The 72,089-nt window shown below is 43.3% G+C and overlaps 1 protein-coding gene across 1 annotated transcript; it reads left to right on the top strand.

The window, feature by feature from the left end:
• Nucleotides 1-45,201: 45,201 nt before the first annotated feature.
• Nucleotides 45,202-45,708, top strand: LOC141640780 (uncharacterized). The gene has a single exon (XM_074449461.1). The coding sequence runs from the start codon at nucleotides 45,202-45,204 to the stop codon at nucleotides 45,706-45,708; it is 507 nt and encodes a 168-aa protein (XP_074305562.1).
• The last annotated feature ends 26,381 nt before the right edge of the window (nucleotides 45,709-72,089 follow it).

Genomic DNA, 72,089 nt, shown 5'->3' with positions numbered 1-72,089 from the left:
GAGGACGTCGATGGGTCCTATGTGGTACTTGGGTGAGCGCTTGGCTCGTCAGTGCTCTCGGGACGTCTTGACGGTCCCCATCGATCCTCCTCGGACGATGTTTAGGGAGACTTATGAGGCTCAGAGGGAGGTTGACCTGGCTAGCGTTAGTGGCGACGCCCTCCTTCTTCCTGGTGAGGACTACTCGGTGTTCCTCTACGGGAGGTTGGTGTACTGGTCGGTTGTGGTAAGTGCTTTACCCTCTTCTATTTTTGATTGTTTGAGCATCTGATGAAAGATCATCGGTTAACGGAATTCATCTGATCTTACAGGAGGTCGAGGCGGCGGGCATCGAGCCCCCAGAGTACCCCGAGACCCTTGAGTACACCGACACAACGGGGATGACGACGATCTCCGAGCTACGTGACTTTGACGTGGCGGTGAGAGATGCTGGCTTGGACGATTGACATCATCTGATTCAGAGGGTGAGTCTTTTAACACGTGTAGTTTTCGTGTAAGAACACATTTGCTCGAGTTTGCTCAATTGCTAAACATTTTCCTTTTGAAATGCAGGTCGCGCCATCCCGGTTCATGGCTTTATGGAGGGTAGCCAACCGGCTACGGGCCACTACCATTGAGGCACTTGCTGGTGGCCGAGGACGTCAGGTATGAACCTTCCGTTTACTTTATTTTTGAATTTTCTAATCTTCCTTTATACTTGAAATGATTGACATGAGCCAGTTCTTGTTTTTTGCAGAGGGAGCGCGAGCTTGCCCAGTCCCGAGAGGAGACAACTCGTCTGCTGAGGGAGCTCGAGGTCCGTGACGCCAAGGTTGCTGCTCTCGAGGTGAGAGTTGCTGAGCTAGACGGCGACCAGCAGTAGCTTCCGTGTTGCTTCTTGTTTTTTTTTGGTTGTATTTTTGTAAATTTATAAATTTTGGACCTACTTTTGGACATTTGGATCTTGTTTTGGGGCTCGAGCCCCCAGTTTGGTGTACATATCCCTTTTTGGTTGTATATATGATGGCCTGCTGTGGACAGCGGGGGGCCCACGGGGGCGCTTGGGAGAGAGGAGAAACAAGCGTTTGCATTTTGTTGGAGTCGCCACCAATTTTTATGGGAAATTGGAACCGTTCGAATACCTTGCGTCATGTCAAGACACAAAGTAGACACATGAACACTAAGCAATCGTTACCCTTAGCATTCTATGTCTAGAATGACTCTCGTGGATGCCAATGAACACGGGTGTTCACGGAGATCTAGAGTAAGGGGTGAGGGTACGTATTAGGAAGCTCTTTTGATCGAACACCTAATCCCGCCCGCCTCGATAGCGGCCTCTACTAATGATTAGGGACATCATTTTAACTTGATATATCGTCGGCCATATGCATGCAATGCAACATCCAATAAATTAATCCTAACATGTGAGAATTAATACTAAGTCGGTGAACAATCAATTTAGCATACAATTAAGGTCGAAGTAGGATTTAATGCTCAATTACATGTGAGAACATTCAAATGATACAAGAAATAATGATAAATACAATAAAAGAAAATTATGATAAAAGAATTACAATAATTACATTGGATTAGGCGATTTATGTCGAAAATACCTTTAACACGGATGTTTTGAGAAAAAAAAAGAATAAAAGAATAAAATTACGAACAGATCAGAAGGTGATAATACGATTAATAGTTAATTATACGTGAGCTAATTAAACTATGTCAAGGCAGAAAACGGAGTTCAGGGACATAATTCAACCCGGAACAGGCGCAGCAGAGCTGCGTCCTTTGGAATAGGCGCAGCAGACGCTGCGTCTGTTCCTGACCTGAATTCTGGCTGTGAAGCCGGAATTGCGTGTTGTTAATACTCGTTGGTGAATTTAATGATTGATTAATTTATTTACTCGGATGGAAGTGATTAGTAGGTTAATTACATACGATTAATGGGTCATGAAAACGATAAAACATGGATGAGACGGAGATAAGACGGATTAATTACATGAATGAACGATTAATTAGTGAAATAAACTAACTAAACAAATTAATTAGACTAAACTAAACATGATGAATTAATGACGAACATATGACGAATATGACGATAAACATATGAAAATATATGTCAATGATGAATTCCAGAAACTCAATATGAACAAATCGAATTTCTACAACCCGGATTGAGTTTAATGACGAAAAACCCGCAAATATGAGATTATAAGGGATTTAAATCGGATTTAATGACGAATTAAACGTGTTAAAGATGATAAATAATATACATGTGGAATATTAGACTATTATGATGTTATGTCAAAGAATTAACGAAAACAAAATAAAACAAGACGAATTGCAGAGGACGAAGGAAGAAGAAAGGAAGCAGGAACTGCGGCAGCCTCACGAAGAGGTGCGGCGAAGTCTGCGCTCCTTCAAGAGGCGCAACGATTCTTTGCGTCCTTTCTCGACGGTTAGTCTTCTGGAAATCCGTAAAAAGAGGTTTTAAAGCACGGTTTAGAAATCGGTTTTAAGAGGTATTTTCGACATAAACCTTACAATTGTGATACAATAATTAAAAATACAATAAATAAAAGAGAGATTTACACCCTCAGACTTACATGTTGACGAAACGAGAAGGACTAAGATATCGATTAGTGATGCTCGACGCGAATGCAAAGAAAGTGCCTTCGTAAGAGGAAAACGATTAGATTAATTAAGTTGATTGATTGTGTAGTTGGTCAAATTGGTCGGTCATGCAAACGAGGCTGGTACTCAGAAGGATCCGAGCTTACGTGGTTGAAAGATCAAGCACGTAGACGCCAAAAAGTAAGAACAAAAGTCTAGAATGCAAAGGGAGAAGAGAAGGGCGGACACTCGCGTGAGGAATATGAGGAGCGAAGGCTCCTATTTATACTAATCACGTGGAGGAAATAGGGTTTCGGAGACTCTTTGGAAGTGAATCTCGGAAAGATATGAAAAAGATACGAAAATTACGCAGAAACGGACCTGGGAAGAGGCGCAGCACCTGCTGCGTCTGTTCCCAAGTGGTTTCCTCCTGCGGAAGAAAGATTTCCGTGTTTGAGTTATGGAAGGACGGAATAATTTGGTTTTCCTTAATACTCTATATGAATATTACGAGAAAATTGTTTGCCAAAAGATTAAGATTGTGAAATATTTATAAAATATGGAATAGAAATATCCGAAACATTTCAGAACATTCCGACTCGGGATTGTACGATCATCAGAAAATGGAGACGGTTTTAGGCTCGGACTCCAAATGTACTCTAATTACTGTCAAAACGACCGTATCGGCACGTAGATGACAACTAAGAGGTAGACATTAATATTTGAGCAATCACTTGACGATAAACTTATGAATTGTCACAAATCGTTCCGCGTACCAAACATGCGGCCCAATCATCACCGGGTGGTTTGCGAGAGGTGCAGAAATGAGGTATCTACAGAGCCCCCACTCTGACTGAGGCTTGGACAAGGCGAAAGTCAAAGTATAGCCATCAGGTCAATCGAAGATTACAACCTGACGACTATGGCGACGCGAGGCGGCACAAAGGGTCTGAGCCAAGCACCTGTCGTCGGGAACATTTTAGAGTCTGTCGACTATCGGGGAGGGTCGTTTAAAGTCCATTAGACTACGTAAGGAGGCTCGCCAGCCATAAGAAGAGACCATACCTGAGACTTTTTCTCGAAATGCTTCCGGGGGTGCATAGGAGCTAAGGAGCGAAGATCAGGTGTGAAGGTTAAAATAAAGTGAGTAGCAGGACACAGACGGGAACTGCTGAGAGAAAACTGCTTGGGTAGTCTTCGAGAAGAAGGGTAAAGAGCAGGACACAGGCGGGAACTGCTGAGGAGAAATCTGCTTGGGTAGACGTTAATCTCCATACCGTGAGAGGGAAAGTTTATCCGCTTACTCTCGTGAAGGTGTGTCGAAACACCCGTGAAGGAATAAATGCTTATTGTGGCGAGCAAAGGTCTTGGAAGCAATAAATGACGTGTAACAGTCTGTTGCTGGCTTGGTAAATGCGGGCCGGAATGAAAGATAATCGTCAAACGGACCAAAAGGATAAAATAGCATCGACGAAGAGGCGCTCCAAAGATGGGCCCACAAATAACGAACTCATAACGAATTTTTGAAAATTCGTATGGAGGGAACACAAGGAAGAGGCGCAGCAAGAGCTGCGTCTCTTGGAAGAGGCGCAGTGCCTGCTGCGTCTGTTCCCCAAAGTGTCTATTCTGCGTAAAAACGCGATAATCAGAAGGTTCATTTCATTATTTCGAAACATAATTCACACATTTCTCTCTCAAATCATCACCATTTCCGCCAAGGTTTGATCCAAAAGCTTGCATTAATCATGACTAATCGAGGTATGTGTCTCATTCTTGCATTAATCTTCTGTATTTGTCGAATTTTGGGTCGAAAAAATTAGGGTTTTAAACCCAATTGATCGAAAATTTGGGGCTTTTCCCCCAAATGCATTTGCTTTGTCAAATTGACATTAGAAATGGATAATTGGTAGTATAAGGAACACAACCATGTATTTGTTTCAAATTTTCGTTGAGTTTTGAGCCTTTGAGTGAAATTTGAGACGGTTTCACAGCTGAACCGTAAATTGCTTCGAAAATAGTCTTAGGATTACCCATTTGCGATGAAATTTGATATTTGGGACCCTTGGATGATGGGTAAACTTTCTATCATCTCAGAATTTTGGTTTGTGACAGCTTTTTCAGGACACTTTCTAAGGCATAACCGCCATTATAACGAAATGCTGCCGAAATTTCGACTCGAACCCAGAACTAGGCTTCAAATTAGGCTTGACTTGACCCATATTACCACATGAGTGATCGGGTTGGTGAGAGTCTGGCCAAAGATGGCGAGAAAAGAGCGGTTTCAGGGCTTCCAAAGGCTCGAAAATCCCTTAACCAAGGCTTGTCGTCATGCGACGCGGCCTAAATTTGCTTTAACGTCACAGGTGATATGGCTTCTACTTCTGGGAGAGCTCCCATAGAGATAGACACTGCTGCTGTCGAGGAGGCTCTAGAGCAGGCCTTCACCGCCGCGGTGATGGCTGCTGGAGACGAGGTCCACGAGGAGGAGGCTGCTGAGGAGGAGGAGGCCCCGAGACGGGCCAACATTGGACGAGGAAGTCGTCAGCTGAGAGGAGCTCCTGCGTGGGCTGAGACTTGGGAGAGTAGGCACCTGTTGTGGGCTGCCGAGGGTCACCTGTCCTACAGGACGGTGAAGAGTTTGGTAAATAGGAATTCACTACTCATCACTCATCTTCTTTCGTTTCATTTGCTCATATCTTTTCCAATTTTCATTCAAAAACTAAAGATAGCTTTTGTTTCAAATCACAATAGGAGGCCGGGAACATCAGGTCGTTCTCGGGCTACACGACAGCGATGGAGTGCTACGAGCGGCTGTCGGCAGAGGAGCGCGCCATGATCGAGCGCGGAGCGTTCGGTTCTTTGGTGCAGGCCTGGAGGGATATCGCGAATAGGAAGCTGCGGGCTAACCTTAGCCTGGTCCGCGCTTTCTTGGACCGATTTTGGGATACGACTTCCACGTTTCACATGCCTTTTGGTGAGGTGGGAGTCACTCTGGAGGACTGCGGCATGATTTATGGTCTGCCGTGTGGGACCGAGGAGGGGGAGTGGCCAGAGACTGCCATGAGGGCGGACTCGGCCGAGGCGAGGAGACTGATCGGCTGGAACTTGTCGCCGAAGGCTGTCACAGTGCCGGGCTTGGTGCCCAGCTCCTACGTTCGAGACTACTTTGTGGGAAAGATCTTGGCGCTGGTGACGATTGAAGGGAGGGAGACGGCTCCTCCTCCCTGTACAGCTGAGCAGAGGGCTCGTTTGTGGCTCTGGTGGTTTTTGTCTTCGATTTACCTCGGGGACAAGGGAGAGAGGCTGTCGACGAAGCTTCTTCCCTTCCTTTCTGACCTGAGCTTCCTAGGGCGTTGGGGACCGGGTCCTTTGCTGGCTTTGCGGTCCTCATTCGCTTCATGAGGGCCATGGTTCGTCCGGAGTTGATGGAGAAGGGGACTTCTCTGGTCTTTGTCGGACACGGACTCTCTTTGGAGGTATGGACCTTCATTGAGGCTTGAAATGAATTCCTGTCTTTATCAAATCACGAATGATCGTTATTGACTATCTTGTTTCACAGGCGTGGGTGTATTCCTACTTCCCGGGCATCGCGCCCAAGAGGACGGAGCCGCTAGAGAGGGCATATCCCGTTGTGAGGGATTGGGTGATGTGTAGGACAAGGAGCAAGCGTTCCTCTCACGGCGTTTACCGGTGGGACGTGAACGCTCTTCAGCTGGACAGCGTAAGCATCTCACTTATATTCACTTGCTCCTTCATTGTTTTTAATCGATCATAGGAATGATCCTTGTTTGTCTTATCACAGTGGGTGCCCAGACCTTGGGCGGAGTACGCCGGAGCGCCTCCTTTTGTGGCTGAGGCCCTTCGACCCAGGAGCTCGAGCCGGCTGCTGCTGAGGATGTCGATGGGTCCTGTGTGGTACTTGGGCGAGCGCTGGGCTCGTCAGTGCTCTCGGGACGTGTTGACGGTTCCCATCGATCCTCCTAGGACGATGTTCAGGGAGCCTTCTGAGGCAGAGAGGGAGGCTGACTTGGCTGGCGTCGGTGGTGATGCCCTCCTTCTTCCTGGCGAGGACTACTCGGCGTTCCTCTATGGGAGGTTGGCGTACTGGCCGGTAGTGGTGAGCATCTTTACTCTTTTTCTTTACTTGATTTTTTGAGAACTTATGATGAAAGATCATCGATTAATGAGAAATATGTGGCTTCACAGGAGGTTAAGGCGGCGGGCATCGAGCCCCCAGAGTACCCCGAGACCCTCGAGTTTACTGACGCGACCGGGAGGACGACGATCTCCGAGCTCCGTGACTTTGACGTGGCTGTGACGGATCTTGCCGGCCCGGACGATCGGCAAAGATCATCGATTTCGAGAGGGTGAGCCTCTGACTTGTACAATTTTTTTTTTTTGTGTAAGAACACGTTTGACTGAACTTTAATTTAAATTTATTGAGAACTTCCTTTTGAAAATGCAGGTTGCGCCGTCTCGGTTCGTGGCGCTATGGAGGGTGGCCAACCGGCTGCGAGCTACTGCCGTCGAGGCACTTATCGGCGGTCGAGGTCGTCAGGTATGAACCTTATGCTTACTTCATTTTTGATTTTTAATTCCTTTGTAATTGCTTGGACTGATTTGACACGATTGACAAGAGCCAATTTTGTTGTCGTTTACAGGGGGGACCGCGAGCTGGAGCGAAAGTTGACCCAGTCTCGGGAGGAGACAGCTCGCTTGTTGAGGGAGCTCGAGGTTCGGGACGCCGAGATTGCCGCTCTTGCGGCAAGAGTTGCGGAGCTGGAGGGCGACCAGCAGTAGCTTTTGCTTTGTTTTTGTTGTAGACTTGCACACTTGTACATTTTGGACCTTGATTTTGGACATTTTTGGACTTTTGTTTGGGGCGAGAGGCCCCAGTTTGCTGTACATTTCCTTGTTTGGTGTATATAAGGTGGCCTGAGAGCCTTTGCTGCTGGGTTGTGTTGCTTGTATCTGCAGGTTAGCTTTGAACAGGTTTGGTAGATGACGGTTTACGCCGTCATGCTGCCGAAATTTACATAGAAATTACGCAAAACATTCATTTGTATATACATATGGCCTTAATTAGCGCGAAGTGAAAGACTCGAAAGAAATGCAAAAATGCAAAAATTTTGCTGGAAATGATCGGATGGTAGGGAGGGTTACCCCTAAAAAAAGAAAAAAATTGAAATCTATTAGTTAGAAATGTAGAAATGGAATTAAGAAATTGAAATTAATTTGAAATTCGGTAAATCGAAAATCATTTTGTAAAATAAGTGAATTAAATGAGAAATGTAAATGAATTAAAATGAAATAAAACAAAAAAAAATTATTTTCTAAAATGAAAATAAAATTATTTCCTAAAATGAAAATGTGCACGTGTGGTAAAATGGCGAAAATGTCGATGTCGCTTAGAAATTTGTGCCTGCGGAATTAGGAAACCTGAAACATGGTAATTTTCACGTATTTACCAAAATAATAACCCGTAGGAATAGGAAATTATTCGTCATGGAATAGGAAAGATCCAACGCGGAAAATCACAGAAGTGAAGCTGAGGAAGAGGCGCAGCATGAGCTGCGTCCCTTTGAAGAAGCGCAGCAGGTGCTGCACCTGTTCCCAAGCTGTCCTGTTCTGACGGATTTTTGGAAACAGAAATTAGTATAAATAGAAACGCGGATGGAGCTTTTATTCACATAATTCTTCCGTCTCGTTTTCATCTTATTACATAAAATTCTCAAAAGAAACTCTTCATCATGAATACTTTGGAGATTCGCTTGAAGGAATAGACTAACGAATTTTCGAACACGGAAAAATATGATATGGGTGCCTATAACCTTGGATCATTGTTGAGTTTGAGGCTAATCAAGGTTGTTAAACCGTTCTTGGATGCTTGCCTTGATTATTGGGATCCGAATTATCATGTTTTTGCGTTCCCTGGAGGTGACATTTGCCCGTTTCCTGAAGAAATTGCTGCGGTTGGTAGGTGGGATCCCGAGCATTTGCCTGCCATTCCTTCTACTTCGCAAGGGTACAAGAGCAAATTTAGAGATTTGCTTGGGTTGACTAAACTTGAGGTAGACCGACTAGTTACCTCGAAAGGAGTGAGAATGCTGGACTTCATAGACCGATTCATAAATAGGGCCGACCCCACCGTTTCTCATGTTGCTAGGCGGAGGGCATTTAGGTTTTGCCTTTTCCATGCGTATGTCTTCGAAGGGCATGTTGATGAAGACTTGAGAGGTGATCCCCGTCTTCTGGTCCTTGTTGAGCAAATGGAGCTGCGCAGGAGCCCAGCTTGTTTATGCTTAGGAGAGATCTTGTTGGGCTTGGATAATAGGAAATCCAACCGCGACCTACCGTATTTGGGGAGTCCCGTCATCTTGCAGGTAAAACAACACTTTCTTTTTGTTCTCCTTTTTTTCGTTTTTTTTTTTTTTTTTTTCGTGTTATGTCTAATACCTGCTTTTGGTAGGTTTGGCTTATGGAACGGCTTCGATTGATCGAGCCCCCAGTCCATGTTCCTTCTTACCATGCCCGCTCGATTGCGATGAGGATGAGGTTGTACATGGTGGACTTCACTCGGGTCTGTGATTACTGGAAGAATAAGCTGAAAAGCGAGGATGGTCCTTTGATTAGGTGGGTCGTACCGTGGTGGCACCTCAAATCCGTCACTGGAATGTCTTCTTTGGATCCTACGAGGTCCGTGCGCATTCCTTGTCTAGAATTCATGTTGTGTATCTTCCCGGAAAGATTGATGAGACAAATCGGAATGAAGCAGATGATCCCGAAGCTGGATACCGTAGCGCAGACCGCTGTGGCACTTACCACTGATAGCCGGAGGGAATGGGCCATTAAATGGGCCCAAAGAAACATGTGGTTCTTGAATTTCTCCGCTAATGCCTTATGGGTGTCGGATTCTTATCTGCGATGGAGGAGGGCTACGACTCCTGAAGAACGCGAGAGATCGAGGAAGCGCGAGCCTGTGGACTACAAGGTGCGCGAGGTAGAGAAAGAGAAAGAGAAGTATATGACAGAAGGAGAAGAAGAAGTCGGGCTTCGAGTTATTCATCCTTCGAAGAAACCGAAGATCTCTCCTGTCGCGGAAATGGTGGTTGGCAAGAATGGGAAGTCGAGGCCTCGAGAAAGACCATTGGTGATTAGGTCTGAAGTGGCGCAAGAGCGTCCGGCTCGAGGTCGTGACAAGAAGTGTGACAAGAATGACAAGGGCAAGGGAAAGATGGAAGAATAGCCCAAGTCCTTTTATTATTTATTATTATTATTATTATTATTATTGTTGTAATAAAAAAGGTGGGGTTTTTAGAATCCTAGCCTCTTCTATTTTTATTATGTAGCGTACTATTATTATTAGAAAATGAATGAAATAAAAAAGGTTAAATGGTTATGAAACCGTTGTGATTTTCTATTTATTATTCTTGTCGAATTCCAAATGCAATGCAGATGTCCTTCTATTTACATTTTTGAAAATGATGGGTTGTATCCTGTGAAGGATTGCCTACGTATTCACTTAGAAAATGAAATCAAACCCTTGCGCGTAGTTCGAGTAAATGTAAAAGAATAATTGTTCTAAGCAAGAGCTTGTAATGAACTTAGAAAATTAGCATGAGCTTTTGCTTACTCTGAAGGTGCAAATTTAGTTTATTTGATGACATGAGGATGACAAATTTGTCAAAATGCAAGAGCACAGTGACATTTAGCTTATTTCAGCTTGGCCAGGGGCCGGTTTATTTAGTGTCACAAGAACCACACATGGGTTACGCGAGGCGCGTTTTTGTTCCTATTCTAGGCATAGTACCGTTTCAATTGGTCAAGGTTCGTCGGGTTGGAGAACGCATTCCCATCTAGGTCTGTGATTCTAACTGTACCCCCTGGAAGTATGGATTTGACTAGAAAAGGTCCGGCCATATTAGGTTTGAATTTTCTCCGTGGATCGACAGGTAAAAGAGCTCTAACCGATTTGAGCACTAAGTCTCCTTCCTTGATGTTTCTGGGCTTAACCCTTTTGTTGAAAGCTCGTTTGATACGGGCTTGGTATGTTTGGACATTATGCAAGGCGCGTAGCCTGCGTTCATCCAGGAGGATGAGTTCTTCATATCTATCCCTTTTCCAATCAGCTTATGGGATTTGAGTCTCGAGTAAGATACGCAAGGATGGTATCTCTAGCTCAACTGGTTGTACAGCCTCCATGCCGTAGGTCAAATAGAAAGGAGTAGCCCCAGTGGGCGTCCTAACAGATGTACGATATCCCCACAGAGCAAAGGGTATCTTGCATGGCCAATCTCGATAGTTGTCAATCATTTTCTTGAGAATTGTGACAACGTTCTTATTTGCTGCCTCTACCGTACCATTAGTCTGTGGTCTATAGGGCGAAGAGTGGTGATGCCTAATTTTGTACTTGGCTAGCAGTTGTTCAGTCTCAGCTTGGAAATGAAATCCATTATCACTAATGATCTCATGCGGGCAACCGTATCGACAGATGATGTTGTATTGTATGAACTTTGCCACATTTTTGGCCTTGAGACTGGTGTAGGAAGCCGCTTCCACCCACTTGGTAAAATAGTCAATTGCCACTAAGATGAAACAGTGACCTCCTATTCCGGTTGAGGTTATCTTCCCGATTATGTCAATTCCCCAGGCAGAAAATGGCCAAGGAGATGTCATCGTATAGAGCAATGAAGGAGGGACATGTTGTACATTCCCGAAGATTTGGCAATTGTGGCAATGTCTTACATATTTGATGCAATCGGATTCCATTATGGTCCAATAATATCCCAAACGTGTGATTTTCTTTGCCATCATGGGCCCGCTCATGTGAGGACCGCATTCTCCGTCGTGGACTTCTTCCATCACCTTTCGCGCCTGTGAATGATCAAGGCAACATAAGATTACACCAAGAGGTGTTCTTTTGTATAACTCTCCTTGCATGAGAACGTATTGGGAAGCGAGTAGGCGTATAGCACGTTGTCCCCTCTTGTCCATATCCGGTGGATAGGTACCATTGAGTTTGAAATTCTGGATTGCTTGGAACCAGGGTTCCTGCGCGATCTCCTCTTCATCGGTGATTTGATGCACATAAGCCGGTTCCGACCGTCGTGCGATGTATAAAGGCATTTCCATCATGTTGTCTGGCATATTAATCAAAGAAGCGAGTTTTGCAAGAGCATCTGCGAATTGATTTTCCTCTCGAGGTAGGTGTAGATAGGTTACGTGATCAAAGAATTGAGCAACTTGGTCTATTCTAGACTGATAAGGTGCGAGGCTTTCGCTTCGGATTTTCCAAGATCCTGTAATTTGGTTGATGATTAGGAATGAATCCCCATGCACGCGAAGATTTTTAACGCCTAAGCTCACTGCCGCTTGCAGTCCAATGAGACAAGCTCCGTATTCTGCGGCGTTATTTGTCACCTCGAAGTCGAGTTTGACAGAGATTGGTGTATGCTCGCCTTCAGGAGAAATGAGCAACACTCCTATTCCAAATCCTCTCAAGTTTGACACTCTATCAAAGTAAAGGTCCCAGGAGTCTACATTAGTTTGGAGTATGTCCTCGTCTGGAAATGACCAAGTATCTATTGTTTGTGCATCATCGATGGGATTCTCTGCAAAGAATTCGGCAACGGCGCGACCTTTTATTACTTTCAGGGGCACGTATTTGAGATCGAATTCTGAGAGCATCAAAGTCCATCTCGCTAGGCGTCCGTTGAGGACGGGTTTTTCGAAGAGGTATTTGACTTGATCCATTTTGGAGTATATTTTGATGGAGTAGCTAAGCATGTAATGGCGTAGCTTCTTCGTTGCCCACACAAGAGCGAGGCATGTCTTTTCGAGTTGTGAATATTTACACTCTTACTCCAAGAACTTCTTGCTAGGGTAGTAGTTAGCCCTTTCTTCATTTCCTACAGTTTGAGCTAGCATGGCACCCATGGCGGTTTCGGTTACCGTGAGATATAAACCAAGAGGTTGATCTTGTTGAGGTGGCATGAGCACTGGTGGTTTGGCCAATATCTCCTTTATTTTGTCAAATGCCTTTTGACAATCATCATCCCACATGGTGTGGTCTGTCTTCTTGAGCTTCTTGAAGATAGGCTCACAAATCATTGTAAGTTTTGATATGAATCGACTTATATATTGCACTTTTCCTAGGAATCCTCTGACTTCTTTTTCTGTTTGTGGTTGCGGCATTTCGATCAGAGCCTTGATCTTGGAAGGGTCTATTTCTATACCTCTTTGACTAATGACGTATCCTAGGAGTTTGCCAGACGTTACCCCGAATGTGCACTTCTGAGGATTGAGCCTCATGTTGTACTTTCGTAGTCTTGCGAAAAATTTGCGAAGGTTCGCAATATGCCCCTCTCTATCCTTGGACTTGACGATCATGTCGTCTACGTATACCTCAACTTCTTTGTGCATCATATCATGTAAGAGTGTAGTTGCGGTGCGTTGATATGTAGCTCCGGCGTTGATTAATCCAAACGGCATCACTGTATAGCAGTAGGTTCCCCATTGAGTGACAAAGGCGGTCTTATGCATATCTTCCATGGCCATTTTGATTTGATTATAACCCGCGTATCCATCCATGAAGGACAGTAATGCGTGGTCTGCAGATTGTCCACCAAAGATGTCGATGTGTGGTAGAGGGAAATCATCTTTAGGACTTGCTTTGTTTAGATCCCTAAAATCAACACAAACACGGATTCTCCCATCCTTTTTGGGTACAGGTACTATGTTGGCTACCCAGTCAGAATATTCGGAAACTTTGATGAACCCGGCCTTGAATTGCTTATCAACTTCTTCCTTAATCTTGAGAGCCCATTCCGTTCTCATTCGGCGAAGCTTTTGTTTCACAGGTTTGAAACCTGGCTTTATCGGAATCCTATGCTCGGCGATATCCCTGTCGATTCCTGGCATGTCTTTGTAGGACCAAGCGAAAACATCTTTGAACTCGTTTAGAAGGTCTATGAAGTCGGCCCTTTCGGTAGAGCTCAAGGTAGTCCCTATCCTAAGTTCTTGGGGTTCTAGTTCGGTTCCTACATTGATGGGTTCGGTGTCCTCTATTACTGGTCCCCCTTCCCCTTCCTGTAGTATTTATTTGGCTACGTAGGGAGGTATTTCGATTGAGTCTGGGTCTTGGTCATCCTCAGTATCATCGTGAACAGAATTGCACTCAAGATAACACAAAGAGTAAGCAGAACCTGATTTATTCATATTAAAGTTTGAGTAAAGTTGAAACAAAGAAGCCAACTGATCCATGGTCAGTGGCGGCAAAGGGACAGTGGTTGGGGCATTTCCCGAACTACTGTGACTACTCGAGGCTAAGCTAGGAGAAACGAAGGGGACGGGGATGACGACAGGAGTAGATTTCCTAGTGACTTTTCTAGACTCCGACTCTGACTCCGACTCCGACTCGAACTCATCGTCTTCTGGTTCTCCTTTGAACATCTCTCCTTCTCAAGTGGTGAGCTTGAAGAGTCTTCCTTGATTGTTGGTCCACTTGATCGATTTTCTCCATCCTTTCTGCTGATTTGCGTTTGTTTCTGTGATTAACGCGGTAGGGTTGAAGTGGTCGTCTTGAAGTATCATGGTAATGATCTCATCCTGCGCGGCTTTAACAAATCGATCTTCTCCGAACAACAAGGTAACAGCTTGTTCGTCTAAGCAAGGTGCTTGACGGGTTTTGACGGTATGAACCGTTTCTGGAGGAATGAAGTAGCAATCGTGAAAGATCTCGATTCCGGCTAGCTTCCTCTCGAGGTAATGCCAAGGCTCGGGAAATCCCTGAAAGAGTTCCAGGCTTCCTTCCTTAACAAAGTACCCATTTAAGGTGGGGAGATAGGGTCGCATTTGGACTCCTGTGTACTTATGGTTCTGAACTTGAGCAAGCATCTTGAGAACCTTCTCTTTAGTGGGTTTGTACCCTAGTCTAAGTGGTATCCTTTTTGAGTTGCCTTCCTTATATGGTGCGAAGGTATTTCTTCGGATAGGGTTCAAAGGCATTTCAGGGAAGTATCCCTGGGTTTTGAGTATGTGGTTGACCACCAAGTTCGAGTAGGGATCGTAGTACAAGGGTGCCAATTCACTTTCTATGACGCTTATGCTTTGGAAGCCCCCAAGCTCATATACTGGATCTGCGAGGACTTGATTATTTGACTTCTTTTCGATTATTGCTTTGATGGGTGACGAAGTGATTGTCACTACTTTGCCATTTAGTGGAATCTTGATCTTTTGATGAAGGGTGGATGTCACTGCTTTGGAAGCGTGAATCCAAGGTCTTCCTAGAAGTATGTTGAAGGAAGCTTCGATGTCCACTATTTGGAAATTAACCTTTCGCTCAATTGGTCTTGTGGCTATGGTTAGGTTAATGAGTCCTGCAACCTTTCGTCGTGTACCATCATATGCGCGAACACCTTGATTGGTAGGGGTCCAATCCGACTCTTTCATGCCTAGTTTGTATGCCGTTTTGAGGGGTATGACGTTGACCGCAAAGCCATCATCTACCAAGGTCATTGGCACATTTTTCTTTAGACAAATGACAGTGATGTAGAGAGCCAAGTTGTGACTAGCGCCGAAAGGCGGTAAATCTTCATCTGAGAAAGTAATAGGATTACTTAGCTTTGGTGATTCTTGGAAGACCAAGTTGACTACATCTTCGGGTGTCGAGTTATGTGCTACATTTAGCTTGGCCAAGGCTTGCAGTAAAGCTTGGGGATGTGGGAACGAGCTTGCTACTAATTGCCAGACTGAAAGATCAGCCTTTGTCTTCTGTAATTGCTTGAGCAAATGATTAGTGGAGTCATATTCGTTATCATTTGGTGTGACAACGTTGGTTGGACCATTTTGAGTAGCGCTTTGATATGGGCGACCCGAACGAGTTAGGTGGTCCACATCTTGATCTTCGCCATTTTGGACTATTTCTTTGACTAGGGAGTTTTCAATGAGATACTCTTCCTCGTCATCGTCGGCTCAAACTCCATTGATTGTAGCTAGTCTTCTCATTCTCATGATTTCATTTTCTAGTCGTATGATTTGGTCGACTAATTTATCTACCACAGCGACTATTTCTTGCATAGTAGCATTTTGAGAGAAGACTAGTGGCACATGCTCTTTAGGTGTCGCGTTGGGATCACGAGCAGTTGTCACCACATTTTATAATTCCCAAACTTGCCTATCCACACTCCTTGCCCATGTGATGAAGTCGGAAATAGTAGGGGAGATGGTAGAGTAGAAACCTTCATTTTCGATTGCATAGATTTCATTTTCGATTGGAGAAATGAGGTGTGAACAATCTAAGGTAGATTCATCACTTGTGATCACTAGAACTCCAAGAGGATTCTGAGTGTTGTTGGGTTTACCTCCCGGCGGTATTGGCAATCGACCATCTTCAATCATGTCTTGAAGCACATTTTTCAACTTCTAGCACTTTTTCGTGTCATGTCCCTTGCCCCTATGGTATTCACAAGACGAGTTCTCATCCTGAACTTGGATTTCCCTTCGGGTTCGGGAGTAGGTCCAATGGGTTGGAGTTTGCCTTGCTTCATTAGCCTTTTTAGAGCGTTGGCGTAAGTGTCCCCAAGATTTGTGAATTTCCTTGGTGGGGTAGTTTTCTTGGATGGCTCGAGAAGGTTAACTTCATCTGTCTTGCTAGTAGAGCCGTATGAACGGCTTGTTGAGCCTTGATATCTTCGACCTATTGTTTTGGACAAGAGTCCTTTACGGATGTCATCTTCGATCCTTGTCCCTAGTACGGTTAAGTCCTTGAAACTTTTGATGTTTTGATATCTCAAATGGTTGGCATAAATGGGTTTGAGATTATCCACGAACTTTTCCATAAGGGTAGCCTCATCCGGACGTTCAACTAGTTGGGTACTAGTCTTCCTCCACCTACTTAGGAAGTCGGTGAATCCTTCTTTGTCATTTTGTGTAAGAACCTCTAGAGTGCGCATGTTAACTTGGATCTCGGCATTATCCGCATATTGTTTAGAAAACTCGATTGCAGCATCTTCCCAAGTAGCGACCTTCTTATGATCTAGAGAGTAGAACCATTGCTTTGGGATAGTGTCAAGAGATGAAGGAAAGATCCTTAAGAACATCTCGGGTTTGATGCCTTTGATAGACATGTAATCCTTGAAAGCACGGATGTGGTTCAAAGGGTTCTCATGACCCTTGAATTTAGGGATATCCGTCATATTGAAGTTGGTTGGTAATTTGGCATCGACGGCCTCATACTTGCGGTTATTATCTCTATAAATGTCATCCCCCTTAAGGTACATCAATTGCTCCTCTAAGTATTGGAGTCTTTTCTCGCCTCTGACCATCCCCATGAGAGGATTTTCATCCCTGGATTCATTCTCGGAGTCACCTATTACTTCACTTTCATGGGGAGGCAACCTTCCCTCTACGGCATAGATCCGGCCCTCGATGATCTCAAGGCGATCATAGACTTGGTCTTGGGTATCTTGGATACGGGCTAGCGCGGCTAGGATTCGATCATTACCATCTTGAAGTTGGTTGAGGTTTGTTTATTTGGATCCAGGCATCTTGAAAATGGATAAAAGATCGATGACGAATCAAAACACGATCGACCATTCTAACACGCTTGCTAAAAGAAGAAATGTTTTGACTCGTGAAGTGGGTGTGTGCCACTTGTGTTGAGTGAGTTTTGAAGAAAGACAAAGATTTTGAAAATGTGTATCCTAGTCAACTATAGTGTAGTTGTAGGAGTGGACTCGAAGTGAGGTTTTGAAACGGGCTTGTGGCCCGAATTTTGACTTGACAAATGGACAGAGTTTCGACTGGATTTTGCGCTAATCAAATGGCCTATTTCGAAATTTTGATTAAGAAAAAAGGGGTTTTGATTTTTGAAAAATCGTCATGGTTTTGTTTAGAAAATGGTGATCATGTAATGTACAAGCATTTATACAAGCATTATAACGGGATGCTGAGTGCATTTAAGAGGGTTTTGGTTTAAAGGGTGGGTTGCCATACCGAACTATCAAACCCGAAGTCTGTGGAGAGGCTCTTACCAAACAAGAGTAAGGCCGATTCCTAGTCCATTTCCTCAAGTAGTGAAGGCCCTTGATACAAACAAGAGTAAGCATCATGGTATGTATGACGTCAATCGCTATCCATCCTTAGGCCCAAATAGGAATTAGGACCGTTTAGACGGGACGATTTGTCGAATGGGTTGGGTTGGGCCTAGGAAGGCCGAATAAAACGGTCTAGGAAGACCGAGTTATGAAAACCGACAATTGTCATGTACAAACTATTCCCTAACCTTGTTCAAGTTTCACCCTTAGCTACACGTAAGTGTATTAACCCCAGCGAAGTCGCCAAACTGTGGACAGCGGGGGGGCCACGGGGGCGCTTGGGAGAGAGGAGAAATAAGCGTTTGCATTTTGTTGGAGTCGCCACCAATGTTTATGGGAAATTGGAACTGTTCGAATACCTTGCCTCATGTTGTACTTTCGTAGTCTTGCGAAAAATTTGCGAAGGTTCGCAATATGCCCCTCTCTATCCTTGGACTTTACGATCATGTCGTCTACGTATACCTCAACTTCTTTGTGCATCATATCATGTAAGAGTGTAGTTGCGGTGCGTTGATATGTAGCTCCGGCGTTGATTAATCCAAACGGCATCACTGTATAGCAGTAGGTTCCCCATTGAGTGACAAAGGCGGTCTTATGCATATCTTCCATGGCCATTTTGATTTGATTATAACCCGCGTATCCATCCATGAAGGGATGAATGCGTGGTCCGCAGATTGTCCACCAAAGTATGTCGATGTGTGGTAGAGGGAAATCATCTTTAGGACTTGCTTTGTTTAGATCCCTAAAATCAACACAAACACGGATTCTCCCATCCTTTTTGGGTACAGGTACTATGTTGGCTACCCAGTCAGAATATTCGGAAACTTTGATGAACCCGGCCTTGAATTGCTTATCAACTTCTTCCTTAATCTTGAGAGCCCATTCCGTTCTCATTCGGCGAAGCTTTTGTTTCTGAGTTTGAAACCTGGCTTTATCGGAATCCTATGCTCGGCGATATCCCTGTCGATTCCTGGCATGTCTTTGTAGGACCAAGCGAAAACATCTTTGAACTCGTTTAGAAGGTCTATGAAGTCGGCCCTTTCGGTAGAGCTCAAGGTAGTCCCTATCCTAAGTTCTTGGGGTTCTAGTTCGGTTCCTACATTGATGGGTTCGGTGTCCTCTATTACTGGTCCCCCTTCCCCTTCCTGTAGTATTTATTTGGCTACGTAGGGAGGTATTTCGATTGAGTCCGGGTCTTGGTCATCCTCGTATCATCGTGAATGAATTGCACTCAAGATAACACAAAGAGTAAGCGTAACCCGATTTATTCATATTAAAGTTTGAGTAAAGTTGAAACAAAGAAGCAACCGATCCATTGTCGGTGGCGGCAAAGGGGGACGATGGTTGGGGCATTTCCGAACTATCGTGACTACTCGAGGCTAAGCTAGGAGAAACGAAGGGGACGGGGATGACGACAGGAGTAGATTTCCTAGTGACTTTTCTAGACTCCGACTCGACTCGACTCCGACTCGAACTCATCGTCTTCGGTTCTCCTTTGAACATCTCTCCTTCTCCAGTGGTGAGCTTGAAGAGTCTTCCTTGATTGTTGGTCCACTTGATCGATTTTCTCCATCCTTTCGCCGATTTGCGTTTGTTTCGTGATTAACGCGGTAGGGTTGAAGTGGTCGTCTTGAAGTATCATGGTAATGATCTCATCCTGCGCGGCTTTAACAAATCGATCTTCTCCGAACAACAAGGTAACAGCTTGTTCGTCTAAGCAAGGTGCTTGACGGGTTTTGACGGTATGAACCGTTTCTGGAGGAATGAAGTAGCAATCGTGAAAGATCTCGATTCCGGCTAGCTTCCTCTCGAGATAATGCCAAGGCTCGGGAAATCCCTGAAAGAGTTCCAGGCTTCCTTCCTTAACAAAGTACCCATTTAAGGTGGGGAGATAGGGTCGCATTTGGACTCCTGTGTACTTACGGTTCTGAACTTGAGCAAGCATCTTGAGAACCTTCTCTTTAGTGGGTTTGTACCCTAGTCCAAGTGGTATCCTTTTTGAGTTGCCTTCCTTATATGGTGCGAAGGTATTTCTTCGGATAGGGTTCAAAGGCATTCCAGGGAAGTATCCCTGGGTTTTGAGTATGTGGTTGACCACCAAGTTCGAGTAGGGATCGTAGTACAAGGGTGCCAATTCACTTTCTATGACGCTTATGCTTTGGAAGCCCCCAAGCTCATATACTGGATCTGCGAGGACTTGATTATTTGACTTCTTTTCGATTATTGCTTTGATGGGTGACGAAGTGATTGTCACTACTTTGCCATTTAGTGGAATCTTGATCTTTTGATGAAGGGTGGATGTCACTGCTTTGGAAGCGTGAATCCAAGGTCTTCCTAGAAGTATGTTGAAGGAAGCTTCGATGTCCACTATTTGGAAATTAACCTTTCGCTCAATTGGTCTTGTGGCTATGGTTAGGTTAATGAGTCCTGCAACCTTTCGTCGTGTACCATCATATGCGCGAACACCTTGATTGGTAGGGGTCCAATCCGACTCTTTCATGCCTAGTTTGTATGCCGTTTTGAGGGGTATGACGTTGACCGCAAAGCCATCATCTACCAAGGTCATTGGCACATTTTTCTTTAGACAAATGACAGTGATGTAGAGAGCCAAGTTGTGACTAGCGCCGAAAGGCGGTAAATCTTCATCTGAGAAAGTAATAGGATTACTTAGCTTTGGTGATTCTTGGAAGACCAAGTTGACTACATCTTCGGGTGTCGAGTTATGTGCTACATTTAGCTTGGCCAAGGCTTGCAGTAAAGCTTGGCGATGTGGGAACGAGCTTGCTACTAATTGCCGATCGAAAGATCGGCCTTTGTCTTCTGTAATTGCTTGAGCAAATGATTAGTGGAGTCATCTTCGTTATCATTTGGTGTGACAACGTTGGTTGGACCATTTTGAGTAGCGCTTTGATATGGGCGACCCGAACGAGTTAGGTGGTCCACATCTTGATCTTCGCCATTTTGAACTATTTCTTTGACTAGGGAGTTTTCAATGAGATACTCGTCCTCGTCATCGTCGGCTCAAACTCCATTGATTGTAGCTAGTCTTCTCATTCTCATGATTTCATTTTCTAGTCGTATGATTTGGTCGACTAATTTATCTACCACAGCGACTATTTCTTGCATAGTAGCATTTTGAGAGAAGACTAGTGGCACATGCTCTTTAGGTGTCGCGTTGGGATCACGAGCAGTTGTCACCACATTTTATAATTCCCAAACTTGCCTATCCACACTTCTTGCCCATGTGATGAAGTCGGAAATAGTAGGGGAGATGGTAGAGTAGAAACCTTCATTTTCGATTGCATAGATTTCATTTTCGATTGGAGAAATGAGGTGTGAACAATCTAAGGTAGATTCATCACTTGTGATCACTAGAACTCCAAGAGGATTCTGAGTGTTGTTGGGTTTACCTCCCGGCGGTATTGGCAATCGACCATCTTCAATCATGTCTTGAAGCACATTTTTCAACTTCTAGCACTTTTCTGTGTCATGTCCCTTGCCCCTATGGTATTCACAGTACGAGTTCTCATCCCAGAACTTGGATTTCCCTTCGGGTTCGGGAGTAGGTCCAATGGGTTGGAGTTTGCCTTGCTTCATTAGCCTTTTTAGAGCGTTGGCGTAAGTGTCCCCAAGATTTGTGAATTTCCTTGGTGGGGTAGTTTTCTTGGATGTCTCGAGAAGGTTAACTTCATCTGTCTTGCTAGTAGAGCCGTATGAACGGCTTGTTGAGCCTTGATATCTTCGACCTATTGTTTTGGACAAGAGTCCTTTACGGATGTCATCTTCGATCCTTGTCCCTAGTACGGTTAAGTCCTTGAAACTTTTGATGTTTTGATATCTCAAATGGTTGGCATAAATGGGTTTGAGATTATCCACGAACTTCTCCATAAGGGTAGCCTCATCCGGACGTTCAACTAGTTGGGTACTAGTCTTCCTCCACCTACTTAGGAAGTCGGTGAATCCTTCTTTGTCATTTTGTGTAAGAACCTCTAGAGTGCGCATGTTAACTTGGATCTCGGCATTATCCGCATATTGTTTAGAAAACTCGATTGCAGCATCTTCCCAAGTAGCGACCTTCTTATGATCTAGAGAGTAGAACCATTGCTTTGGGATAGTGTCAAGAGATGAAGGAAAGATCCTTAAGAACATCTCGGGTTTGATGCCTTTGATAGACATGTAATCCTTGAAAGCACGGATGTGGTTCAAAGGGTTCTCATGACCCTTGAATTTAGGAATATCCGTCATATTGAAGTTGGTTGGTAATTTGGCATCGACGGCCTCATACTTGCGGTTATTATCTCTATAAATGTCATCCCCCTTAAGGTACATCAATTGCTCCTCTAAGTATTGGAGTCTTTTCTCAGCTACAGCCATCCCCATGAGAGGATTTTCATCCCTGGATTCATTCTCGGAGTCACCTATTACTTCACTTTCATGGGGAGGCAACCTTCCCTCTACGGCATAGATCCGGCCCTCGATGATCTCAAGGCGATCATAGACTTGGTCTTGGGTATCTTGGATACGGGCTAGCGCGGCTAGGATTCGATCATTACCATCTTGAAGTTGGTTGAGGTTTGTTTCGCTGGATCCAGGCATCTTGAAAACTGGATAAAAGATCGATGACGAATCAAAACACGATCGACCATTCTAACACGCTTGCTAAAAGAAGAAATGTTTTGACTCGTGAAGTGGGTGTGTGCCACTTGTGTTGAGTGAGTTTTGAAGAAAGACAAAGATTTTGAAAATGTGTATCCTAGTCAACTATAGTGTAGTTGTAGGAGTGGACTCGAAGTGAGGTTTTGAAACGGGCTTGTGGCCCGAATTTTGACTTGACAAATGGACAGAATTTCGACTGGATTTTGCGCTAATCAAATGGCCTATTTCGAAATTTTGATTAAGAAAAAAGGGGTTTTGATTTTTGAAAAATCGTCATGGTTTTGTTTATAAAATGGTGATCATGTAATGTACAAGCATTTATACAAGCATTATAACGGGATGCTGAGTGCATTTAAGAGGGTTTTGGTTTAAAGGGTGGGTTGCCATACCGAACTATCAAACCCGAAGTCTGTGGAGAGGCTCGTACCAAACAAGAGTAAGGCCGATTCCTAGTCCATTTCCTCAAGTAGTGAAGGCCCTTGATACAAACAAGAGTAAGCATCATGGTATGTATGACGTCAATCGCTATCCATCCTTAGGCCCAAATAGGAATTAGGACCGTTTAGACAGGACGATTTGTCGAATGGGTTGGGTTGGGCCTAGGAAGGCCGAATAAAACGGTCTAGGAAGACCGAGTTATGAAAACCGACAATTGTCATGTAGAAACTATTCCCTAACCTTGTTCAAGTTTCACCCTTAGCTACACGTAAGTGTATTAACCCCAGCGAAGTCGCCAAACTGTGGACAGCGGGGGGGCCACGGGGGCGCTTGGGAGAGAGGAGAAATAAGCGTTTGCATTTTGTTGGAGTCGCCACCAATGTTTATGGGAAATTGGAACTGTTCGAATACCTTGCGTCATGTCAAGATACAAAGTAGAGACATGAACACTAAGCAATCGTTACCCTTAGCATTCTATGTCTAGAATGACTCTCGTGGATGCCAATGAACACGGGTGTTCACGGAGATCTGGAGTAAGGGGTGAGGGTACGTATTAGGAAGCTCTTTTGATCGAACACCTAATCCCGCCTGCCTCGATAGCGGCCTCTACTAATGATTAGGGATATCATTTATACTTGATATATCGTCGGCTATATGCATGCAATGCAACATCCAATAAATTAATCCTAACATGTGAGAATTAATACTAAGTCGGTGAACAATCAATTTAGCATACAATTAAGGTCGAAGTAGGATTTAATGCTCAATTACATGTGAGAATATTCAAATGATACAAGAAATAATGATAAATACAATAAAAGAAAATTATGATAAAAGAATTACAATAATTACATTGGATTAGGCGATTTATGTCGAAAATACCTTTAAAACGGATGTTTTGAGAAAAAAAAGAATAAAAGAATAAAATTACGAACAGATCAGGAGGTGATAATACGATTAATAGTTAATTATACGTGAGCTAATTAAACTAAGTCAAGGCAGAAAACGGAGTTCAGGGACATAATTCAACCCGGAACAGGCGCAGCAGAACTGCGTCCTTTGGAATAGGCGCAGCAGACGCTGCGTCTGTTCCTGACCTGAATTCTGGCTGTGAAGCCGGAATTGCGTGTTGTTAATACTCGTTGGTGAATTTAATGATTGATTAATTTATTTACTCGGATGAAAGTGATTAGTAGGTTAATTACATACGATTAATGGGTCATGAAAACGATAAAACATGGATGAGACGGAGATAAGACGGATTAATTACATGAATGAACGATTAATTAGTGAAATAAACTAACTAAACAAATTAATTAGACTAAAATAAACATGATGAATTAATGACGAACATATGACGAATATGACGATAAACAGATGAAAATATATGTCAATGATGAATTCCAGAAACTCAATATGAACAAATCGAATTTCTACAACCCGGATTGAGTTTAATGACGAAAAACCCGCAAATATGAGATTATAAGGGATTTAAATCGGATTTAATGACAAATTAAACGTGTTAAAGATGATAAATAATATACATGTGGAATATTAGACTATTATGATGTTATGTCAAAGAATTAACGAAAACAAACGAAAACAAAATAAAACAAGACGAATTGCAGAGGACGAAGGAAGAAGAAAGGAAGCAGGAACTGCGGCAGCCTCACGAAGAGGCGCATCAGGTACTGCGCTCCTTCGAAGAGGCGCAGCAGTTGCTGCGTCCTTTCTCGACGGTTAGTCTTCTGGAAATCCGTAAAAAGAGGTTTTAAAGCACGGTTTAGAAATCGGTTTTAAGAGGTATTTTCGACATAAACCTTACAATTGTGATACAATAATTAAAAATACAATAAATAAAAGAGAGATTTACACCCTCAGACTTACATGTTGACGAAACGAGAAGGACTAATATATCGATTAGTGATGCTCGACGCGAATGCAAAGAAAGTGCCCTCGTAAGAGGAAAACGATTAGATTAATTAAGTTGATTGATTGTGTAGTTGGTCAAATTGGTCGGTCATGCAAACGAGGCTGGTACTCAGAAGGATCCGAGCTTACGTGGTTGAAAGATCAAGCACGTAGACGCCAAAAAGTAAGAACAAAAGTCTAGAATGCAAAGGGAGAAGAGAAGGGCGGACACTCGCGTGAGGAATATGAGGAGCGAAGGCTCCTATTTATACTAATCACGTGGAGGAAATAGGGTTTCGGAGATTCTTTGGAAGTGAATCTCTGAAAGATATGAAAAAGATACGAAAATTACGCAGAAAAGGACCTGGGAAGAGGCGCAGCAAGCACTGCGTCTCTTGGAAGAGGCGCAGCACCTGCTGCGTCTGTTCCCAAGTGGTTTCCTCCTGCGGAAGAAAGATTTCCGTGTTTGAGTTATGGAAGGACGGAATAATTTGGTTTTCCTTAATACTCTATATGAATATTACGGGAAATTGTTTGCCAAAAGATTAAGATTGTGAAATATATATAAAATATGGAATAGAAATATCTGGAACATTCCAGAACATTCCGACTCGGGATTGAACGATCATCAGAAAATGGAGACGGTTTTAGGCTCGGACTCCAAATGTACTCTAATTACTGTCAAAACGACCGTATCGGCACGTAGATGACAACTAAGAGGTAGACATTAATATTTGAGCAATCACTTGACGATAAACTTATGAATTGTCACAAATCGTTCCGCGTACCAAACATGCGGCCCAATCATCACCGGGTGGTTTGCGAGAGGTGCAGAAATGAGGTATCTACACCTGCGTGCCTTTGCTGCTGGGTTGCTTTGTTTGTACCTGCAGGTTAGCTTTGGACAGGTTTGGTAGATGACGGTTTACACCGTCATGCTGCCGGAATTTACACAGAAACCTCATAAAACATATACTTGTACACATGGCCTAAATTAGTGCAGAACAATGACTCGAAAATGCAAAAATATGACCAGCAATGCAAAAATGCAAAAATTTGGTCGGAAATGGCAAAATGTTGGTCGGAAATGACCGGACGGTAGGGAGGGTTACCCCCTAAAAAAAAAAAAAAAAAAAAAAACATATAAGTTTGAAATGGAGAGTGAAATGATTCCCCAAAAGGAAAAAAGAATGGAAAGAGAAATGTAAAGTTCGAAAAAATGATATAATTTAATTAGATACGAAAAAGTAGAAAAATGAATAAAATAAATTAAATGGGTGAAATGATTCCTCAAAAAGAAAATTAAAAAAGAAATGTACAAGTGTTCTAAAATGACGAAAATGTCGATATCGTCTCGAGATGCGTGCCTGCGAAATTAGGAAACACGAAATATGGCAACCTGACGCATTTACCAAAATAATAACCCGTATGAATAGGAAATTATTCGTTGAGGAATTTAGTAAAGATCCAACGCGGAAAATCACAGAAAAAGTGCTGAGGAAGAGGCGCAGCAAGAGCTGCGTCCCTTCGAAGAGGCGCAGTAAGAGCTGCGTCCCTTCGAAGAGGCACAGCACCTGCTGCGCCTGTTCCCCAGTGCGTCCGTTCTGACGAATTTTAGGAAACGACTTTTAGTATAAATAGAGACGTCGAGGGAGGTTTTATTCACACAATTCTTCCCTCTTTCTTCGTCTTATTACACAAAACTCCCAAAATAAGCCTACATCATGAATACTCTTGAAATTCGTCTAAAAGAATGGACAAATGAGTTCTCCAGTGTGGAGAAACACTACATGGGTGCTTATAATTTTGGAGCACGTTTGAGCTTGAAATTGATCAAGGTAATCAAACCGTTCCTGGATGCTTGTCTTGACTATTGGGACCCTAATTATCACGTATTTGCCTTTCCTGGAGGCGACATTTGCCCATTTCCCGAGGAGATTGCTGCGATTGGTGGTTGGGATCTGGAACATTTGCCTGTTATTCCCTCCATTGCTCAAGGGTATAAGAATAAGTTTAGAGACTTGCTCGGATTGGCTAGAGTTGATGTTGACTGTCTTGTGACTTCTAAAGGAGTGTGAATGTTGGATTTCATTTATCGCTTCATCAATAGGGCTGATCCCAATGTCTCTTATGTTGCAAGGCGAAGGGCATTCGGATTTCGCCTATTGCATGTGTATGTCCTTCAAGGGCATGTCGATGAGGACATGAGGGGCGACCCTCGTCTCTTGAGCCTAATTGAGCAAACGGAGCTGTGCTGGAGCCCAGCTTGTCTGTGTTTAGGAGAGATCTTATTGGGCTTGGATAACAGGAAAGCCAATCGCGACCTACCTTACTTGGGAAGTCCCATTATATTGCAGGTAAAAGAAACTTTTTCTTTCTTCTTCTTTCTTTTTTTGTTCTTTTTTTTTGTTCGTTTTTTCCTTTTTTTGTTCTTTTTTTTTTGTTCTTTTTTTTTTCGTTTTTTTTTTTCGTTTTTTTAATACCCGCTTTTGGTAGGTCTGGCTTATGGAGCGTCTTCGATTGATCGAGCCTCCAGCTAATGTTCCTGCTTATCATGCTCGCTCAATTGCAATGAGGACCAGGCTTTATATGGTGGACTTCACTCGAGTGTGCAATTACTGGGAAAACAAATTGAAAAGTGAAAATGGCCTCTTAATTAGATGGATCGTACCATGGTGGTACCTCAAATCTGTCACTGGAGTATCTTCCCTGGATCCTACCCGATCTGTTCGTATTCCCGGCTTGGAGTTTATGATATCCATTTTTCCGAAGAGGTTGATGAGGCAGGTTGGATTGAAGCAGAGGATCCCGAGGCTTGACACTGTTCCGCAGACTGCCGTGGCGCTTACTACTGAGAGTCGAAGAGAATGGGCCATCAAATGGGCTCAGAGGGACATTTGGTTCTTGAATTCTTCTGTCAGTTCTCTATGGGAGTCAGATTCCTATATGCAGTGGAGGAAAGCTACCACTCTGAAGGAGCGCGAGAGACTGAGGAAGCGTGAACCTGTTGACTACAAGGTTCGCGAGGTGGAAAAGGAGAAGGAGAAGTATCTGACTGAGGGAGAGGAAGAAGCCGGGTTTCGAGTTGTTCATCCTTCGAAGAAACCGAAGACTTCTCTTGCCGTCGAGATGGTGGTTGACAAGAATGGCAAGGCAAGACCACGAGAGAGACCATTGGTGATTAGGTCGGAAGTGTCGCAAGAGCGTCCGGCTCGAGGTCGTGACAAGAAGTATGACAAAAATGACAAAGGCAAAGGGAAAATGGAAGAGTAGCCTAAGTCTTTATTATTATTTATTATTATTATTATTATTGTAATAAGAAGGTGGGGTTTTTAGAATCCTAGCCTATTATTTTTATTATGATTTTATTATGTAAAGTATTATTATTAGGAATGAAATAAAAGAGGTTGATTGGTTATGAAACCGTTGTGGTTTTCTTTTCATTATTCTTGTCGAATTTCAAATGCATTTGCAAATGTCCTTCTATTTACATTTAAAATAATTAAATGGGTTGTATCCCATGAAGGATTGCATACGTATTCATTAAAAAATGAAATCAAACCCTTGCGCGTAGTTCGAGTAAATGTAAAAGAATAATTGTTCTAAGCAAGAGCTTGTAATGAACTTTAGAAAATAAGCATGTGCTTTACTTACTCCGAAAATGCAATTTAGTTTATTTGATGATATGAGAATGACAAATTGTCAAAGTGCAAGAGCAAGATGACATTAGCTTGATTCAGCTTGGCCAGGGGCCGTTTATTTCGTGCCATAAGAGCGACACGTGAGGTTACGCGAGGCGCGTTTTTTCTCCTATTCTAGGCATAGTAACATTTTAATTGGTCAAGGTTTGTTGGGTTGGCAAATTTGTTCCCGTCTAGGTCTGTGATCCTAACCGCACCCCCTGGAAGTATGGACTTGACTAGGAATGGCCCGGCCCAATTGGGTTTGAATTTTCCTCGTGGATCGACAGGTAAAAGAGCCCTAATTGATTTGAGGACCAAGTCTCATTCTTTGATGTTCCTTGGCTTAACCCTTTTGTTGAAGGCTCATTTGATACACGCCTGAAATGTTTGCACATTATGTAATGCACGTAACCTTCGTTCATCCAGGAGGATGAGTTCTTCATATCTATCCCTCTTCCACTCGGCTTCGGGTATTTGACTTTCGAGTAAAATACGCAAGGATGGTATTTCTAGCTCGACTGGTTGTACGGCTTCAATGCCGTAGGTCAAATAGAAAGGAGTAGCCCCAGTGGGCGTCCTAACGGATGTACGGTATCCCCATAAAGCAAAGGGTATCTTGCTTGGTCAATCTCTATAGTTGTCAATCATTTTCTTGAGAATCGTGACAACGTTTTTGTTTGCTGCCTCTACCGCGCCATTGGTTTGTGGTCTATATGGCGAGGAGTGGTGATGCTTGATTTTGTACTTGGCTAGCAATTGTTCAGTCTCAGCTTGGAAATGTGACCCATGGTCACTGATGATCTCATGTGGGCAACCATATTGACAGATGATATTGGTTTGTATGAATTTTGCCACGTTCTTGGCCGTGAGACTGGTGTAGGAAGCCGCTTCTTCCCATTTGGTGAAATAATCGATTGCTACTAGGATGAAACAGTGACCTCCTATTCCGGCTGGAGTGATCTTGCCGATGATGTCAATTCCCCAAGCAGAAAATGGCCAGGGAGATGTCATGGTGTAAAGCAATGAAGGAGGAACATTTTGTACGTTCCCAAAGATTTGGCAATTATGGCAATGTCTCACATATTTGATGCAATCAGATTCCATCATGGTCCAATAATATCCTAAACGTGTGATTTTCTTTGCCATCATGGGTCCACTCATTTGAGGGCCACATTCTCCATCATGGACTTATTCCATCACTTTACGTGCCTGTGAATGATCAAGATAACGTAGGATGACACCAAGAGGTGTTCTTTTGTATAATTCTCCTTGCATGAAGACGTATTGGGAAGCTAGCAAACGGATAGCGCGTTGTCCCCTTTTGTCCATATATGGTGGATAGGTGCCGTTGAGTTTGAAGTTTAGGATTGCTTGGAACCAAGGCTCCTCTGTAATTTCCTCTTCATCGGTGATTTGGTGCACATAAGCTGCCTCTGATCGTCGTTCGATGCATAATGGCATTTCTACCATACTATTCGGCATGTTAATCAAAGATGCGAGTTTTGCAAGAGCATCCGCAAATTGATTTTCTTCTTGAGGTAGATGTGAGTAGGTCACTTGATCGAAGAATTGGGCTACTTGGTCTATTCTGGCTTGATAAGGTGCTAGGCTTTCGCTTCGGATTTTCCAGGATCCCGTAATTTGATTGATGATCAAAGAGGAATCCCCATGTACTCGAAAATTCTTGATGCCTAAACTTACTGCCGCTTGCAATCCAATGAGATAGGCTTCGTATTCTGCAGCGTTATTTGTCACCTCGAAATCGAGTTTGACAGAGATTGGTGTATGCTCGCCTTCAGGAGAAATGAGCAACACTCCTATTCCAAATCCTCTTAAGTTCGATGCTCCATCAAAATAGAGGTCCCAGGAGTCTACATCTGTTTGGAGTATATCCTCATCTGGAAATGACCAGGTGTCTATCGTTTGTGTATCATTGATGGGATTTTCTGCGAAGAATTCGGCAACGGCGCGCCCTTTTATGACTTTTAAAGGTACATACTTGAGATCGAACTCTGAGAGCATCAAGGTCCATCTCGCTAGACGTCCGTTGAGAACGGGTTTCTCGAAGAGGTATTTGACAGGATCCATTTTGGAGAATATTTTGACGGAGTAGCTAAGCATGTAGTGGCGTAGCTTCTTCGTTGCCTACACAAGAGCGAGGCATGTCTTCTCGAGTTACCGTGAGATATAAACCAAGAGGTTGATCTCGTTGGGGTGTCATGAGCACTGGCGGTTTGGCTAGTATTTCCTTGATTCGGTCGAAAGCCTTATGACAGTCATCATCCCACATGGTGTGATCTGTTTTCTTTAACTTCTTGAATATGGGTTCGCAGATCATGGTGAGTTTCGATATGAATCGACTTATGTATTGTACCTTGCCTAGGAATCCCCTAACTTCTTTCTCTGTTTGAGGTTGCGGCATTTCGATTAAAGATTTGATCTTTGAAGGGTCTATTTCTATACTTCGTTGGCTAACGACGTATCCCAGGAGTTTGCCAGATGTCACTCCGAATGCGCATTTCTAAGGATTGAGCCTCATGTTGTACTTCCGTAGCCTCGAGAAGAATTTGCGAAGGTTTGCAATATGTCCCTCTCTTTCCTTGGACTTGACAATCATGTCATCTACGTATACCTCAACTTATTTATGCATCATGTCATGTAAGAGTGTAGTTGCGGTGTGTTGGTATGTAGCTCTGGCGTTGATTAACCCAAATGGCATAACCGTGTAGCAGTAGGTTCCCCATTGAGTGACAAAGGCAGTCTTATGCATGTCCTCTAAGGCCATCTTGATCTGTTTATATCCTGCGTATCCGTCCATGAAGGATAGTAACGCGTGATCTGCCGTATTATCCACTAATATGTCGATATGTGGTAGAGGAAAGTCATCTTTAGGACTTGCTTTGTTTAAATCTCTAAAGTCAACACAAACACGGATTCTCCCATCCTTTTTGGGTACGGGTACTATGTTTGCTACCCAGTCTGAGTACTCGGAAACTTTGATGAACTTGGCTTTGAATTGTTTATCGACCTCTTCTTTGATCTTGAGGGCCCATTTTGTCCTCATTCGACGAAGCTTCTGTTTCACGGGTTTGAAACCTGGTTTGATTGGGATTCTATGCTCTGCAATATCCATGTCGATCCCTGGCATATCTTTGTAGGACCAAGCAAAAATGTCTTTGAACTCGTGTAGGAGGTCTATGAAATTGGCCCTTTCGGTGGGACTCAGGGTTGTCCCTATCCTAAGTTCTTGGGGTTCTAGTTCAGTTCCTACGTTGATGGGTTCAGTATTTTCTATCACTGGTTCCCCTTCCCCTTCCCCTTCTTGTAGTATTTCTTTGGCTATGTAGGGAGGTATTTAGATTGAGTCAGGGTCTGGGTCATTCTCATTATCATCGTAAACAGAATTGCATTCAAGATAACACGAAGAGTAAGCAGAACCTGATTTATTCATATTAAGATTTGAGAAAAGTTGGAACAAAGAAGCCATCTGATCTGTGGTCAGTGGCGGTAAAGGGACAGCGGTTGGGACATTTCCCGAACTACTGTTGCTATTAGACACTAGGCTAGGAAAAACGAGGGGAGTGGGAATGACGACAGGAAGAGACTCTCTAGGAACTTCTCTAGACTCTGACTCTGACTCCGACTCCGATTCTGACTCGAATTCATCGTCTTCTGGTTCTCCTTTAAACATCTCTCCTTCTCCAGTAGTGAGCTTGAAGAGCCTTCCTTAATTGTTTGTCCACTTGATCGATTTTCTCCATCCTTTCTGCTGATTGGTGTTGATTTCTGTGATTAACGCGGTAGGGTTGAAGTGATCATCTTGAAGTATCATGGTAATGATATCATCCTGCGCGGCTCTAATGAATCGATCTTCTCCAAATAGTAGACTCACAGCTTGGTCGTCTAGGCAAGGTGTTTGACGAGTCTTGACAGTAGGAACCGTTTCTGGAGGAATGAAGTAGCAATCGTGAAAGATCTCGATTCCGGCTAGCTTCCTTTGGAGATAGTGCCAAGGTTCGGGAAATTCATGAAAGAGTTCTTGATTTCCTTCCCTAACGAAGTATCCATTTAGGGTAGGGAGATAGGGTCGCATTTGGATTCCCACATTCTTACGGTTTTGAAATTGAGCGAGCATTTCGAGGACTTCCTCTTTTGGTGGGTTTGTATCCTAATCCAAGGGGTATTCATTGTGAATTACCCTCTTTGTAGGGTGCAAAGGTGTTTCTTAGGACAGGAGTCAAAGGCATTCCCGGGAAGTATCCCTGGGTTTTGAGTATGTGGTTGACCACTAAGTTAGAGTAGGGATTGAAGTATAATGGTGCCAATTCACTCTCTATGACGTTTATGATATGGAAGCCCCCAAGTTCATGTACTGGATCTGTAAGGACTTGATTGCTTGACTTATTTTTGATGATTGCCTTGATGGGCGACGAAGTGATCGTCACCACTTTACCATTTAACGGGATTTTGATTTTCTGGTGGAGTGTGGATGTTATCGCTTTGGAAGCATGAATCCAGGGTCTTCCCAGAAGTATGTTGAAGGATGCCTCAATGTCCACTATTTGGAAATTGACCTTTCGCTCAATCGGCCTTGTGGCTATGGTTAGGTCAACAAGTCCCACCACCTTCCGTCGTGTACCATCATATGCGCGAACACCTTGGTTGGTAGGGGTTCAATCTGATTCTTTCATGCCCAATTTGTATGACGTTTTCAAGGGTATAACATTGACTGCGGAGCCATCATCTACCAAGGTCATTGGCACATTCTTCTTTAAGAAAATGACGGTGATATAAAGAGCCAAGTTATGACTAGCACCGAAGGGTGGCAAATCCTCATCCGAGAAAGTAATAGGATTACTTAGCTTTGGTGATTCTTGGAAGACCAAGTTGACCACGTCGTCGGGTGTGGAGTTATGTGCCACATTTAGTTTGGCCAAAGCTTGCAGTAGGGCTTGGCGATGTGGGAATAAGCTTGACACTAGTTGCCAGACTGAAAGATCAACCTTTGTCTTTTGTAGTTGCTTTAGTAGATGGTTGGTAGAGCCTTCTTCATTATCATTTGGTGTGACCACATTGGTTGGACCGTTTGCTATGGGACCATTTTGAGAAGTATTTTGGTATGGGCGCCCTGGACGAGTGAGGTGATCTACATCTTGATTTTCACAATTCTGGACTATTTTCTCACTGACTTTGACTAAATAGTGTTCAGTGAGATACTCATCTTCATCATCATCGGCCCATATTCCATTGATGGTAACAAATTCCCTCATTCTCATGATTTCAGCTTCTAATTGGATAATTTGGTCGACTAGTTCATCAACCATGGCTACTACTTCTTGCATTGTAGTGTTTTGAGAGAAAACTAGTGGTGCACGTTCTTTAGGTGTGGCGTTGGGGCCACGTAAGGTTGCCACTGCACTCTCTAGTTCCATGACTTGCCTATCCACACTTTTTGCCCATGCGATGAAATCAGTGATGGTTGGAGAAATGGTGGAGTAATTCCCTTCATTTTCTATTGCGTGAACTTCGTTTTCGACTGGAGAAATGAGATGTGAACAATCTATGGTAGATTCTTCATTTGTAATCACTAGAACTCCAAGAGGATTCTGAGTGTTGTTAGGCTTACCTCCAGGCGGTATTGGTAGGCGACCGTCTTCAACCATATCTTGAAGTATATTTTTCAATTTGTAGCATTTCTCTGTATCATGTCCCTTACCTCTATGGTATTCGCAGTACGAATTCTCATCCCAGAACTTGGATTTCTTTTCTGGTTCGGGTGTAGGGCCTATGGGTTGAAGTTTCCCAAGTTTCATCAATCTTTTCAGAGCGTTGGAATACGTGTCCCCTAGATTTGTGAATTTTCTTGGAGGGGTACTCTTTTTAGATGGCTCAAGGAGGTTAACTTCATCAGTCTTGCTAGTAGAGCCGTAAGAACGACTTGTTGAGCCTTGATATCCACGACCTATCGTTTTGGACAAGAGCCCTTTACGAATGTCATCTTCGATCCTTGTCCCTAGTACGGTCAAATCTTTGAAAGTCTTGATGTTTTGATACCTCAAATGATTTGCGTAGATGGGCTTTAGGTTGTCCACAAATTTCTCCACAAGGGTAGCCTCATCTGAACGTTCAACAAGTTGAGTACTAGTCTTCCTCCACCGACTTAGGAAATCGGTGAAACCTTCTTTGTCATTTTGGGTAAGAACCTCTAAAGTGCGCATGTTGACTTGGATTTCAGCATTATCCGCATATTGTTTAGCAAACTCGATTGCGGCATCGTCCCAAGTAGCAATTTTCCTATGTTCCAGCGAATAGAACCATTGTTTTGGGATGGTGTCAAGAGATGAAGGAAAGATCCTTAAGAACATCTCGTGTTTAATGCCTTTGATAGACATGTAATCCTTGAAGGCACGGATATGGTTCAAAGGGTTTTCATGCCCCTTGAATTTCGGGATATCCGTCATGTTGAAGTTGGTTGAAAACTTGGAACTCACAGCCTCATATTTGCGATTATTCTCCCTGTAAATGTCATCCTCTTTGAGATACATCAATTGCTCCTCTAAGTATTGGAGTCGTTTCTCAGCTGCAGTTATACCCATGGGGGGGTTTTCGTCCCCGAAGTCGTTCACGAAGTCATCGGCGATCTCACTTTCTCGAGGAGGCATCCTTATTTCCATGGCATATATTCGGCCCTCAATTATGTCAAGACGATCATACACTTGGTCTTGAGTAACTTGGATACGAGCTAGCGCGGCTAGGATTTGATCATTACCATTCTGGAGTTGGTTGAAGTTCACGTCACTTGTTTCAGGCATCTTGGAAACTGAATAAGAGATCGACGACGAATCAAAGCACGATCGACCACTCTAACACACTTACTCGAAAAGAAATGTTTTTACTCGTGAAGTGGGAGTGTGCCACTTGTGTCAAGTGAGTTTTGAGGAAATGACAAAGTTCGAAAAATGTTGGTCCTAGTCAACTTTAGTGTAGTTGTAGGAGTGGACTCAAAGTGAGGCTTTGAAATGAGTTTTGAGGCCCGAATTTTTGACTCGATAATTGGACAGAGTTTAGACTTGTTTTGCGCTAATATTAGGCCCAAGTTTTCGAAATTTTACATTTTAAAGAAGGATTTTGAATTTACAAAAATCGTCATGGTTTTGTTTAGAAAAGCGTGATCACGTATGGTACAAACAATATACAAGCATTATAACGGGATGCTGAGTGCATTTAAATGGGTTTTGGTTTAAAGGGTGGGTTGCCATACCGAACAATCAAACCCGAAGTCTGTGGAGAGGCTCGTACCAAACAAGAGTAAGGCCGATTCCTAGTCCATTTCCTCAAGTAGTGAAAGTCCTTGATACAAATAAGAGTAAGTACCATGGTATGGATGACGTCAATCGCTATCTATCCTTAGGCCCAAATAAGAATTAGGACCGTTTAGACGGGACGATTGGTCGAATGGGTTGGGTTGGGCCTAGGAAGGCCGAATGAAACGATCTAGGAAGACCGAGTTATGAAAACCGACAATTGTCTTGTACAAACTATTCCCTAACCTTGTTCAGGTTTCACCCTTTTGGCTTCACGTAAGTGTATTATCCCCAGCGGAGTCGCCAAACTGTGGACATGGGCCAAGCGGGTGCTTGGGAACAAGCGTTTGCATTTGTGGAGTCACCACCAATTTATTGTGGAAAATTGGAAACCGTTCGAATACCTCGTGTCATGTCAAGACACAAAGTAGTGACATAGACACCAAGAACTCATTACCCTTAGCATTCTATGTCTAGAATGACTCTCGTGGATGCCAATGAACACGGATGTTCACAGAGATCTGGAGTAAGGGGTGAGGGTACGTATTATGAAGTTCTTTTGATCGAACACCTAATCCCACCCGCCTCGATAGCGGCCTCTGCTAATGATTAGGGGAAATCGTCTATACTCGATATATTGTCAATTTATATGCATGCAATGCAACATCCAACGTTTTAATCCTAGCATGTGAAGAATTAACTAAGTCGGTTAACACGTAATTTAGTATACAATTGGGTCAAAGTAGGAATTTAAGTTCAATTACATGTGAAGGCATGCAAGTGATACAATAAAAGGAATACAATAATAATAATATTGAAAATTACAATAATTACAACGGGTTTAATGATTTATGTCGAAAATACCTTTAAAACGGATAATTTGAGAAAAGAAAGAATAAACAAATAAACGAACAGGAATTAGGCGATAATACGATTAATAGTTAATTAAATACGTAATCAAATAAACTAAGTCAAGGCAACACAGGAGTTCAGAGACAGAAATCAACCAGGAACAGGTGCAGCAGAGCTGCGTCCCTTGGAAGAGGCGCAACAGTTGCTGCGTCCGTTCCTTGGCTCAGTTTTGGCTGTGAAGCCGGAATTGCAAGTCGTTAATATTCGTTGGTGATTTAAATGATCGATTATATTATTTACTCGGATGGAAGTGATTAATAGGTTATTTACATATGATTGATGGTCATGAAAGCGATAAACATGGAACAAACGAAATAGGACGAATTATTTACAAGATTAATGAGATTAATAATTAACAAATTAAGGAACTAACTAATTAATTAGGTTAAATATGACGAACTAATGATGGACTAATGATGAATATGATAATAAACAGGTAGGAATATATCAAAGGTCGAATTCCAGAAACCCAATATGAATGAATCGAATTTCTACAACCCGGTTTGACTTTAATGACGAAAACCCGCAAATATTGGTTATAAGGGATTTAAGTCGGGAATTTAATGACGAATTATATGTTAACGATGATGAACAATATGTTAAATTATCACGTGAACGAAATGGGAACAAACAAAGACGAAGAGAACAAAATAGACGAAATCAACAGAAGACGAAGGAAGAAGAAGACAAGCAGGAACGGCGGCAACCTCAGGAAGAGGCGCAGCAGTTGCTGCGTCCCATCTCGACGTCTGTCTCCTGTTAATCCGTAAAAAGGGATTTAAACAAAGGGTTTTAGAAATCGGTTTTAATTGTATTTTCGACATTAACCTTACAATATGATTACAAAAATAAAGAACAATAAATAAAAGAGAGATTTACACCCTCAGACTTACATGTTTGACGAAACGAGATGAACTAAGTTAACGTTTAGTGATGCTCGAGTCGAATGTAGACGAAAGTGCCCTCGTAAGAGGAAATTAAACAGATTGATTAAGTTGATTATGGTGGAGTTGGTCAAATTGGTCAGTCATGCAAAACGAGGCTGCTACTCAGAAGGATCCGAGCTTACGTGGTTGAAAGTTCAAGCACGTAGACGCCAAAAAGTAAGAACGTGGTCTAGAATGCAAAGGGAGAAGAGAAGGGCGGACACTCGCGTGAGAAATATGTGAGACCGAAGGTCTCTATTTATACTAATCACACGGAGGAAGTAGGGTTTTCGGAGAAACTTTAGAAGTGAATCTCGAAAAGATATGAAAAAGATACGAAAAATACGCATGAAAGGACTTGGGAAGAGGCACAGCAAGCACTGCGTCTCTTGGAAGAGGCGCAGCACCTGCTGCGTCCTTTCCCAGGTGGTTTCCTCCTGCGGAAGAAAGATTTCCGTGTTTAGCTTATGGAATAACGAAATAATTTGGTTTTCCTTAATATTTTGTGTGAATATTACGGGAAATTGTTTGCCAAAGATTAAAAGATTTATAAAATATGGAATATAAATATCCGGAACATTCCAGAACATTCCGACTCCGTTTCAGAAAATGAAGACGATTTTAGGCCCGGACTCCAAATGTACTCTAACTACTGCCAAAACGACCGTATCGGCACGTAGATGACAATCAAGAGGTAGACACAGGTGTTTGAGCGATTACTTGACGATAAACTTACGAACTGTCATAAATCATTCCGCGTACCAAACATGCGGCCCAATCATCACCGGGTGGTTTGCTGGAGGTGCATAAATGAGGTATCTACAGGGTGGTTAATCTTTTTCTTGAGGGTCGGTGCCCTCTTGCTTTGGGTGAGTACATTGCCAGCGCCCCTCTCACGCCGCTTGTTAAACCAGGTGGTGGGGTCCATCCTATTGCTGTTGGCACTGTCTAGAGATGTCTTGTCTCTAAGGTTGGTGCTTTTATGGTGAGTCCTTCTTTGTCGTCTTATTTTGCTGGTTTACAGTTTGGGGTAGGTGTGTCCGGTGGAGTAGAGGCTATCTTACATGCCTTGAATCGGCTCATTGAGGCTCGGGGTGCTAAGGTGGGACTTTCCATGTTGGTGGTTGATTTCCAGAATGCTTTCAACCTTGTTGATCGTACGACCATGCTTCAGGAAGTCCGCCGTTGTTGCCCGGTTCTTTCCCGTTGTGAGGAGTTTTTTTATTCCAGCCATGCCCATCTTTTTTATGGGGAGCATTGCTTGTGGTCTTCTCAGGGTGTCAAGCAGGGCGATCCTTTGGGTCCGTTGCTTTTCGCTTTGGTTTTGCGTCCCTTAGTATGCAAAATCCGGGACACTTTTGACCTCACTATGCAGGCGTGGTACTTGGATGATGGCACCATTGTGGGGGATACTTTGGAGGTGGGGAAGGTCTTGGATTTTATTATGGCGGATGGCCCCCGTTTTGGAATGCACCTTAATGTCTCCAAGACGGAGGTCTTTTGGCCTGTTGAGGATCCTCGGAGTTGGCTCCCGGGGGTTTTTGCCCCTTCTATTGCTCGGCCCGTGCGTGGTGTTACAGTTTTGGGTGGACTTGTCAGTACTTGTCCTGGGTTTGGCAGTGAGATTGTGGCGAGGAGAGTAACTAAGACCATTGAGCTAATGGACTTGGTTGCGAGGATTGAGGACGCGCAATGTGAGTTGCTTCTACTTCGAGCTTGTACTGGTATTTCTAAGCTCTATTTCTCCCTTCGTACTTGCTCCCCTAGTGGTTTTGGGTCCGTCCATCTTCCTTTTGATGCTGCTCTTCGTTCCAGCTTGGAACGTATCGTCATCACGTCTGGCCCGGGTTTTGGGATTGGCAGTGGCGCCTTGATACTTTCCCTTTTCATCTTGGCGGTCTTGGTGTCTATGCGGCGGGGGATGTTTTACATTATGCTTTTATTGCGTCCCGTTTGCAGTTTGCTGATTTGCAGCCTAAGCTCCTCGGACCTTCTGGTATTGTAGCTGCTGACCCTGCTTTTGATGATGCCGCGCGGGGTTTTACTGCGACTACAAGCTCTGGTATCTTAGGTAACCCTAGTGAAATTGCTGCCCCCAAACTTATGAAGATATTGGCAGACATTTATTTCGCGACGGTTGCTGCTGCCTCAGAATCTGTTTTCTCTTTGACACCACGCCAGCTTGCTTTGTGGCTGTCTCAGCAGGGTTCCCACTCCTCTGATTGGTTGCATGCGGTTCCTATCTTGGGGTTGGGTCAGACTATGAACGGGAGGACTTACCGTAGTGTGCTTGGGTATCGTCTGGGTGTTCCAATATTCACGGTCTCTAGGCCCTGTCCTGCTTGCTCTCGGGTTTTTGCTGATAATGTTTTTGGGGACCATGATGTTTCTTGTACTGGTACTGTGGGCGTTAAACATCAGCATAACCTCGTCCGTGACACTCTTTTCGACATCTGCTATAGATCTGGTATTTCTGCGGGAAAGGAAGTTGATATCGGTTTGGTTGACGGGCATGGTGGTTCTCTTCGTCCTGCGGATTTGCTGCTTTATTCTTGGGACAGACGACGTGATGCGTGCGTTGACTTGACAGGGTCTTCTCCTTTGACTCAGACTGGGATGACGGATTTTGTGCCTGGCCGGGTTGTTGTTGATGCTGCTCAGCGTAAGTGTGCTAAGTACGGGGATTTGTGCGTGGCACCGGGTTATGGTTTCCTTCCCTTCTCTTTCTCATCACTTAGAGAGCTGGGTTCGGATGTTGTTGTCTTGCTCAAGCGGATCCATAAATTCTCGGTATCTCAGGATGCGGGGGCTCGGGTGGCCGCTTACATTTTTACTAGACTTAGCTTTTCTGTTGCTAAGGGTGTGGGAGCCCAGCTTGTTTCTCGGCTCCCCACCAATTTCATGTAAACTTTTATTTTTCTTTTAATGAAAGTTACGCGCATCCTTATAATAATAAAAAAAATAATAAAAATAATAATAATAATATAATTACATGTTTCCTAATTGCTTCCTTATAGCTATGACCTACCTTTATAAATAGACCTCATTAATCATAAAACACAAATAATTCATCACATAAGAGAAAAGAGGAGGAAATAATTAACATAAGAGAAAAGAGAAAGAAAAACTAGCTAGAAGATCGTCACAAGGTAATTTTCTAATCGTATCTTCACATACTCACCTTAAGACTAATATAACGTAACTCATTAAATAGACAACCATTGACTGACCCGAGACCATGACCTTGACCGTGGAACACCAGGGATTTACCTGGTTCCACTGTTGACCACCAGGGACACGGGAAAGGGGTGTTTAAGGCGGGTTTATGGTGGCTGTTGGGGTTCGTTGTTAGGGTTGTCGAAAGGGGTTTATCGGGATTCGACCCACAAAACTCGACCAAATGAACCTGGTTTAGGGTGGGTTGAGCCAGGGGTGAGAGTCGACCCCAGTGGTGGTGTCTTTGTGGTCGGAGGTAGAGGTTTGCGGCGGTGGTGGCTGGAAACACGTGAAAACAGGGGAGGGAGTTCTTGTGTTGTTGCTGCCGGTGTTGGGTCGTTTATGGGGTGTTGTTGTTGGGTCGTGAGAGTGAGGGACCACCACTGGAACCACCAAGGAGCATTAGTGGGGCTGTTGGCGGCCAGAGGTGGTAAGGGACAAGGATGGTGAGTGTCGGGCTAGGGCATGTGACGGGTTGAAGAGGATTTGCTGATGGGTTCAGCTAGGGCGTGAGTTAAAGGCCGCGTGTGGTGGTGGTTGTCGGTATTTGGGTCGTACATGGGTTGTGTTCAGAGGGGGATCGTGGTGGAGCTGAGAATCGGTGGTTGTGGTTGGCGGGATTGAAAAGTGCGCGTGTTGTGATGCTTGGCGGTATACCTATCATATGATGATGATGATGATTATGGTTATAAAATAGTAGTCCTATGTATTAAATCATATAATGTTATGGGCTGTTTTTAATGGGTGCTTGTCAGGTTAATAAACTGGTTGGGATGGTTCATGGGGTTTGGTTTTAGTTTGAGACGGGTTTTTAATTAATAATGCAATTTATAATTAATAAAATAATTAGTTTGGGTGGTTTTAAATCGGGATTTAACTAATGGATTGAAACGGGTTTTTGAATTATATTATATGATATTATAATTAACGTAATTAGTTAATTAATTATAATTAATGGAATTATTTGAATAAAGTATATAATTAGTAATTATAATAATTACTTGTCTAGGTGACGGAGTTGTGAGAAGCTGTGTTAATTGGATTCCTATTTACCCGGATTGCTTTTATGGGATTTACTGCCAGGTAGGAATTTCCTACTCAACTCGGGTTTTATGGTTAAGTGAATGAATATTTAATTGTGACGGTTGATGAGATTAATGTTAATATTGTGATTTATTATTGGAGACGGAGTATATGTGTAGTTGTTGACGGAGCTGTATGACGGGATTGTTATTGAGTTTTTGTTGTTGGTTATATTTGGTATGGAGAGTTGATTATTCAGTTGAGCATAACACGTAGGGTGTTACTGTCAGTTGTGCATAGCGAGTAATCGTTGCTGCCAGATGAGCATAGTAAGTAATTACTACTGCCAGTTGTGCATAGTACGTAGGGTACTACTGCCAGTTGAGCATGGTATGAGAGTACCACTGCCAGTTGAGTTGAGCATAGCACGGTGTTCAGGGGGTTGTGCTACTGTCAGTGATGTAAGTGAGTTGTATGGATGAAGTGATGAGAACTTGATGAATATCTATTTTGGTTTGATTATTATTGTTGTTTAGTTTATTCCTACTCAACCTCGTGGTTGACCGTGTATTCGTGAATACCTGTGATGAACCATAATGGGGAGCATATTTGACAGGTACTAAAGATTAGCTGACTTGAGAGCTTATGGGAATGCGTGAGGACTTGGCCAGTCTACCTAGAAGTCTAGACCACATAGATTGTTTAATCACTTATTTATTTCCGCTGCGGGTTGTACTTTAATTTATATTAAGTTTTATTTTGGTTAAGTTTTAATAAACATGTAATCGCTAAATTTTTATTTAAAGTACTTTGGTTTGTTGCACTTTGTTATTCACTACCTCGGGAAACCGAGTTTGGTAACGCTCTCATTTACTTGGGATGTCTAGTTAAAGGCTCCTGAATAAATGGGGGTATTACAAAGTGGTATCAGAGCAAAACGACCATTAGGCCTAACTAATGAACAATAATGAATTTAGGATGTGTCTAATAAAATGATCCCTGGGTAGAAACTGTTAGGTGCCCCTCGTAGTGCGGTTAGTAAGGCGCCCTTAATTCGTACCATGGCCCTCTCAATTTTGAACCGTGTACCCTGAGAGAAAATTTGAGGAGTGGGGTAGTTAGAAGAAGGTACAGAGTATATTTGAATGTTTTGATATAAATTTTACTAATATTGTTGTAGGGTGAATTATGGTAAGTATTATGAATGAAATGATGGCTTGACCATGTGACATTTATGATAGAATTTGATATCGTTGTTGGATAAGATGAGAATTGGATGGGGAATGAGATGTCGAATTGTTTGATCATGGTCATGAACTTAATTGTGTCATTGATATCGATTATGTGGTTGGATGTTTTAGTAGTATCATGTCTAGCGATACTCGGTTACGTGAATCCCCAAACCATGTTATCTACAATGTTATGAAGTGATTAAATTTGTGATAGAGATGAATTAGACTAGATGCTAGTTGTGTGAGATGTATGATGACCAAGTTGTGTTGATATATGTATAGAAGGGTGTTAATAAGGGCTCATGACCTAGTAAAAAGGAACCTAGAACTGAACTTTATTTCGTCAGATTTTTACCCCTATTTGATCTAGTTGCCGTTTGATCTCTGTTTATTGTATAAGGTCGAAATGTTTATGAGTGATAACCCAGTTATTTAGCTTTCCAATGTCGTTGGTTTCATGTTTAAAAGTTTTACGGTTTGAGAGAAATAAATATTTTAGTGGACAGTGGTCAGAATGTTCCTGTACAGTTATGTTTTCGACAAACGATTTTGTAAAATTTCTCATTTAATTTTTACTTAATAGTTTTGCCTCATTACAACTCCACTGTTTAAAATATTCAAATATGTTTTCAGATTGATAAGCCATGTTGCAAGATAAATTTTTGACATTTAATATTGATTTTTACAAGTTGACCCAAGTTTTTGACAAATTGCTGATCAATTTCTGTTTGGACCCATTGAATTATAAAAATCTTTATAAAATGGTTATTTAAGTTTTGGACTTGATTCTTTTTCTCATGTTTTGAAAACTCCCTATATTTTCTGAAAAGTATTAAAACTCAAAGAGGAATGTCACGGTTATTTAATGGTGATTTTTGAAAGTTACAGCTTGACTTTTTAAATTTCTGAAAATGCGAGTTTTACCAAAAGTTCAATATAAATGCTTTATCAATTCTTAAACTATGATAGTTGAGATGTCGGAATGACGATAGGGGGACCAAAGGAGAGGTAAGCTAGGATACAGTTGGCTACACCATGTGTTTATTATAGGGTCAATTTTATACGCGTAACTCGAAGTTGGTACATGTGGAGTTGAGAAGTGTGCCACGATTTATGTCAAATGATTAACTATTGTTCTATCATAGTGTTAGTAGAGGCTTGTGATAAATTCTGTTATAATAATAATAATAATAATAATAATAATAATAATAATAATAATAATAATAATAATAATAATAATAATAATAATAATAATAATAATAATAATAATAATAATAATAATAATAATAATAATAATAATAATAATAATAATAATAATAATAATAATAATAATAATAATAATAATAATAATAATAATAATCATGTAAACCTTTTATTTTTATTTTAATGAAAGCTGCGCGCATCTTATAATAAAAAAAATATATATAATAATAATAATAATAATAATAATAATAATAATAATAATAATAATAATAATAATAATAATAATAATAATAATAATAATAATAATAAATTAAAGTTGCGCGCATCCCTTTTAACGCCTTCTCTCTCTTGTTCTAGTTAGAGAAAGTTTTCTCTCAATTTCTGACGATATTCATCGCCATTAATTGATCTATGGTTCGCGGGAGAGGTCGTCTCCCAAAGGTGAGGCCACCATTGCTTTGCCCAGGAGATTACGATGCTACTGGTACCATTTTCTTGGATTCTCCTGCAGTATTGAGTGAGAATTTGGAAACCCAGCTATCGTCGCCTTCTCCAGCTCCCACCATTAATGAACTAATTGTGCAAGCTCTGGATACTTCAGCTTCTAAAGCTTCTCCGAAGTCCTTTGCTTCACAGCAACTTCCAATTACTAAAGGTATACCTTCTCCTGGAAACATAGATAATTCCTCTGTTTTTCCTGAGTTTTCTGCCATTGTTAGACCAGAGATTGCTCCTTCCCGGGTTTCTTTGTTTGATATGGAAATTGATGCACATGATGCAAACAAAGTTCTTGTGTCTAAACTTGTTGCTCCTGTTCAAAAACCTCGGGGAAAATGGTCTAGTGTTGTTAATGGTTCAAAGCAGTTAGGCATGAGTCTTTTTCATAGCTTGAATCAATCAAAAGATGATCCTATTGTGGTTGAAATGGAGGAAATGCAATCTGAACTGAACTTTTGGGAACATACTTTTATGGGTAACGTCTGGGTGCAAAACCTTCGTTGAAAACTATGCAGAACTTTGCCAAGAAACAATGGAGTCATGTCTCTATGCCCACTGTTCAATATTTCAAAAAGTGTTGGTTTAGTTTTCGCTTTCCTACTGCAGAAGCAATGCAAACTGTTCTAAGGGATGGTCGTTTGACTTTGGGTCAAAATTCTTTGATCTTTAAACAATGGCCTCCTACTTTCTCCCAGGAAATAGAAAAGGTCTCTTGTGTTCCTATCTGGGTCCTCTTCCCGGATCTTGATCCTTTCCTATGGACAGAGGATACTCTCAGTAAGATGGCTAGTTTGATTGGTAAACCCCTCTTTGCTGACTATCCCGCCACCATGAAAACCAGGCTATCCTTTGCCGGAGTTCTGGTGGAGGTCGATATTGCCTCTGAGTTATCTAAAACTGTTACTATTAAGACTCCCTTTATTGATCATTCTGTGCAAAGGATTCATTATGAATGGCTTCCATATCACTGTAAGGGATGTGGGAAGTTGGGTCATGTTGTTCAGAATTGCAAATGACAGAAGGATGCTGCTGCTAAGGCTCCTATTGTTCCTAATGCTAGGACTGCTCCTAAAAAACGACAAATGAAGGCTTTCAGGCCTGTTATTTCTTCTTCTACAAAAGGTTCTAGTCTTGTTCCTGGTAGGATGGACTCACAATGCAAAGGGAGAGGTGGTATCTCAGATGGGGGGAAAGGGTCTCCTTCTGGCCAGCATACTAACGTAAGTCCTAGTAACTCACATATTAACTTGGCTTCCTATGCTGAACAGTTGGTCACTGCTATTCCTATATCTGTAAGGCATTGTGGACCCCTTGTGCTAGGTCTAATCCCACAGGCTCAAGGCAAGTTCCCTCCTTTGCAGCAGAGTTCCTTGAGCCCTTTGGTTAGTTCAGGAAGCCATGAGCGAGGTGGTACCTCAGGTCCTATAGGAAACTTGACTGCTTTTTCTCTGAGTAGAACTGGCTTAGGATGCTCTAAGCTAGGCCATATCTCTATTCACAGGACTAGTAGTCAGTTTCCCAAGGGTTCTGTAATGCACTCTAGACCCCATGGATTAGGGCAGCACAAATCTTCTTTCCAGCTCCATCAGTCCATTACTCATACTGCGCTAACTAATAGATATGAAGTCTTATCTGGTGTTCTGCTGGAGACTTCCCAGGATTCTGTGGAAATAGAGGAAGGTCCTATTCCCCCTGACAAGTATTAATGAAGATTGCTACTTGGAATATTAGAGGGCTCAATGATACCCTCAAGCAAGATGAGGTTAAAACCTTTCTTAGAACTAATAAAATTGATCTTATGGGTATTCTTGAAACTAGGGTTAAAGAACAAAAATCTAAAAAGATTCTCAGACAACAGTTTAACAATTATGCTGTTCTTACAAATTACAACTCCCATTACAATGGGAGAATATGGTGTCTCTGGAACCCTGCAACTGTTTTAGTGGATCAGATTAAGGTGGATGCTCAGTTTATTTACTGTAGAGTTAAGCACCTTGCTACAGGTAACATTCTTTGGGTTTCCTTAGTCTATGGTTTTAACTATGTTGTTCAAAGGAAAGTTCTTTGGTCTCATATGATTGCTGCTTCTCTTGGAAACAAGAATCATCTTCTCTTGGGAGATTTCAATGTGGTTAGGGACATTAGTGAGAGAGTCAGTCCTCATCCTCCTGACTCTGATGGCATCCTGGAATTTAATAGGACTATCATGGAAGTTGGTTTCGTTGATGTCAATGGCACTGGTTGTCATTTCACTTGGACAAACTATCAAGAGAGTGGCACCAGGGTTTGGTCCAAGCTTGATAGAGCTCTTGCAAATCCTGACTGGCTTCAGCAATATCCTAACACTGCAGCACATTTCCCTCCTGCAGGATGTTCTGATCACTCTGCAGTCCTTGTTACTGTGTTTCAGAGTCCTCATATTCATAAGCAGTTTAGTTTCCTTAATTGCTGGACATCCTCCCCCCCTTTATGAAGGTATCATTGACAAAAGATGGTATGAACCTCACTATGGTAACCCCATCCATGTTATTTTCAGTAACCTCAAAGCCATTAAAAAGGATCTCACTGTACTCCAAAAAAATATTTTCTCCTCTATTAGCAATAGGGTTAAGGAGGTGAGAACTCAATTATCTTGCTGCTAGGAAGCCCTACAATACGATCCTTTGTCTAATGATCTTTTGGCTGCTGAGAAGACTTGGTTGGAGAAATTTAATGTGCTTAAAAGAGCTGAGCTTAGTATCCTCAGGCAAAGAGCTAAGGAACATTCAATAAAATATGATGACTGTTGTTCTGAATTCTTCTTTGCAAAAATAGCTGAGAGAAGATCTCAGCAAATTATTGGTTCCATTAATGACATTAAGGGGACAACTCATTCTGGTCTGGAGAATGTAGCTGAGGCTTTTGTTGATTACTATAAGGGCTTATTGGGTGCTGCTACTGATGTTGAACCTTTGGACACCTCTTTCTTAGGCAGAGGGGCCACTGTACAGCAAGAGGATTGGGGCATGCTGGAGGCCCTTGTCAGCAGACAAGAGATAAAAAATGCTTTGTTCAGCATTGGATCTACAAAAAGCCCTGGCCCTGATGAGTTTTCTTCAGGGTTTTTTAAACATTCCTGGCCTAAAATTGAAGATGATTTTTGTGATGCTATAACCACTTTTTTTAAAACTGGTAAATTAGTCAAGCAAGCTAACACAACTCTTATCTCCCTAATACCTAAGAAAAAGGTGCCAACTTCTGTCCAAGATTTTAGGCCCATCTCATGTTGCTCCACAATCTACAAGGTCATAAGCAAAGTGTTGGCTAATAGGCTGCAGCCTCTCCTTCCTTCTCTCATTGGTGGAGAGCAGGCTGCTTTTGTCACTGGCAGAAATATCTTTGAAAATGCTATGCTCTCACAAGCTTTAGTTAAAGGCTACACCAGGAAATATCTTACTCCTCGCTGCTTAATTAAGGCGGACATTCGCAAAGCTTTTGATACTTTACAGTGGAAGTTCATTGAGAATATGTTGACCTCTTTCAAGTTTCCTGCTGCTTTCATTAAACTAATCATGGCTTGTCTCACTGGCTCCTGGTTCTCCATTAAGGTTAATGGTTCTAGTCATGGTTTTTTCAAAGGACAAAGTGGTATTCGGCAAGGTGATCCTTTGTCTCCTTACATTTTTGTGCTAAGTATGGAGGTTTTATCTAGGTATCTAAGGACTCTCAACTCTAAACCTCTAGTTTCCCTGCATCCTAAATGTGCACAGTTGAAATTAAGCCATCTCATTTTTGCTGACGATCTCATGATATTCACCAGAGGAGATCTCCCTTCTGTTAGAGCTATTTTTGACACTCTTGATCAATTTGGGAGGTATTCTGGACTTAGAGCTAATGTGGATAAGACTTCTATTTTTTTTGGAGGTGTTAGAAATCAGATAAAGGCTACTATCCTTGAAAACACTGGTTTTAAGGAGGAAGCTTTCCCATTTCGATATCTAGGGATCCCACTTAATGCCTTAAGACTATGTTTTGATAACTTTGGAATGCTTATGAACAAGATCCAACAAGCCATTCACCACTGGACTACAAAGTTCTTGAGTTATGCTGGAAAGTTACAACTAATTCAATCTGTCCTCTTTGGCATTCAGAATTATTAGTGTTCTAGCATCATTTTACCAAAGGGGGTTGTCAAGCAAATTAACTCAATGATTAAAAATTTCTTTTGGCAAATCCATGCTGGTGAACGAAGACTAACCTTTAAAAGTTGGAAAGCAATCTGTACTCCTTGGCTTAAGGGTGGCTTTGGGGTGAAGGAACTTCTTTCCTGGAATAGAGCAATGCTGCTTAGATGGCTTTGGGTGTTAGATAATAATTGTTCTAGCCTGTGGAAGAGTTGGATTCATAAGTATTGTCTGCAAGGCACTGATATTTGGCAGGTTCAGTTGCAGGGACGGTTCCCTGACTGTTTCAAAGGTATTCTTAAGGTTCGTGATGAATATATAGCTCTTGCAGGGGATAGACAAAGAGCAAAAATGCTGTTATAGGACTGTGTGCACAAAGGGAAGTTTGATTATACAAAGGCTTATGATATTTTCAGAACAAAACTACCTATACTGCCCTGGACTAAGGCTCTTAGAAACACTGTTGTTGTCCCTTCCCATAGAGTCACAACTACTTTGGCTTATGCTAATCAACTTCCTACTGTTGATAATATTATATGTAAAGGCCTGATTTTGCCCAATAGGTGAAGTTTATGCAAAGCAGCGGCTGAATATACCTCTCATCTTTTCTTTCAATGCCATTATACTCGAGCAATCTGGAAAAGTATGCTTTATTGGATGGGAATCAGAAGACCTGGTATGAATCTCAAGAAAGAGTTGGGTTGGATCAGAAGTAGAAAGCACAGGAAACATGGGAATTCGAGCTGGTTTATTTGTGCTTTGGCTGCAGCTATCCATCTGATATGGCAGGAACGGAACTTCAGAATTTTTAGTGGACAGGAAAGGAATGCTACTATTATCCTCAACCAAATTAAGTACCTTGTGGGTGTTAGGCTTTTGGCTACTAGTAATGTTGTAGTTTATAATGCTCTTGTAGATGGCTTAACTACTTAGTTTTCTTTTTCTCATGGCTTTTCCAAAGCCAAGTAGAGGATAGTTTTTGTAAGACTACTCCTTTTTTTTGTTCCCTTAATGGATAAATAAAATGGGAGGTAAATTTCTTGCAAAAAAATGGGAGTGTGATTCTTTGTGCGATATCACGATCCTGCCTGCCGCTGCCACTGCCGCTCCTTTCTCCGTCACCACTGTCGCCATCTCACGCCGGCCATCGATTCGTCGGCGTTTCTGGTGTTGGCGGCTGTTTAGGGTTGCAGTCTTGGGTTTAGGGCATCGTGTTTATTGCCGTTTTTGAGTTAGGGCTTCATTTTTCTGGGTTACTCTTCCGCCGTTGGCTGCCAACAATCACCCCACGTCGACCTTTAAACCTCACGTCGTCGGTCAGGGGCAGTTGTTGTGGGTTGTTCATACGGTGGTTCTGGGGGTTGTGAAGGAATTGCGTGTGGTGAATCGTCTTTCAGGGATAATTGTCGTCGGCTTTGCGACCTTTGTCGACCTTGCGCTATCACCAGTTGGCCATCAAACCTCAAGTCGCCGGTCATTTTGGTGGTGGCTGACGGCACTGCTTTCCTTCCACCGGTGAGTGCTCAGTTTCTTCTCGTGTTTTTTTCCTGTTTTTATTCAAGCTGTTTGTTGCTTTGCTGTGGTGGTCCGGTGCTTCTACCTGTGACCGGCCACTGCCGCCTCTGCCACTGCCTTGTGTGGGTGGGTTCAGGTTGTAGTGGGTGTTGCAGTTTGCGTGGTGTGGAGTTTCGGGTTGTGTGGGTGTTGGGTCGTTTGTCAACAGCTACGGTGTGGTTTGTTGGTGGTGGTCCACGGTTGTTCAACGTCGTTATGTGCGAGGAAGGGTGTTGGGTTTTGTTGTCCTTTCATGCCTGAGCTAGTACGGTACCATTGTCCTTTTTCGGGTATTCATGCGTGTCGAGATGGTTTCGGTAAGGGCCTGACTAAGGCGGCTTGGCAGAAACATTAACAGGACCGACATTGTCATGATGGTGTGTTGGACCTTACGCGTCAGACTCTTACTAACTGTTTGACTGTTTATTCAAATGCCGAGAGTTATTTGAGACGGATGGGGCTCTGGTTGTGTGGGGTGTGTTTTAAAACCCGTACTATTAGAGCTAGATGTCGGCATAGTCGGGGTGATATTGTGATGCATCCAGAGTGTGTTGATGGCCTCTACACCTTCCATATTCATGGTATTCCGAGACCTTTGGCTCCTTCTACTTCGGTTTCTTCTGATGATAGAGTAGAGCTCGTTCAGTGGTCTATATCTTCGCTGGATCGTTTATTGTCTTTAGGCCTTCGCACCGTGAAATCCATTCCTCATAAGTGCCGTCTTGGGTTTGCTCGGGCTTTGAAAGGGGCCTTGGATGAGGTGTTTGATTCCCCTAGTGATCTCTCCCGCTGGGTTCGTTTGCTTGTTCTACCACTTTGTTTGCTTAGGACTTTCGCTCCTCGGAGTAATCATGAGTGTCGGACTGCTATTCGGCATCAGCATCAGGAGGAGAGTATTGCTAGGGCTATCCTTGCTTGGGGGGCACCTGGGGGGGGGAGGTTTGCAGTTGTTGCAGGAGTGTTTTGATGAGGGTCCTTCTGAAGCAAAAGGAGCCACGCCTAAACCATGCTTCCACTCGATTTTGATCCTTCACGCAAAACGAGGTCCAAACTCCAAAATCCGTCTAAGAAGGCATGGTAATTTTTATCATGTCTCAATTATTTAATGAATTTGGAGACTTTTTGGCTAGGGACTTTCATTTAAATAAGGATCTGAACTAAGATAAAGTCACGAGACAAAACTGAGTAACAAGTTTATCGGTTTTCAACAATCGACCTTAGTTCGCTTCCAAATGGTCCTATTCTTTCTAGTTAAATAAATCAAGACAATCCTAGGCTAAATAAGGGTTGGTTGGTCGTCCAAGAGAGTCCAAGAGGGCTGTTTTATAATTTTCAAATGAAGATCAAATGTCGCTTTCAAGGAAGGTCCAAATGTCGCTTTCACTCTTATATTTGTGTAAGGCTTGTGTAAGGGCTTTTGTTCGACTCTATAATGGCTACTCCAAGGCTCTTTTTCTGCTGGTATGAGGACCATTTGAAGCTTCCAAGGAGTCCAAATAATCATTGTCCTTATTAGTTTACTTTTCTTGTTTTTAGCATTTGTTTTTCAACTTGTGTAAGGCCTTGGGCCACTTTTGTACCGGTTTTCCTAGGTGCTTTTGAGCCGTTAGATGCTAGGATTAGATGGATGGTTAGGATTGTTTAGCTTGGCCTATAAAAGCAAGGCATTCCTTAGTGTAAAAATCAGATTCAGTGAATTAAAGAATGAGTAAGAAACCAAGAGTTTTCTTCATCAAAACCTATTCTTTGCTGAGTGCTTGAATAGTCCTCTTTGCTTAGTGCTTGAGGTTTGGGTAATTTCTTTGCTTAGTGCTTGAAATTTCCCTTAGGCTTAATCTAGTGGCTTAGTGCTTGGATTAAGTCATATCCCAATCACACTTGTTACTCTATTCGATTGTAGAGTTCAGGATTCCGTGGTGCCAAACAGTTCTGTCGACTGTTCGATTGCAGTCTTCAGAGTTCCTGTTCGGTTTTTAGTCATTTTTATCACGTTTAGACAGTTCAAATCACTGTCCAAATCGAGTCATATTTAGTCATATTCCGAGTCTTGAGAGTTTTAATTCAAATTGGTTATCAAAGCAAAGGTTTAACACAATTCCATTGTTGTGTTAGTCTTGGGTTGGATAATCCTTTTTGTGAGTTCATTATATCCTAACCACATCATAAACCACAAAATAGTCATGAGTAAAATGAGTGAAGAGAGATTGAGTGGTCTTGAACAAAAGTTTAATCGGCTAACAACAAATGTCGATTTGATTTTGCAATCCATGACTACATTGATGGCAAACGTCCTTACATTACCAAGAGGAGGAGAAAGACCACCACCACAACCACCACCGGGCAGAGGTAGATGCCGTGGGTTCATAGGGAGAAGAAGAGAACACAAGGTTGCTCAAGGTGTCAATGAAGGTGAGCCCAACTCGGATTCGGAGGATTCTATGGCCAAAGCCTTCCAACAAGAGCACACCAAGGATTTAAAGGTAATAATTCCTGATTTTTATGGTAGTTCAAACCCCGATGATTGGTTAGATTGGTTTGAGACCATGGGAAGAATCTTTGAGTTTAAAGATTATTCGGATAGCAAATCTTTCAAAGTTGCAATCTTGAAACTCAAAGGCCATGCTTTTCTTTGTTATGAGAACTTAAAATTTCAAAGGAGAAGAGATGGTAAGGAACCTATTTAATCTTGGTCTAAGTTGAAGCAGAAGCTTATGAGAAAGTTTGTGCCTAGAAACTACACCCGAAACATGTCTACCACCACAAAATGGTCGTCCAAAATAGTCCCTCATAAACCCCGACCCAAAACCGAAATGAATGAGCCTATCACCACAAAATTGTCCCCCAAAATAGTTCCCCACAAGGTTCAAACCGTGACCAAGGTTGTTAAACCAAACCCTCTAAACGAAACCACAACTCTTGACAAGGGTAAGGCAAACGAAACCTCACAAAAAAAGGTCACCACCCTAAAAAAATGTTGTTAATGTCAAGGCTTTGGTCACTTTGTTAAAGAATGCCCAACAAAGAAAGCCCTTAACACATTTGAGTTAGTGCATTGGGGTGATGATGAGATCCTTGTGTGTAATAAGGATATGGAAGAAATGGGTCATGAGGAAATGGGTGATGATTTGGCGGAAACGTGTGGGTCTTGACTTGGTTACTTGGAAAGCATCTACTAATCACATTGAGGTGCTAAATCAAGAGGTGAGTGGTATGGAGAATGTCCATGTTTTCCCTACCAAAGATAAGTCCAAAGAGCAAGAGGAACCATTCCCTACCAAAGTTCAAAGATTCATCAAACTCTATGAAGATGTTTCACCAAGTACCACCATGGAGTTGATGACCGAGGTCCCTAAACCTCATTTGGGCAGCCGTGATATATGCAACTCCGATGGCAAGGTAGGAGAAGGCCCACTTAAACAAAGCAAGCTCAAGTGGAAAGATTCCAAGGGTCGAGTTAAAAGGAAGCCGTTCACCAATGATCAAACCGAGGGAACTTTCAATGGTTTGCAATGTGATTATCCTACTTTCTCTATTCCAAATTTCACTAATTCGTTTGAGATTGAAAGTGAAGCTATTAGCATTCACAAGGTGGCTGTCCTAATGCAAGAAATCATGCTAAATGTTTGCTCTAGCAAAGGATGCCGTGTTGGTAAAGAGCAAGTCAAGGAGAGGTTCTCAATCCATGATCAAACCGAGAAGGACAATGGGACTTGGGAGGAAAAGTCCAAGACTCCTATGCAAACCAAAGTATTTGATTCCGGAGACCCCGTGTGGATACATTTCAGCAAAGGAAGGGTTGTCAAGCAAAGAAAAGAATGGTCCATCGCAAGTGGAAGAGGTCCTTTCAAGCTCACCGAAATTGTTTTCATGTTAGAGTTCTCTGCAAGAATTAAACAGCCCTGTCGACCGTTTAATTCTCCCATGTCCGTCCAAAGTTTCAGTCCTTATTTCACAAACAGACAGACCATTGCGCTGTTCAGTTTCGAGTCCTTGTCCGAAAACCCGAGTCCTAGTTCAATTGGGTTGGTTCTTTTGGGCATCCGTGTCATATTTAATGTTGAGGACTTAAGTCAATACTATGAGAAGGTCAAGGATGGTGATGTCGAGGACTTGAGGACAAGTCCTTTTCAAGAGGGAGAGTTTGAAGCAAAAGGAGCCACGCCTAAACCATGCTTCCACCCGATTTTGATCCTTCACGCAAAACGAGGTCCAAACTCAAAAATCCGTCTAAGAAGGCACGGTAATTTTTATCATGTCTCAATTATTTAATGAATTTGGAGACTTTTTGGCTAGGGACTTTCATTTAAATAAGGATCCGAACTAAGATAAAGTCACGAGACAAAACCGAGTAACAAGTTTATCGGTTTTCAACAATCGAACTTAGTTCGCTTCCAAATGGTCCTATTCTTTCTAGTTAAATAAATCAAGACAATCCTAGGCTAAATAAGGGTTGGTTGGTCATCCAAGAGGGCTGTTTTATAATTTTCAAATGAAGATCAAATGTCGCTTTCAAGGAAGGTCCAAATGTCGCTTTCACTCTTACATTTGTGTAAGGCTTGTGTAAGGGCTTTTGTTTGACTCTATGATGGCTACTCCAAGGCTCTTTTTCGGCTGGTATAAGGACCATTTGAAGCTTCCAAGGAGTCCAAATAATCATTGTCTTTATTAGTTTACTTTTCTTGTTTTTAGCATTTGTTTTTCAACTTGTGTAAGAACTTTGTGTAAGGCTTTGGGCCACTTTTGTACCGGTTTTCCTAGGTGCTTTTGAGCCGTTAGATGCTAGGATTAGATGGATGGTTAGGATTGCTTAGCTTGGCCTATAAAAGCAAGGCATTCCTTAGTGTAAAAATCAGATTGAGTGAATTAAAGAATGAGTAAGAAACCAAGAGTTTTCTTCATCAAAACCTATTCTTTGCTGAGTGCTTGAATAGTCCTCTTTGCTTAGTGCTTGAGGTTTGGGTAATTTCTTTGCTTAGTGCTTGAAATTTCCCTTAGGCTTAATCGAGTGGCTTAGTGCTTGGATTAAGTCATATCCCAATCACGCTTGTTACTCTATTCGATTGTAGAGTTCAGGATTCCGTGGTGCCAAACAGTTCTGTCGACTGTTCGATTGTAGTCTTCAGAGTTCCTGTTCGGTTTTTAGTCATTTTTGTCACGTTTAAACAGTTCAAATCAATGTCCAAATCGAGTCATATTTAGTCATATTCCGAGTCTTGAGAGTTTTACTTCACCTTCTTCATTTACTGTGGATGAGGATCTGGATTTGAGTGAGCTTAACCTCCGCCAATGTCGGCGGAAGATTTGTGATGGCCATTATACTGCTGCTGTCCGGGTGCTTTCTTCATCTGGGGTTGCCCCCTACTCCGATGCCACTCTTGTGGCCCTGCGTGAGAAGCATCATGTCGCCCCGCCTCCTTCATTGCCTCCTTTGTCTAGGGATCATCATCCTCTGGTTTCCTCTTCGGCTGTGGTCCTGGATATGATTCGGAGCTTCCCACGTGGTACTTCCTGTGGGAGGGATAGTTTTCGTGCCCAACACCTTATGGACAGTTTGAGTGGCGCTGCTGTGGCTATCTCTGATGATTTGATCACTTATATTACTAGGGTGGTTAATATTTTTCTTGAGGGCCGGTGTCCTCTTCCTCTGGGTGAGTACATTACCAGCGCCCCTCTCACGCCACTCGTTAAACCGGGTGGTGGGGTTCGTCCTATTGCTGTTGGTATGGTCTGGAGATGGCTTGTCTCTAAGGTTGGTGCTTCTATGGTTGGTCCGTCTTTATCTTCTTATTTTGATGGGATTCAGTTCGGGGTGGGTGTGTCCGGTGGAGGAGAGGCTATCTTGCATGCCTTGAACCGGCTCATTGAGGCTCGGGGGGCTCAGGTGGGGCTTTCTATGTTGCTGGTTGATTTCCAAAATGCGTTCAACCTTGTTGATCATTCGACCATTCTTCAGGAGGTCCGCCGTCGTTGCCCGGCTCTCTCCCGTTGGGTGGAGTTTTGTTATTCCAACCTTGCCCGTCTTTTTTATGGGGAGCACTGCCTGTGGTCTTGTCAGGGTGTTCAACAGGGTGATCCGTTGGGCCCTTTGCTTTTCGCTTTGGTTTTGCATCCTTTAGTTTGCAAGATCCGGGACACTTTTGACCTCACTTTGCAGGCGTGGTACTTAGATGATGGCACCATTGTGGGTGATACTTTGGAGGTGGGGAAGATTTTGGACTTGATTATGGTGGATGGCCCTCGTTTTGGACTACATCTTAATGTCTCCAAGACGGAGGTCTTTTGGCCTGTTGAGGATCCTCAGAGTCGGCTTCCTGGGGTTTTCCCCCCTTCTATTTCTCGGCCATTGCGTGGTGTTACAGTTTTGGGTGGACCTGTCAGTACTTGTCCTGATTTTAGTAGTGAGATTGTGGCGAAGAGAGTAACTAAGACCATTGAGCTAATGGACTTGGTTGCGAGGATTGAGGACTCGCAGTGTGAGTTGCTTCTTCTTCGAGCTTGTACTGGTATTTCTAAGCTCTATTTCTCACTTCGTACTTGCTTCCCTAGTGTTTTTGGGTCAGTCCATCTTCCTTTTGATGTCCCTCTTCGTTTCAGCTTGGAACGTATTGTCACCGCGTCTGGGCCGGGTTTTGGGGATTGGCAGTGGCGCCTTGCTACTTTCCCTTTTCACCTTGGTGGTCTTGGTGTCTATGCGGCGGGAGAAGTTTTATTCTATGCTTTTATTGTGTCCCGTTTGCAGTCTCCTTGTTTGCAGGCTAAGCTCCTCGGCCCTTCTAGTATTGTAGCTGCTGGCCCTGCTTTTGATGATGCCGCGCGGGTGTTTACTGTGACTACAGGTTCTGGTATCTTAGGTAACCCTAGTGAAGTTGCTGGCCCCAAACTTATGAAGAAATTGGCAGACATTTATTTCACGACGGTTGCGGCTGCCTCAGAGTCTGTTTTATCTTTGACACCACGCCAGCTTGCTTTATGGCAGTCTCAGCAGGGGTCTCACTCCTCTGATTGGTTATGTGCGGTTCCTATCTCGGGGTTGGGTCAGACTATGAACGGGAGGACTTAACGTTGTGTGCTTGGGTATCTTCTGGGTGTTCCGTTATTCACGGTATCTAGGCCCTGTCCTGCTTGCTCTCTGGTTTTTTCTGAGGATATTTTTGGGGACCACGCTGTTTCTTGTGCTGGTACTGTGGGCGTTAAACATCGGCATAACCTTGTCCGGGACACTCTTTTCGACATCTATTATAGATCTGGTATTACTGTGGGAAAGGAGGTTGATATCGGTTTGGTTGATGGGCATGGTGGCTCACTTCGTCCTGCGGATTTGCTGCTTTATTCTTGGGACTTAGGGCGGGATGTGTGCGTTGACTTGATTGGGTCTTCTCCTTTGACTCAGACTAGGATCACGGATTTTGTGCCTGGCCGGGTTGTCGTTGATGCTGCTCAGCGTAAGTGTGCTAAGTACGGGGACTTGTGTACGGCAGCGGGTTATGGTTTCCTTCCTTTCTCTTTCTCTTCACTTGGGGAGCTGGGTTCGGATGCTGTCGCCTTGTTCAAGCGGATCCAAAAATTCTCGATATCTCAGGATGCGGGGGCTCGGGTGGCTGCTTACATTTTTACTAGACTTAGCTTTGTTGTTGCTAAGGGTGTGGGAGCCCAGATTGTCTCTCGGCTCCCCACCAATTTCATGTAAATTTTCATTTTCATTTTAATGAAAGTCTGCACGCGCATCCTTTATAATAATAATAATAATAATAATAATAATAATAATAATAATAATAATAATAATAATAATAATAATAATAATAATAATAATAATAATAATAATAATAATAATAATAATAATAATAATAATAATAATAATAATAATAATAATAATATTAATAATAATATTAATATTAATATTAATATTAATAATAATAATAATAATAATAATAATAATATTATTATTAATAATAATAATAATAATAATAATAATAATAATAATAATAATAATAATAATAATAATAATAATAATAATAATAATAATAATAATAATAATAATAATAATAATAATAATAATAATAATAATAATAATAATAATAATAATAATAATAATAATAATAATAATAATAATAATAATAATAATAATAATAATAATAATAATAATAATAATAATAATAATAATAATAATAATAATAATAATAATAATAATAATAATAATAATAATTGAGAGGAGAGGGAGAGGGAGAACGTGCGACTCATCAGCGATTCAACATCGACGCACCTACGCTGACCCTAGACCACCACCGTCACCACTGTCACCGTCATCTCACGCCGGCAATCTCGTCATCGGCAACGGCTGTGGTTATAGGCGGTTGTGGGGTTAGTTTTTGCGCTGATTAGGGTTGTGTTGTGGGTTTGTTCAGATTAGGGCATCGTTTTCCGGTTTGTTTTTCTTCCGCTGTTGGCTGCAAACAACCACCCCACGTCGACCTTTAGACCTCACGTCGCCGGTCAGGGGAAGTTGTTATCGGTGGTTCCTGCGGTGGTTGTCGCTGTTGTGAGGGGAATTTCGTGCAGCGTTTTGCCATTTCAGGTGACATTGTCGCCTGTTCTGCGACGGTTGTCGACCTGCGCCACCACCCATTAGCATTCCGACCTCAAGTCACCGGCCATTGCTGTGGTGGTTGACAGCGCTGCCATTGCCCTTCCTCCGGTGAGTTTCTTTTCTTTTCCTGTTTTTTTATTCTGTTACTTTCTTCACGTTTTGAGCCTTGTTACGGTGGTCTGGTGCTCCTGTCTGGTGCTCGGCCGCTGCCACCTCTGCCTCTGTGTGTGTGGGGTCAGGTTGTGGTGCGGGTTGCTGTTGGGAGTTCGGGTTATACGGTTTTTAGGGCTGTTTTTGTCAACCATTATCGTTTTGGTTGGTGTGTTGGTCGTCCTTGGCCGTTCAACGCCGCTGTGTGCGAGGAGGGTGTTGGGTTTTTTGTCCTTTCATGCCTGAGCTTGTGCGGTACCATTATCCTTTTCGAGTCTTCATGCTTGTTGGGATGGTTTTGGTAAGGGCCTTACTAAGGCAACTTGGCAGAAACATTTTCAGGACCGACATTGCCAGAATGGTGCGTTGGAACTTACGCGTCAGACTCTTACTGATAGTTTGACTGTTTATTCCAATGCCGAGAGTGTTTTGAGACGGATGGGGCTCTGGTTGTGTGGGGTGTGTTTTATGACCCGTACCACTCGTGCTAGATGTCGACATAGTCGGGGTGATATTGTGCTGTCTCCGGAGCGTGTTGATGGCCTCTACAGTTTTCATATTTATGGTATTCCGAGACCTTTGGCTCCCTCTACGTCGGTTTCTTCTGATGATGATGTTGAGCTTGTTTAGTGGTCTATATCTTCCCTTGATCGTTTATTGTCTTTGGGCCTCCGCACCGTTAAATCTATTCCTCCTAAGTGTCGTCTTGGGTTTGCTCGGGCTTTGAAAGGAGCTCTGGATAATGTGGCTGATTCCCCTAGTGATCTCTCCCGCTGGATTCGGTTGCTTGTTTTACCGTTGTGTCTGCTTAAGACTTTCGCTCCTCGGAGTAATGTTGAGTGTAGAACGGCTATTCGGCGCCAGCATCAGGAGGAGAGTATTGCCAGGGCAATCCTTGCTTGGGGGGTACCTGGGGGGGTTTGCAGCTGTTGCAGGAGTATTTTGATGAGGGTCCTTCTTTGTTTAATGTGGAGGAGGATCTGGATTTGGGTGAGCATAACCTCCGTCAATGTCGGCGGAAGATTTCTGATGGTCACTATACTGTTGTTGTTCGGGTGCTTTCTTCCTCTAGGGTCGCCCCCTACTCCGATGCCACTCTTGTGGCCCTGCGTGAGAAGCATCATGTCGCCCCAAATCCTTCATTGCCTCCTTTGTCTGGGGATCATCATCCTCTGGTTGCCTCTGAGTCAGTGGTTTTGGATATGATTCGGAGTTTCCCTCGTCGTACTTCTTGTGGGAGGGATGGTTTCTGTGCCCAGCACCTTATAGATTGTTTGAGTGGCGCTGATGTGGCTATTTCTGATGAGTTGATCACTTCTATTACTAGGGTGGTTAATCTTTTTCTTGAGGGTCGGTGCCCTCTTGCTTTGGGAGAATACATTGCCAGCGCCCCTCTCACGCCGCTTGTGAAACCAGGTGGTGAGGTCCGTCCTATTGCTGTTGGCACAGTCTGGAGACGGCTTGTCTCTAAGGTTGGTGCTTTTATGGTGGGTCCATCTTTGTCGTCTTATTTTGCTGGTTTACAGTTTGGGGTGGGTGTGTCCGGTGGAGGAGAGTGTAACACCCCCATACTCCGAGTGCCTTACCAGGACCACTCAGGTATGGAGACATCACCATCTCGGTTGCCCGAGGTATGATAATCAAACAACAGCGATAAAGAAACAACATTATTATTAATCGTTTAATGAATGAATACAATCCTTGAAACCCAAACTGATAGTACGATACATTATTCCAAACTGTCTACTCAAACTGAAATGTAAATAAAAGCTAAACTACAGCGGAAGACTCTATCGTCACGTCGTGGCCATCCCAGCTATCCCGTATCATCTCTATACCTGCTCGATATCTGCTCACCATCCCCGAATGGATCACCGCAGGTTTACAAAACAACACCGGGGTCAGTACTAATCACACAATCAAAACAGATAACAATAATAAGACAAACAGACAGCCGAACTGCCACACACACACACATCCAACCAACCGTCTCAATCATCGATCGTCCCTTTGGACCAGCCCGCGCCAGTGGGGGACCGCAGCCGTTCCCACCTAAGCCCCGCTCATCGTACGAGCGATAACCCTGTCCATTAATGTGCACATCCCCTTTCGTGTCGGGTTCCACTAAGGGCGAAACTAGGGCGTGAGATCACTCCCGCAAGTGACCCCACTCAGCCGAGAACGCATCTCGAGAACCATCAACAACACAACCACAATCACAAACACAATTACAATCAACAAATCAATTAACTAACTACAGCACATCACCAATATCCCATTATGGGACTAATACTGAGTAGGAAATCCTACCTGGAAAGCACACAAGCAGACGGTATCTACAGCTGTCTCAAAACGCCTCTTCTATGAACTCTCCTCCTAACATATACACATGAATACTACTATTCAATCACTTATTCATAAAAACCCCCAATTACTAAATTAGGGTTTCACTAATCTCAACAAAACGTTATAAAAATTATGCTAGAAGCTTACCCTTGACGCAAGGAATCCAACGACACAAACTACGATGCAAACCGACCGTCTGATCCCCGGGAATTGTCAAGAACGCGATTAGGAAGAAGGACCAACTGCTTTCTCTCTTAAACAGGTTTTAGGTTTTGGCAAAAGTGTTTTAGAATAAAGACGAATATGTTTATATACCTTAATCGCGTAATTAACAAAACCCGAGAAAAACCCCCGATAAACCGGACACTCGATCGAGTACCCAAGGTACTCGATCGAGTACCCCCCTACTCGATCGAGTGCCCCAGCTACTCGATCGAGTGCCCAACAGGTCAGAAACTATTTTATTCTGCGACACACCCTTACTCGACAGAGTAAGGGCTACTCGATAGAGTACCCCCAAGACCATAAATACGGAGTATTACAGTCTTCCCTCCTTAAAAGGAACTTCGTCCCCGAAGTTCAAACCACTACCAAAACAAAGGTACTCCCATAAGCTTCCCGACTCGAAGGTCAAAATAAACACAACGTAAAACATGCTACCTAACCCAACTTATCCCGACAACATACCGACACAACATATACAAGGGGTGTAAAAACCCTCAAAAACTCTCGCGATCATCTCCTACCCCCCTAAAAGAAACAAGGTTACGTCCCCGTAACCATACATACCTGATCAAAAAGGAAAGGGTAACGCTCTTTCATGATATCCTCCGCCTCCCATGTAGCTTCCTCAGTCTCGTGGTTAGACCAAAGGATCTTAAGCAACACTGTCTCACCACTCCTGGTCTTTCTAACTTTTCGGTCTAGGATCTGCTTAGGCACCTCAAGGTACGATAAAGACTCATCCAGCTCTAAGCTCTCTGCCTCCAACACATGTGACGGGTCACTCACATACTTCCGCAGTTGCGATACATGAAACACATTATGTACTCTCTCCAAAGCGGTGGTAACGCCAAACGATAAGCCACTTCCCCAACTCGCTCTAAGATCTCATAAGGCCCTATAAACTTCTGACTTAGCTTGCCTTTCTTCCCAAATCTCATAACTCCGCGCATAGGAGACACTTTCAGAAGAACCTTGTCCCCAACCCGAAACTCTATGTCTCGACGATGTAGATCCGCATAACTCTTTCTGTCGATCCCGAGCGCTCTCATCCGTTCCCCGATCATCTTAACTGTTCCACCATCTCATGTACCATCTCTGGTCCTAAAACCCTTTGCCTCAAAGACTGTCGTCCCAACAGATTGGACTTCTACATCTCCTCCCATACAAAGCCTCAAACGGTGCCATACCAATACTAGTGTGATAGCTGTTATTGTAAGAAAACTCTATCAAGTCTAACCTCTGCTCCCAGCTACCACCGAAATCCATCACACACGCTCTCAACATATCCTCCAAGGTCTTGATTGTTCTCTCGGTCTGCCCATCTGTCGCAGGATGAAATGCTGTACTCCTCTTCAAAGCTGTTCCCAACGATTCCTGCAACTCCTTCCAAAACCTCGATATAAACCTCGCATCTCTGTCAGACACTATGTCCTTAGGGACTCCATGTAACTTAAGCACGTTCTTTCGATAGGCCATAGCCAATTGTGCCTTAGTCCATGTATCTTTCATTGGAACAAAGTGAGCTGACTTGGTCAGACGATCTACTATCACCCAAATCATATTGTTACCTTGTTGACTCTTAGGTAAACCCACAATGAAATCCATGGAAATGGATTCCCACTTCCACTCAGGCACCTCCAAGGATTGAACCTTACCTTGTGGTCTTCTCTGTTCCCCTTTTACTCTCTGGCATGTCAAACAACGGGACAGAAACTCAGCTGTCTCTTTCTTCATCCCAGGCCACCAAAACGTTTTCTTCAAATCTTTGTAAAGCTTGTCACCACCCGGATGAACTGAATATGGTGTGCAATGCGCTTCTGTCATGATTGTCTTTTTCAACTCCTCGTCATTAGGCACACACCACCTACCATCAAACCTCAAACTACCATCTGTATGGATGGAAAACAAGGACACCGTCCCTTTCTCTACTCGACTCTCCACTCCACTATCTTAGGATCCAAAGCTTGCTTACCTCGAATATCATCATAAAACTCCATGTGTCTTTGTCATATCACCCATAGCCTCTCCTTTCGCAACATGTGAATCCCAAAGCTCGCTACCTCATCCCTCGGTCTCATCAAAGATAGAGCTGTACACAAGGAATGTACACTCTTCCTACTCAAGGCATCGCCTACAACGTTGGCCTTTCCTTCATGGTAGATGATTTCCATGTCGTAATCACCAATCAACTCCATCCACCTCCTCTGTCTCATGTTCAACTCCTTCTGCGTGAAGATGTACTTGAGACTCTTGTGATCGGAAAATACCTTAAAGATTGCTCCATAAAGGTAGTGCCTCCAAATCTTGAGAGCAAACACCACCGCACCCAACTCCAGGTCATGAGTAGGGTAATTCTCCTCATAAGGCTTCAATTGCCTAGAAGCATAGGCAATCACTTTACCATTCTCGCATCAACACACACCCCAACCCATTCTTCGAGGCATCCGTATAAACCTCGAAATTCTCGCTTCCTTCAGCAATGCTAGGACGGGAGCGTGGTCAAACGCTCCTTTAATGTTTGGAACGCCTTCTCACAACTCTCATCCCAACGAAACTTGTTCTCTTTCCTCATCAACGCCGTCATCGGTCTAGCTATCTTGGAGAAATCTTTCACGAACCGCCTATAGTATCCAGCTAAACCCAAGAAACTCCTCACCTCAAGAACATTCTTGGTGCTTCCCACCTTGTCACGCCTCAATCTTCGCAGGATCCACAGCTACCCCATCTTTAGAGATTACATGCCCCTTTAAAAGCAACTTTCTCCAACCAAAACTCACACTTGGACAACTTAGCATACAACTCATGATCTCTCAACGTCTGCAACACGATCCTCAGATGCTCCTCATGCTCCTCCTTAGTCTTTGAGTAGACTAAGATATCATCGATAAACACCACCACGAACTGGTCCAAGAACTGTCTAAAGATCCTATTCATCAAATCCATAAACACTGCCGGCGCATTGGACAACCCAAACGGCATCACCACATACTCATAATGGCCATACCTCGACGTGAAGGCTGTCTTCGGTATGTCCACATCTCTAATCTTCACCTGATGGTACCCTGACCTCAAATCGATCTTAGAAAAGACCGTTGCACCACTCAACTGATCAAACAGGTCATCTATCCTTGGCAAAGGATACTTGTTCTTTATCGTCACACGGTTCAGCTCCCGGTAATCTATGCATAACCTCAAAGTTCCATCCTTCTTCTTCACGAAAAGAACTGGTGCTCCCAAGGCGATACACTTGGTCTAATGTATCCCTTCTCTATCAACTCATCCAATCGCTTCCTAAGCTCCTCCATCTCCTTAGGACCCATACGGTACGGTGCCTTAGAGATTGGCCCCGTCCCTGGCTTCAACTCAACGGTGAAATCTATCTCCCTCTTCGGTGGCAACCCCGGAATCTCCTCTGGAAAGACATCTGCATACTCTCCCACCACTGGTATCTCCTCAATTGCCGGGCTCTCTATCCGGTCATCTCTCACATGGCACAAAAGCAGAGGACATCCCTTCCTCAGATACGACTTCAAAGCGACAGCTGCAATCAACTTAACTTTGGGTTTGACTAGAAACCCACGGTAAGACACACTAACTCTAGCAAGTCTATAGGGAAATCAACTTGTCCAACTATCAAGGACACATCCCTAAACAACCTCCCACACGATACAGACTCACCTGAAGGTATGAAAACTTGCTCCCTAACAGACTCATATACCCTCAAACCCAATCGCTTTACATGACTCAAGACACGAACGATCGAGAAGCCCCGAATCAAACAAAACAAACGTAGGAACGCCATTAACAAGAAATGTACCGGTGATAACGTGCTCGTCCTCCTCAGCTGCTTTCTTGTCCATCATGAACAGCTTGCCACTTGACTTCTGCCCACCTCCCTGGACAGTACTGGCTGATGCGGTCGGCTTAGCACCCGACCCTTGATTGTTGTTGTTGTTCATCGGTGTCTTCTGATAAGAATTACCGCCGTTGCGGTTGCCTCCACACGGTAGCTCGACCTCCACGGTTTGGCCATGATCCCGCCGGTCTGTTGCTCGCGAAGCTCTGCGCCGGTCTCTGGAAAGATCCCGGTGCACTTGTGCACTCATGTCTCTTGTGGCCTACGCCACCACATCCAAAGCAGGTCACTCCCCAGCTGTTGCTCACACTCCCACGACCTCTCCCAAAGGATGCTCCAAAGACTAAACCCGGACCTTAAGAAAACCCCTTAGATTGATTGTGGTTGCCTTTCTTGAAATTAGATTGGCCACCACCCTCGCTCTCCGACTTCCTCTTCTCTCCACCTAACCTCTCCTTAGCCATCTCCACTAGCCTCTCGGCTCTCCAGCCCTCTCATATGCTTCCTTCACATCGTAAGGACTCCCATGGGTAACTTATCCATGATTGTCGTGGTTAGCCCTCTCTCAAACCTCAAAGCAAGATTCTCCTCACTCAAACCCATGTCCTCCGCATATCTGGATTTCTCATTGAAGCGCTCTGTAGTACTCACCCACAGACATCTCGGCCGTCATCTTAAACTTGTCGAACTCCTCTCTCAACTTACTCCTCACATGTTCGCACGAACTCCTTCCTCACAGACCCTACGAAACTCCTCCCAAGGTATAGCGGGTAACCCCTGGTTGGTATATAACTCCTTGGCACTCACTTTCACCGAGTCCCACCACTTGCCCGGCCTCCTCGAGATAAAATGCAGCTTGATCCACCCTCATCTCATCGGGACAACGAACTAAATCTAGTATGTTCTCCATCTCCTCACCCAACTATCAAGGTGGTTAGGCTCCTCAACCCCCTTGTACTCCTTCGGGTTAAACCTCGCGATATAGAGGCCGACTTTAGCATGGTCAACCTCCTTCTCCTTGCTCTTATCCTTGTCTTCATTCACTCTCTTGGGGTCTCCGTAAGAGCGTCTTGGTGTTCCAACATCTTAACGATGTCATCCGTAGTCATAAGCTCGGCTCTCGCGTACAAGGCATTTCTCTTGGGCGGCATCTTGAAGCTATAGAAGAAAGGGATAAACATAAACACGCGTACTAAACTTCAAAACACGAACACGCGTTGCCCAACACCTACTCGATCGAGTATCCAAACCCACTCGATCGAGTAACCGGCTACTCGATCGAGTGCCACTATGTACTCGATCGAGTACCCAAACTCCGAACTAAATGGACCTTCGATCTCTAACCCACTCGATCGAGTATCTAGGCTACTCGATCGAGTGATTTTCTACTCGATCGAGTACCCTAGTTACTCGATCGAGTGCTCCCAAAACTCGTTTCGGACTCAAAATCGCTAAAAACCTACCCGATCGAGTCGGTCTCACTCGATCAAGTACCCCAATACGTATAAGCTACCCGCATGTTATTCGTATACTAACATGCCAACTTTATCAAACCTCATTATATTCTAACAAATAGGCTACGCATCTATTCTACTAATCAACAAAATCAATTCATCATGCTATTAAAGCCACATTATAAACATCCAACATGTTATCATTTCATTAACATGTTCACATATCATTTTCTTTCACATGCTCAACTTCCTATTTCAACACCAAACATTCAACACACTTCATCACTTTATTGCACAAGTTACTAAGCACATACATGACTCAAACACATTTTCCCCACGTGACCGGTTCAAAGTTGTAGGGCGACCCCTTGCGACTTTAGGACGTCTCCCAAGCCTTTGCACTAGCTCCTACAACTTTTACCCCGGGTTCATTTTAATTGACTCTCTACGTTCATTAAGTTCATTGGTTACAGGTTTCAGGATCGTCGCTCTGATACCATTTGTAACACCCCATACTCCGAGTGCCTTACCAGGACCACTCAGGTATGGAGACATCACCATCTCGGTTGCCCGAGGTATGATAATCAAACAACAGCGATAAAGAAACAACATTATTATTAATCGTTTAATGAATGAATACAATCCTTGAAACCCAAACTGATAGTACGATACATTATTCCAAACTGTCTACTCAAACTGAAATGTAAATAAAAGCTAAACTACAGCGGAAGACTCTATCGTCACGTCGTGGCCATCCCAGCTATCCCGTATCATCTCTATACCGCCGATATCTCCGCTCACCATCCCCGAATGGATCACCGCAGTTTACAAAACAACACCGGGTCGTACTAATCACACAATCAAAACAGATAACAATAATAAGACAAACAGACAGCCGAACTGCCACACACACACACATCCAACCAACCGTCTCAATCATCGATCGTCCCCTTTGGACCGACCCGCTGCGATGGGGGACCGCAGCCGTTCCCACCTAAGCCCCGCTCATCGTACGAGCGATAACCCCGTCCATTAATGTGCACATCCCCTTTCGTGGCGGGTTCCACTAAGGGCGAAACTAGGGCGTGAGATCACTCCCGCAAGTGACCCCACTCAACCGAGAACGCATCTCGAGAACCATCAACAACACAACCACAATCACAAACACAATTACAATCAACAAATCAATTAACTAACTACAGCACATCACCAATATCCCATTATGGGACTAATACTGAGTAGGAAATCCTACCCGGAAAGCACACAAGACGGTATCTACAAATTTTGTCTCAAAACGCCTCTTCTATGAACTCTCCTCCTAACATATACACATGAATACTACTATTCAATCACTTATTCATAAAAACCCCTAATTACTAAATTAGGGTTTCACTAATCTCAACAAAACGTTATAAAAATTATGCTAGAAGCTTACCCTTGACGCAAGGAATCCAACGACACAAACTACGATGCAAACCGACCGTCGATCCCCGGAATTGTCAAGAACGCGATTAGGAAGAAGGACCAATCGCTTTCTCTCTTAAACAGGTTTTAGGTTTTGGCAAAAGTGTTTTAGAATAAAGACGAATATGTTTATATACCTTAATCGCGTAATTAACAAAACCCGAGAAAAACCCCGATAAACCTGGGACACTCGATCGAGTACCCAAGGTACTCGATCGAGTTCCTTTCTACTCGATCGAGTGCCCCTGACTACTCGATCGAGTGCCCAACAGGTCAGAAACTATTTTATTCTGCGACACACCCTTACTCGACAGAGTAAGGGCTACTCGATAGAGTACCCCCAAGACCATAAATACGGAGTATTACAGAGAGGCTATCTTACATGCCTTGAACCGGCTCATTGAGGCTCGGGGTGCTGAGGTGGGACTTTCCATGTTACTGGTTGATTTCCAGAATGCTTTCACACTTGTTGATCATACGACCATGCTTCAGGAAGTCCGCCTACGTTGCCCGGTTCTCTCCCGTTGGGTGGATTTTTTTTATTCCAGCTCTACCCGTCTTTTTTATGGGGAGCATTGCTTGTGGTCTTGTCAGGGAGTCCAGCAGGGTGATCCTTTGGGTCCGTTGCTTTTCGCTTTGGTTTTGCGTCCCTTAGTATGCAAAATCCGGGACACTTTTGACCTCACTATGCAGGCATGGTACTTGAATGATGGCACCATTGTGGGGGATACTTTGGAGGTGGGGAAGGTCTTGGATTTGATTATGGTGGATGGCCCCTGTTTTGGACTACACCTTAATGACTCCAAGACGGAGGTCTTTTGGCCTGTTGAGGATCCTCAGTGTCGGCTCACTGGGGTTCCCCCTCCCCCCCCCCCCCCCTCTATTGCTCGGCCCGCGAGGGGTGTTACAGTTTTGGGTGGACCTCTCAGTACTTGCCCTGGTTTTGGCAGTGAGATTGTGGCGAGGAGAGTAACTAGGACCATTGAGTTAATGGACTTGGTTGCGAGGATTGAGGACCCGCAATGTGAGTTGCTTCTACTTCGAGCTTGTACTGGTATTTCTAAGATCTATTTCTCCTTTCGTACTTGCTCCCCTAGTGTTTTTGGGTCCGTCCATCTTCCTTTTGATGTTGCTCTTTGTTCCAGCTTGGAACGTATCGTCACCGCGTCTGGCCCGGGTTTTGGGGATTGGCAGTGGCGCCTTGCTACTTTCCATTTTCATATTGGTGGTCTTGGTGTCTATGCGGCGGGGGATGTTTTAAATTATGCTTTTATTACGTCTCGTTTGCAGTCGGCTGATTTGCAGGCTAAGCTCCTCGGACCCTCTGGTATTGTAGCTGCTGGCCCTACTTTTGATGATGCCGCGAGAGGTTTTACTGCGACTACAGGCTCTGGTATCTTAGGTAACCCTAGTGAAATTGTTGCCCCCAAACTTATGAAAAATTGGCAGACATTTATTTCGCGGCGGTTGCTGCTGCCTCAGGGTCTGTTTTCTCTTTGACCCCTCGCCAGCTTGTTTTGTGGCAGTCTCAGCAGGGTTCCCACTCCTCTGATTGGTTGCGTGCGGTTCCTATCTCGAGGTTGGGTCAGACTATGAACGGGAGGACTTACCGTAGTGTGCTTGGGTATCATCTGGGTGTTCCGTTATTCGCGGTCTCTAGGCCCTGTCCAGCTTGCTCTTGGGTTTTTGATGATGATGTTTTTGGGGACGACGCTGTTTCTTGTACTGGTACTGTGGGCATTAAACATCGGCATAACCTCGTTCGCGACACTCTTTTTGACATCTATTATAGATCTGGTATTTCTGCGGGAAAGGAGGTTGATATTGGTTTGGTTTACTGGCATGGGGGTTTTCTTCGTCCTGCGGATTTGCTGCTTTATTCTTGGGACAGGGGGCGTGATGTGTGCGTTGACTTGACCGGGTCTTCTCCTTTGTTTCAGACTGGGATGACGAAATTTTTGTGCCTGGCCGGGTTGTTGCTGATGCTGCTCGGCGTAAGTGTGCTAAGTACGGGGATTTGTGCGCGGCTGCGGGTTATGGTTTCCTTCCCTTCTCTTTCTCATCACTTGGGGAGTTGGGTTCTGATGCTGTTGCCTTGCTCAAGTGGATCCAGAAATTCTCGGTATCTCAGGATGCGGGAGCTCGGGTGGCCGCTTACATTTTTACTAGACTTAGCTTTGCTGTTGTTAAGGGTATGGGAGCCCAGCTTGTTTCTCGGCTCCCCACCAATTTCATGTAAACTTTTGTTTTTTCTAATAATAATAATAATAATAATAATAATAATAATAATAATAATAATAATAATAATAATAATAATAATAATAATAATAATAATAATAATAATATAATTACATGTTTCCTAATTGCTTCCTTATACCTATGACCAACCTATATAAATAGACCTCATTAATCATATAACACAAATAATTCATCACATAAGAGAAAAGAGGAGGAAATAATTCACATAAGAGAAAAGAGAAAGAAGAACTAGGTAGGAGATCGTCACAAGGTAATTTTCTAATCGTCTCTTCACATACTCACCTTAAGACTAATATAACTCATTAAATAGGCAACCATTGACTGACCCGAGACCATGACCTTGATCGTGGGACACCAGGGATTTACCAGGACCCACCGTTGACCACCAGGGACACGGGAATGGGGTATTTAAGGCGGGTTTTTGAATTGGTGGCTGTTGGGGTTCGTTGTTAGGGTTGTCGAAAGGGGTTTATGGGGATTCGACCCACGAAACTCGACCAATTGAACCTGGGTTAGGGTGGGTTGAGACCAGGGGTGAGAGTCGACCCCAGTGGTGGTGTCTTTGTCGTCGGAGGTGGAGGTTTGCGGCGGTGGTGGCTGGAAACACGTGAAAACAGGGGAGGGAGTGCTTATGTTGTTGCTGCCGGTATTGGGTCGTTGATGGGGTGTTGTTGCTGGGTCGTGAGAGTGAGGGACCACCAATGGAACCACCAAAGAGCATTAGTAGGGCTGTTGGCGGCCAGAGGTGGTAAGGGACAAGGATGGTGAGTGTCGGGCTAGGGCATGTAACGGGTTGAAAGGGATTTGCTGATGGGTTCAGCTAGGGCATGAGTTAAAGGCCGCGTGTGGTGGTGGTTGTTAGTATTTGGGCCGTACATGGGTTGTGTTCAGAGGGGGATCGTGGTGGAGCTGAGGATCGGTGGTTGTAGTTGGCGGGATTGAATAGTGCGCGTGTGGTGGTGCTTGGCGGTATACCTATCATATGATGATGATGATTATGGTTATACAATAGTAGTCCTATGTATTAAATCATATAATGTTGTGGGCTGTTTTTAATGGGTGCTTGTCGGGTTAATACACGGGTTGGGATGGTTCATGGCGTTTGGTTTTAGTTTGAGACGAGTTTTTAATTAATAATGCAATTTATAATTAATAAAATAATTAGTTTGGGTGGTTTTAAAACGGGATTTAACTAATGGATTGAAACGGATTTTTGAATTATATTATACGATATTATAATTAACGTAATTAATTAATCGGAAATTTCCCATGGTACCCCTGAATTTTGTCAGATTTCCCATGGTACCCCTGCTTTTAAGAATATGTCCATGGTACCCCTAAG

Source organism: Silene latifolia, chromosome 2, assembly GCF_048544455.1.
Source record: "Silene latifolia isolate original U9 population chromosome 2, ASM4854445v1, whole genome shotgun sequence".
Lineage (NCBI taxonomy): Eukaryota > Viridiplantae > Streptophyta > Magnoliopsida > Caryophyllales > Caryophyllaceae > Silene > Silene latifolia.
This window is presented reverse-complemented; position numbering and strand designations above follow the sequence as displayed.

Bases quoted from the DNA above. Each gene is read 5' to 3' on its own strand.
- LOC141640780 (XM_074449461.1), top strand. From the start codon at position 45,202: ATGCAGAACTTTGCCAAGAAACAATGGAGTCATGTCTCTATGCCCACT.